A 72,089-nucleotide genomic window follows, 5' to 3' on the forward strand; every position below is an offset into this window, starting at 1 on the left:
GCAAGCAGCACTGCAAAGGCATTACGATAGAGATTTTTGCGTTGAAAACTACTTAACAAGTAGAATAACACCACGAATGCTTGCCTGCCTTAGCAACACAATTTGTTGGCAAGGGTAGCCTCAAATACTGGAGCATTGGTTAACATCCATATTGAGCATCACCTACAACCAACTTACTGAAAGGCCTAGGGTCTTATTGCATGCTCATCTTCACCCAATTGTACTCCTTTTATAGGCCCTTGGCCCTCCTACAAGACCCCTTTGCATTCATGAGTAGTTTAGGTCCCTCCCTGGTCCTACCATAGGCCTAACATTACTCTCCCCATGGAGAAGCATCTTCATCCTCAAAAACAAAAGTGGAAAAGTTTCTTGAAGATAGTAATGTTTTCCACAGTGGCATCTTCCTCAGGTCTAGCTATCCACTTGATCAATACCATGATAGTCAGAATATGTGCGTCTTCATACGGTTCAGTAGGAGATCCATTGAGACCAGCAAGAAAATCTTGGTCGTCTACATTGTTGTCCCTTTGTAAACGTTTTCCAAAATGGCTTATATCCAAATTCGGATGAATGCAATAGTGTGGACTCAATTCATAACTCACTTAAGTATTTTTAACGAGTTACCACAATCAAAAGGTAACTAAATAAATGGCCAATTTTTAGACTTTCTGAAGGTGTTGGAACACGTAAGAATACCTCTTCTAAACTTTTTGTGAAAATGACTTGTTGATGGGGAATTTTTTTTGGCAAGCATTTTCTAGCAAGCGCGTTTGGAATCTAATAAACGGATTCCAAAAGGGTGTGTGTGTGTGTGTGTGTGTGTGTGTGTGTGTGTGTGAGTGAGAGAGAGAGAGAGAGAGAGAGAGAGAGAGAGAGAGAGAGAGGATATGTGAGAGAGGAGGATGGGACGAGAGGGAATGCATTCCACAAAGACCTATCTGATTTGTTTCCATGTGTATCCCACTCACTTTCACCCTTCTCATTTGGAATCCTACGAGCAGATTCCAAAAATATTTTAGAGAGAAAATTAGAGAGAGGAGGATGGGAGAAGAGGGAATGCATCTCACAAAGACCTATCTCATCTTTTTTCATGCATATCCCACTCTCTTTCACCCTCTTCATTGAGAGAAAATGGGAGAGACGAAAAACTTCGAGAGAGTGATTAGAAACTCGTTGTTGCTGCCGCTCACGCTCACGTTCCCCATCCGCCATCGCTAATCCCCCTCCCTAGCAGCTCACGCTGCCCCCACCTCCCTACCCTTCGCCCTTGCTGCCCCCCTACCCTCACGCTCCCGCGTTGTGTGCCTTCCCGCTCTTGCACTGCCTGACCCCGCTACTCGCCCTGCCTGTGTGCCTGCCCGCTCTTGCACTGCCTGTCTGACCCGCTCTCTCGTTGCCCGCGTGCCCCCGCCCCCTTTTTTAGCCTCTTCTTTGGTGCTCTCTTTCGCTTCGACCTCGCCCATCTTCACAGCAGCAGATACTGATGAAGGATTCTGCTCCGCCTAAGAGGGACTCTACTGCAGCCCCCTTACCCAAGCCCGTAGAACCCACCATCCGACTTGCTCTTTCACTGACAGAGCAAGAGAGTTTAGAGGCAGAGGTTGCGCGCCTCCAAGCCACCTCTGTTATTTGCAAGATTCTCGGCACCAGACCCAGCAGAGGGGAAGTGCGCGATCTCCTTCAGGCTCGCCTTCTTGCAGAGGTGGGCAAGATTCTTGATGTTTAGCTTCTCGGACGTGGCTACTACCAGATAGAGTTTGAGACTCGAGATGGCGTCCAAGGTCATTGCGATGAGCCCCCTGGCCATTCATGCAGTTTGAGCACATTTTTGATAGTGGCGCCATGGTTTCGACCCAGCAATCGACGTTCTTGTCAAGGAGGCAGACTTGCCCATCTCAATCTGCTTCCCCGGCCTGAGGAGGGAGTGCCTTCCACTCCTTTCCACGATAGGCTTAGCGATTGGGACTGTCCTGGAGACACCACGCACGACAGCCTCTGTGGCTGCCAAGACGGCCGGCATCCCCACAGTACGTGTACTGGTTCGGGACACCCACACCCTCTTGAAGGTCATCCTACTGCCTCGGGTGAGTAGTGGTTGGTTTAGACATAGCGTGGAGTATTCAAGCCTCCCGAATCAGTGTTTAATTTGTCGACAGATGGGCCATTTTGCGAAGGCCTGTCCACGGAGGAGACCTCGATCTACACCACAGGCCTAGCCCTAGCCCCCGAAGGCTGGCTGGCAGCCAGCAGGCAGAGTCACAGAGTTCGTAGATAGAGCCACCCTTCGAGCCTGGGGCTCAAGCAACGGAGGATTGGCAGCAGGTTCATGGTTTGACGTCGGCAAGGGCCGCTGCGCCAGCCTGGCGCTCAGAGTGGTCCCCAGGCTCCTGCCGAGCAGTGGTGGGTTCCCATGGGAAACCGTTTTGACCCTCTTCAGTAGGAAGAGGTCCCTGCTCCATCCTCCACCTCAGCCTCACCCTCGATAGCCCCTCCTCCCCCCGAGTTCCCCCCATCCTCCCCCCCGCCCCTCCTCCTTCTCCTTCCTCTGCCTCTCCATCTCGCCCTCCTACCTTTGCGGATCCCCCTCTCCCCCACCTTCTCCCCCCCTTGCTCCCTCATCCCCTCCCGCTCCAGTCCCTCAGTCGTCCAAGGTGCAGGGCCTTCCTCGACTGGTAGGGACCAGGTTGAGTGGACTATAGACTCAATGTTGGAGTGGCTGCAGACACGGGCCCTAGAGTTCTCTCGTCACATGGGAGACCTAGGGGTTATAGGCTTGCTTCAAACTCTTTGGTCATTGGTCAAGTTTGTTGTGACACCTCCAGACGCAGCACGATGTAGACACATTGTGGTTCAATTTTTTGCTGACACGCATAGCCCGCCATGCTATGTGTCTACATGAGGACTCCTAGACAGAGGAGGTTGCTTTATGCAGGGCTTGGTCTACTTGGGCTTGGGCTAGACACTCTTTGCAGGCACGCCTATCTTGAGGACGCTCGGATGTGGATTACTCCCCATCCAAGCCAGCCTCGAAGATAGCACGGTTAGCTACTGCAGTAGCATCAATTCTCTCTTGCTCTCCATGTGGATTGTCTCATGGAACATACAGGGATTAGGTGGGCCCTAGTTTCAACGTCAGAGGGGCCGACTGCATCAGGAGCTTCAGTGACACCTTGTGGGAGGAGAGATTGACCTGCTTATGCTTCAGGAGCATCATCTCTGTGAGAGCCACATTAGACGTTGTGGTTTGCTTTTGCGTGGACGATATGAGACTTTTTTGTCATCTGCATTTGGACCTGGAGGCATCCAGGGGTATGTATGACTATTGTGGATTCTTTGCAGCAGGCCATTGTGGACAGAGGGATTATTGTGCCAGGCAGGGCTTAGTGGATCACTATGCAGGTTCAAGGTTGTCTCATGGGCTTCCTGAACATCTATGCGCCCAATGTGGCGAGTGCACGTGCGGAGTTTTGGTCTCGGATTGTTGAGTCTCTGTCGCAGGCAGAGCAATGGTGCATAGGGGGTGACTTCCACATGTTGGAGGAACCCTCTGACAGGATTGGTGGTAGCCATACTATTGTGCATGGAGTTGAGCTGGCAGCTTGGGAGAGGTTTTGTATGAATCTGTTAATCCTCACGAACACCCTATCACCTACGATGGACGCCATATTATTTATTTGGTAGAGTCAGGACCGGGATTGTCAATCCAATAGGTGTGTAGGTGATCGTTGGTGAGAGGCACACCACTTACCTTATTTTTACAACAATTGTGCAACGATCGGCCACTATGGGCGCCCATGTGTGAACGGACTTAACTCTTATAAAAGGTCCATTTGACATAAAAATCCTCATTCTGTGAGGTGTAAGCTAAGAAGTACTCTTGCTCCATCTCTGTCTCCTTCTCCTTCTCTGTGTGTGTGTGTATGCTAAAGAAAGAGAGAGAGAGAGAGAGTGATCGAGCATTGCAATGACATTGACAGCGGCGAGGCGGTAGAGCGCGGCATCGATGCCAGTTCTTTCTTCTTCGCAGCACAGGATCCTTCACGATGGCAGCATTGAGAGGTGAGTGACACACCATTGTTGTTTGAGCTTGCTAGGATTCTCTAGCTGTGTGTTTGTAGCGGTGATCACCTACACACCTATTGGACTGACAAGCCTGGTCCCTGACTCTACCAAATAAATAATACGACGTCCGTCGTAGGTGATAGGGTGTCTGTGAGGGTTAACATGCCCCCCTTCCTGATGTAGATTCCGTCCTCGAAAGCTATTGAGTTGAAACTCGTTCATCGAGGTGGAAGAGAATTTGAGATGAATGTCCTTAGCCTTCTTCAGTCACTGCAAAATCAAACAAAATTGGCATATTAATTGCATTCTTATATACGATTAAAAAGCATATGCACTTGTAGGCAAACAAATTGATTGGTAACAAAATATTAAACAATTTGTTAGCAATAAACATTAAATTGTAATATAATCAAACGCATAAACAATTGTAAAGGTAAAAAACTAAAAGTCTGGGGTTGCAAATTTAACGCTCGAAAGGCACTAGAGGTCAACTATTAATACCATTGGCAAGCTTGTCAATTTTCTCTGGTCAATTAAGTTGTTTAATCGCGAGAGCCAAGTATTTTATGTCCGAAGACTGACTAGAGGCTATACCTAAAAGACCTTGTAGTTAAGCTACAGTAAAAGGAATTGCTCATGAAATTATCGCCTGACTTATTTCCTTTTCTTTGACCCCCCAAAGTCTTTTCATAGTGATTCAATTTTGATGTGTGTGTTTATTTTGTATGCCTTGGGTTTTTTGCTTTTCAAGGAAGAGCGCCCACACTGGGAACCTCTAGGGCTCTAGTACCATAGGCGATACATGTGAGTGAAGTACCAAATTAAGATGGGATTTCTCTTCCAGCTTAAGATTTTACATTCTGGCACTTTTGTTTTTTTTCTTTTTGTTCGTTTTCAATATTTTAATTTTGTAACTTTGGGGGGTCATATAACCCTAAGGCTAAACCCTTATCCTCATCATCGTCGAGAAAAACATAGTCATCAGCCGTGAGACCATATGTGCCATCCGTGTAATCATGTAACTCTTCCTCATCATTAGAGGCACAAATGTTTACTAAGAACATCACTAGACACCTATATTCATATTGGTCAAGAGGGTAGTCTTGTGCAATCGGGGTGACGTCCTCTACTAAGTATGGATCAATCGTGGTCATGAGACGTATCAACCATTCTAATTCCTCGAAATTCCTCTCACACGCTAGCGTATCTACCAAATCCCATTCACATGCAAGCACTGGGTAGACTATGTGAAACACCTGTGCAAAGTAAAGAGGGTACCTCTCACCCAAGGCATGAGTAAATGACTCTATCGTACTAGACATATCTGTACACACAAATAGATGATGGTTAGAGTGCAAATATTATAAGGTCGTGTCAAAAGGTTGTGTCCTTGTGAATAATGTGTTTTTATGATTTTGTATTATGTATAGAACTCGTAAGTTTCTAGATTTTTGGTTTGGTGGCTCTTGCTCTTTTACTTTTTTATTTTTGTCTTGTGAGTATAAGGTTTTATATATACATTCCCTAAGATTGGAGATTGAGAGATCAAGGAGGAAGGTTAAGGAGGGGAGTGAGTGAATGATGACTGTCAGACACTCCCCCCTTCCTTGGGTAGATCATACCTTTTGGAATGATGTCGTCACCTTTTGCAATCAATTGTTCCAAGTTGTTATGGGTGAAGGCACCATAGTGTGCTTGGAGAAATCCATATTTATTTTATGTCCAAAGACCTTGATCTTGAGATCTTCTAGCATCCCACTAGGTTTAACAATAGACCCATTGGTCATCTTTACTACTATGGTTGTGGTCCCATGGTGAGGTCTTTCCATAGTTTCCCAGCAATTTTTAGTCACAATGCTAACCCCAGTGCCACCATCAAGGATTCCGTTCACAGTTAATCCCTTGGTAGTGAATTGTATGGTTCCATTGGATTCATCACCCTCAAAGTATTGTCCCAACTTGTTAACAGGTATTTCTACAACAGGGTTCTCATCTAGGTTGGGTTGTGGATCTAAGTGTTCCTCCTCTATTATCTCCGTAGCTCCATCCATTTGTGCAAATTGTGGTAGCCCGACCTTCAAATCTCCATTGAGGAAAGCTTGAAGAGCTAAGAATAGCTCAGGGTCTCCATATAGTTTGGACATGATGGTGGTTCTCACTTCTGAAGGCATGAAATCCATCAATTTGGCAATATTTAACGGCACCTTTTGGGCTTCAGTCCCTTGACGTGGGGAAGATGGGATCTCTATTTCTTCGATAGGGTAAGGTAGTCCCTCTGTAAACATTCTTTCCAATAGGAAGTGAGTACCCCCACTTTTCCATGGCTTTAAGTCACTTTCTTCTTGGATGACACTAGGTATGGCTAGGGTCTATGGACTTTGTGAGATTGTTTTTGCGTAGGGAACAATGTGTCTGTAATCTGGATCTACCTAGGTGCTGGATCTAGATCCTTTTGGGTATCTTCTACCAAACTCCTTAATTACTTGACTTGCTCAATATCCTCTGTAGGGTTCGGATAAGTTCTTATCTTCTTCTTGGATCTTGGTCAGTGTGGCTCATGACGATCTTCCTTCTTGGTTTCTTTCTTAGTGGTCGTTTTGGTCTACATGTATTCACCTCAATCAGAATCCTCTTCGACGTCGTTCATATATACGGGGTCGTCACCAGTCCCTATGTTGGTCTTTGAACTGGGGTCTGACTTCATTGCTTTTTGCGATCTCTTCCTTCATGTTTTCTTCTTCTTCTGAGATTGGGCAATTGATACCGTGTCTCTTCTTCAAGTATGTAATTTTGTTTTTGGAGCATCGATCGTGTGAGTACATTTACTGATACCATAAGTGTACTTTGTGATGGCTCCTCGGTAACCTCAATCAAGTTTAATGGCGTGATCTTCAACACATTTGGATCATTCGGACATTGGGCAATCAAATGATCTATGCCACATCGATTACACATGAGTATCGGCATTGTAGACGTGCTCGCTTGATTGTTTTGCATTAGTGTGGTGTTCTTTTGTAGCTTAATAGGACACTCAGCCACACGATGTGGACCTCCACACTCATAGCATTGAAGAGGTGGTCTCTTCGCAGTATAATTGATATTTTGGCCTCTTGCAACAAGAGTAGCTACTTAATAGACAGGTTTGACTTGTCCCCAATAGTCCTCCATGTAGTATTGTGGAATTGCTTCAAGCCCATCAATCCAATAGGCAATATTAGGGTCTATATCTTCCTCACATGTTTCCAAACAAGCAATAGATGACTCACAACCCACTTGATTCACAAAAGTGATTCTTGGATGAGGTGGTTGCAGTCCTAGCACTGGAGGTGGTAAGGGTGTTGTTTGAACAACATTTTGGGCCCTAGGGACCATGTGTTGTGACGTTTGTTCAAGAGGTGGGACCGGCATCAATGTAGACACTCGAGGTGTGTCTCTCTATGCTAAGGTTGGTCTATTGACCATCGCGCGCTTGAATACTATGCAATCGTTAGCTTGATGACCATACCTCCCACAGGCATTGCAATTCCCATTGAATTTTACTCTAAAAGTAGGGAATTCACTAGCACCATGCGGACCATAGCATATTGAGCACCATAGTTGCTCCCTTCTTGGATACATATGATTGTTTTGCAGAGCACGATTGTCTCTCAGACTCTCTTGAATGGCCTTGGTGAGATCTGCTAAAGTCATCTTAGATATCTTTGGCTCCTTAGCAATAAGCTTTAGGGTCATTGGCTGACACCCCGATGCTTGCGAGCTAGTAGATTTATGCTCAACAGACACTCTTTCTCCTTGAATCATTAAATTATCCTCCAATTGGATCGTATTGGTGGTGGTGATACCTCTAATGACTAGGCCATTGTAAATACCCTCATGTTGTAATCCCCTAATGAATCTATCGAGAAATTGATTATTATTGAAGCGCTCATTTGGATTACAACGAGAATTCAAATACTTCAAGTGACTAATAAAGTCTCTCACCGACTCTCTTTCCGCTCGTTGGGCTTTTTGGAGAGCTGAGAGGCTACACCCCAAAGCACTCCCTCTCGTATGTGTTCTTTCAAGAACAGTCTCCTAAGAGTAGTGTAAATCGTGTTTTCTTCCACTCTTAGGGTTCTATACCAATCCATAGCCTTCCCACTTAAGGTTAGGCTTAAAGCATTACTCTTATGCAGGTCATTGTGTTCTCCTAGATAATCGCATATTTGTTCAAACACTTTGATATGCTTTCTCACATCCCCGTCTCCACTAAATTTTTGTGTGAGCTTGGCTATTTGTACTGCCTTACTTCTAGGCTCTCTATTAGGCGTGTTGCACATATTCTCAGCAATAGATCAACCGATAGCTTGAGCAAATGTTGCCAAGTCACCTAAGTGAGTAGGCACCGTGATTGAAAGCGCTCCAAAGACTACATGTGGAGTAGGTATTGGCATTGGGCTTGGTGCATAGGAAGCCCTTGAGTTCCACGTTTGGTACGGTGTTGTACCATGTGGCAGCCCAAAGTTCATATATGTGGCCCTAGGCATAGCAAACGTTGGATGTGACATGCTAATGCTAGCTAGTATGGTCCCACAAAATAAGAGCTTGGGTGTTGTGGTTGTGGAGCATAGGTTGTTGAAACAATGGGAGAGGTAGGAACTACATGAGTACGAGGACCTATAGGTGTATACGATTGGTACGCACTTGCAGTTACTGTTGCAGGCATTGAGCTACCATGTAGCGGTGTTTTACTAACAAATGAGGTCCATGGCGTGTTTCTTGGCATGTCCATCATTGAGGTAGGCATGGTAGCCGTGGTGTCATCAAGGAAAGATGAACTAGACTTGGAAAGGTAAAGCTATCACTTGTGGGCTCAGATTGCACTGAGACCCCTAGAGAAACAACATATGGAGGATCCATCGAACTTACCGAGGGAGTCTCCATTTGCGATAAGGTTGGTTGTTTAGCCTTCCTTGTATCCAAGAATCTCATGAGACCCGTTTAAGCCATGTGGATCCCCTTGTTCTATCTCTCTAGCTCAATAACCCTATGGGTGACGTCACAAACTCTTTGTTGTTGATCCTCTACACTAGTAGCACCCGTTCTGGATTGTAGGACATCTAACCAACCCACGTGATAGGTGTGACCTATGTATAGGTCGGTTAGAGTTTCCGTTTTTAGTTCGTACTCCAAGTTCTCATTTAGGAACGCTCCATCTAGGATTGAGGTGCTAGGGGTGTCCTTTGAACTAGATGCAATGTGGCTCTCTATGGGTTGACCCTTAGTGGTCGCTAATTCAGGAGCACTCGATTGCTCTCCTAGCAAGGATATTGACATAGGGGATTTCTCTTTTAACTCTCTTCGTTGCTCCGCCTTGCGTAAGCTCTCGATTTTCTTTTCCCTAGCTGCAATGATATATCGCTCAACCTCTTGTACTTCGGCAAGGCTTCTACCATCAGGTAATATAACCTCGGAGGGGAATAGTTCTGAAGAGTCAGGAAGTGCAGTGAATGGAGTATTCACGTGCACACTCTCCAAGAGCATGGGGTCTACGTTGGTCATGACTGGAAAATTTACTTTCCCACCCCCCTCATTTACATTGTTAGCTTCATGTTCGGAGTGAATGGCTCTACTAAAGGTTTCCTTCAAGCGGCTAATCACGCTCGGCCCGGGCCATGGGCCCATGGATGCATGTCTTGGCTTGAGCTATCAGAATTAGGCATTGGGTAACCCTCCATGATGTCGTAGTTAGAGGAAGAGTCACTAGACGCAATATGCGGGTCCTGAGTGGTACTACCTTGGGTTCCCGCTAAGGGCATAGAGCCTAAGGTAGAGGAATAATGAGTGCCCACGTAAACGGAGACACTCTCGATGTGCTCGTCCTCTAGCACGTGACCAAAGCGTAGGTGCATGTGACCTCAACACTCTAGAAGTGTTGGTGAGTGCCCGTGAAGGCCGCTCACCTAGTTTTTTATGTGTTTACAACCCAAATTTTTTGTCTCTTTTTTAACCAAGCCATGAAATATGGCATATGATAGCTCAAAACGAGCGTCTTGGCTAGATGGATGGGCTGTGCTTTACAACCCCAGATTTGGTTAGGTACAACCCTCAAAATCCTAAAACTAGTCTTTTCCTAGGTGGGGAGAGGGTTGGAATCGGTTACGTACAACTCTCAAAATCCTAAAACTAGTCTTTTCCTAGGTGGGGAGAGGGCTAGAATTAGTAAGTCCAAAGGGTGAGTGTGAAGGGGATGGTGGAGGACTTGAGGAACTTGTCCCACATGCCCTTTCACTTGAGATCCTAGTCTTTATATATAAGGTAGCGTGAGTAGTATATCATAAGATTGAGGACTGAGGCTTGGGCCTGGGCTTGGGCTTGGGGGATCCCGATCCCTTCTTGGGGGATCCCGATCCCTTCCTTTTAGGATAATATTTTTAAAATTTCCAAATTTCTTTTCAGTCCCAAATATCCTGAGTGTTTTTTTAAAATATATTTATTCAAAAAAAACTTTTTGTGAGGATAATGTGGTCACGTGTATGCCGACCTCTCACGTGCACACATTAGCTCTTAGGAGCTCTGTATAACCTCCTTACAACTAATTAACAGTTAATTAACTGTCTAACATAGAATTGCACACTCACACACACTCAACTCCTCTCTCACTGTTTACTCTACTTCTCACTGTCTACACTCACTAACAGCTCTACTAACACCTGCACAATACAGATCTTGCAAAACTAACAAAACCAATACAATGCAACACCAATAGAGCTTACAGTTACTAATAGAATCTGCCAAAAACCTACTAATTTGCCCTTCACAGTCACTAAACAGTTCTCACTGAACTCATCAAAAAACAGAAAACAGATGGAAGAAAAGCTTCCAGAGGTAGCACTGAGTGCTCCTCAAGCTTAATGCAAGCTGTCCCCCGGCAGCGGCACCAAAAATGTATGCTTTGCCATACGTGTTGAAGGCTGGGAACTTGCAGGTGCACTGTGTGCGAGCCTCGAAAGAGAGGCGCACCACTTACCTTATTTTTACAACAGTTGTGCAACGATCGGCCACTGTGGGCGCCCATGTGTGAATGGGCTAAACTCTTATATAAGGTCCATTTGACCTAAAAATCCTCATTCTCTGAGGTGTAAGCTAAGAAGTGCTCTTGCTCCATCTTTGTCTCCTTCTCCTTCTCTGTGTGCATATGCTAGAGAGAGAGAGAGAGAGAGAGAGAGAGAGAGAGAGAGAGAGAGAGAGAGAGAGAGAGAGAGAGAGAGAGATGATGATGATGTTGTATTTACATCCTCGGGGGGCCAAAATGACCCATGGGACCACAAAAAAAAATCTACAAGAGGCTCCCCTCATGTGTGTAGAGGGGGTAGTGGGCTAGTAGCTTTCTTGTGTGTTAGTGTTGTGTGATGATCCAATACTTTGGCAAAGTAGATGCCTAAAGCTACTCGGGAGGGGTGTGTCTGAGAGAGAAGCTCCTCAAAGGTGACATCTCCTTGCAATAGCAGTGGGAAATCAGCACGGATATGTGCGTATGCTGGGCACTCGATGGTGACATGGGCCTTGCTTTCCACTTTGTTTAAATTGCATTGTGTGCATGTCCTTCTATTTTCCTTAATATTCAGCCACCGTCCCGTTTCAATCTTGAGCATGTGTGATCGCGTCCGCATCAAAGTAATGGCCCGTCTTGCCCGGTGGGACATAGGGGTCCTGATATGCATCTGGGTGTCCCCAGTCTTGTAGGTTTCCCAATATCGTGTATTGATGTGTTTGCCGTAGTATTCAAATTTGGACCTGTGTACTGCTGTACTCCATCTAGTGTGTAGGGTTTCAAGTATGCTTCTGTCAAAATTCAGCCCATGCTCATGTTCAGTGCCTTCCTCTATGTGCATGTCCACATGGTCTCCCACATTCCATCTAGAGAACCATTTCCGTATGTCTTCTATGAGACTGGATGTGAGAAATTTACTCTTGTAATTCTTTTGCGGTTTACATCCGGCTTGCCATGCCATGTGGGGTAGATGGCTCTCCGGCATCATCTTAACTTTCATGAGTTATCTGTGTACCCTCTGTAAGGCTTGCATTTCCAAGGGTCTCTTGCCTATCTCCAAAAGCATCACTGAGTATGGGGTGGCAGTTTTGATCCCCATGTGTCTACATAGGAATTTTTTCTGTATCTTTTCAATGTCATTCCAAGTGCTAGCGGGGATACTCCCCCCCATACCTCTACACCGTAAAGTATTGTTTGGACCATGCATACATCAAATGCGAGAGACTTGATTTCCCATCACCTTGTGACACTTTGCTTGCACATGTTCTCAACTTCATAGTATTTCGCTTGTCCTGCATCAATTATGTTTGCACGCAACTTCCCCATGCATGGTTTGAAGGTACATAGGTGCCCAAGTACTTGAACCTCTCAACCGCTTGGAGTGCTTGCCCGTCATACGTGATGATGGGCTGATTCTCATTTCTACATGTGTGGACTGACATAACCTTTGTTTTGGCTACATTGACTCACAAGCCCGTTGCATTGCAAAATGCATGTACTGCATCCAAAAGTTTCTGTAGAAGGAGGGCCTTGTAGGCAAAGAGAACCACATCGTCGGCATATATGAGGAGCAGAAGCGTGAAAGTACCAATGCTAGGGTGATCTCCCCCCTCTCCCATAGCCTTGTTAATGAAATCATAAGCTCATCTATGCATAGTCCAAAAAGCGTAGGTGACAAAGGGCATCCTTGTTTAACTCCCATAGTGCTCCTGAACGCTTGTGAGAAACCTGTGTTTGTCTTGAGTTTACATCTGACCTCTTGGTAGAGGCGTCCCACTGCTGCCTTGAGGTGCATAGGAACTCCCAGAGTTTCCATACGTGACCATAGCCCTTGACAGGGTACTGTGTCAAACGCTTTCTTGAAGTCCACAAAACAACAATACAGGGTTTTGCCTTTTAGCCTGGTTTCATCCATCAAGACCCGGAGTGTGATAAGGTGGTCTATCGTGCTGTGGCGGGCTCTAAATCCTGCTTGTCCAATGGCACGTTTCCCATTATTTTCAGCCCATGTGCTAAGATCTTTCTCAATAATGCTTCCAAATAGTTTTGCCATACATTAGCTCACCATGATGGTGCGATAATTAGTGAGAAAATTACGGTCACCTCCTTTTCTGCCAATCTTGGGGTAAGTATTGGTTGATTGCTTGATTCATCATATGGTGTATCCATTTCTTAGCCTCAATACCTGACCATTTTAGCATTTCAGAGGTAAGATGTAATGTGTCAGCTACTTTCCCATTCGCAAGGCTTTTGAGGCCTTTAATGACTGCCTGGAAGGTGATGGGCTTTGGATGTTCGGCTTGAGCCCTTGTGTATATCTCCTCTTGAGTCCCTGATGGGGCATACAAAGTTTGTACATAAGCATACATTTCATTTAGGCTGAAATCTCCCATCACATCCCCTTTCTTCCCCTTCATGTTACGCCAAGCCTTCTTTGGCTCTTTCTTGAACCTGCTGAGGTCTAGTTGTTCTTTTGAGAGTTCATACGTGCGTCTCTTTTTCCTCTTGAGTGTATTGTATTCTCTAGCAACCCATTCCCATTCAGTTGAGTGTTGTGCTAAGCCTGTCATCTTGCGTTTGGCCTCCTTGCATTCTGCATCAAACCAAGGATTATGAGGTAAACCCTTCCTAGTCTGTTTACCATTTTGATACTTGCCCATAGTAATTTTTGCCGCTTCCTCCATTGCATGTCGGAAGATCTTCCACGTCTCTTCAATGTCACAAGGCATGTTCCGGTCAAATAGTAAGCTATCTAAGAGACTAGCATAGTCCTCTTTATTCTTGAGTTGCATTTTGTATGACCAATTCGGTGTATTCATTGTGTTGACAATAGGCATACTGGGCATGTGTAGGCATATATGAATTGGGGTATTGTCGGAGGTTGGTAGCCTGCTACCCACTTCAAAACTATGGACCAAGTCCAATGCATCGTATCTCACCAAGGCATAATCATTTGTACTCCTCCCATGATTTGCCGTGTAGAAAGTGTATGATCCAGAGTGTACGAACTTATCCGCACCATTCATGGCTACAAGCTGCATTGAGTTCATCATACTTATCATGGCTGACCCCTGTGCATTCATGATGTTATCACTTGAACATCTATCCCACATAGAACCAAGTATAAGTTCCCCATTCTTATCCGCAGGGTGCATTGAATGGTCTGTCAATTGTACCTGTGTAGAGAGAGAGAGAGAGAGAGAGACAGAGAGAGAGAGAGTGATCGATCATTGCGGCGACATTGGTGGCGGCGAGGCGGTAGAGCGCGGCATCAACGACAGTTCCTTCTTCTTTGCAGCATAGGATCCTTCACGATGTAGCATTGAGAGGTGAGTGACAAACCATTGTTCTTTGAGCTTGCTAGGATTCTCTAGCTGTGTGTTTGTAGTCTTTCGAGACTTGCACACAATGCACAAGGAAGTTCCCAGCCTTCGACATGTACGGCAAAGCGTACAGACTTTGCGGGTTTCAGATGTGTGGCAGCATTCCAGCTTTGTGAGGCCCCCAAACAACTTGGCCTTCTCTCGGTCGTACCACAGAGTGGGAGGCGTGAATCTATCTCGGATAGATCACTTCTACACTAGTGACCACTTCTGTGACTTGGGTGGGACAATTGGCATTCTGGCAGGAACATTCTTTTTGGACCATGCACCAGTGATCCTTACAATGACTGATAGGCAGAGGAGGGGGAGCACGATGCTTCGCATCCCAGAGAGGGTCTTGCTGGACTCAACACTTAGAGAGCGAGCGGAGGCTCTTTGGACAAAGAGCTTAGACATGCAGGATTCTCCTGCTGACAGAGTGGCCTCAGGACTTGCTCAGCTTAGTCGACTCTTTCTTCAGGAGTCTTCGGCTCGCCTGGCTACAGTGAGAGAGGAGGAGCAGCTTCTCCGATGGGGTGTTGCTTCCTTGCAGAGGATCCAGGAGCAGCTTCATCTAGACAGTCCTTGGTTGGAGGAGCAGTTACAGCAGACTCGCCAGGAGCTTGTCAGCACAGAGGAGAGGTGCCATGAGTTTGCTTTCCATCGACATACATCACAGTGGACCCAGGTCAGTGTTAGAAAAAACCCGGGGTCCAGTGTATTTTAACCGGCTGAAATCCTAAAATCCTGGTTAGATTTTGAGCTTGCCTTGAAGAAAAGCGGACAATTTTCACACGTTTTAGAGTTAATTAGCGGCAAAATCTTCAAAATTTGACCTAAAAACCGGGAGAATTTCCCGTTTGCCCTTATTTTCTTCAGTTAGGAAAAATGTTTTTTTCTAGCCCTGACCTCGGTGGGTGACAGAGTGGCAGGCGCTTTCTTTGAGGCAATGGGACCTCGGCATACGCATGCTAAGGTTAGCTAGTTGAGGAGTCTCGACGGGTCAATTGCTTCAGAGCCAGAGGACATGCGTGTAGTTGCTACCGACTTCTACCACGATTTACTGTCTGCAGAGTGTCAGGATGCATGCAGAGAGCAGGTGTGGGCACAAATGCCTTGTCTTGTGACTGGGGAGATGAGCTAAAGACTTGAGCTGCCTCTTCAGCTAGAGGAGCTACACACAGCTCTTAGAGCACTCCCCCGTGGTGGTAGCTGTCCAAGTGAGGATGGTTGGACTCCCAGCTTTTTCTTGGAGCATTGGGACCTCTTGGCTCAAATCTCTGCAGTGCTTTTCAGTACATCCTGCACATAGGAGAGATGCCTAACAACATGAGTGAGGGCTTGATTTACCTCATTCCCAAGGAGGGTGCCTCCTTGGATGAGATTCGACAGTGGCACCCCATCACCATCCTCAACTCAGCCTACAAAATTCTTGCCAAGGCTCTGAGTTTGAAGATTCAGCCACTTCTTGAGAGCATTATACATGAGACACAAACAAGTTTTGTCAAGGAACGTAGTATCCTTGACAACATCTTTACTTTTTGGGAGGCTTCTGTCCTCGCGCGACTCTGTGGTGAGGTTCTGGTGATTCTTCTTCTCAATTTTGAGAAGGCCTACGACAGAGTTGACTGGGACTTTTTGAGGGCACTCTATGCAAAATGGGCTTCTTAGATGCTTGGATAAAAGGGGTGTCAGCTTTGTACAGAGACGGGCACACAGTCAGGTACTTTTGTCAGGAGGTAGAGGTGATCGTTTCATGCTCACACGTTCGGTCAGACAGGGCTGCCCTCTTGCCCCCTTCCTCTTTCTATTCTATGCTTAGGTGATGAGCAGGCTTTTGGTGTCATAGCAGGTTGGTTTACGTGGCTTAGCACTCCCTATTCAGGGAGATGAGCTACTGGACGCTAAGTTTGCAGACGACTCAACCTTGTACTTGGATGGCCAAGAGGCCAACCTTCACAATTGTGAGCAGGCTTTTGAGTCTTTTTGTTGTGCATCAGGCACACTGATCAACTGGAGAAAGACAATGGCTTTCTCGATTGGTAGTGCTCCTATGCCTGATTGGGTGCCAGGTGAGGGTTTCAGGTGGATTCCCCCAGGGACTGTAGTTTGATACTTGGGCTGTCAGGTTGGTTTGGACTTGTCTCCCGAGCAGCAGATTGCTCCCCTCCTCCCTGTTGATCAGGAGGAAGTTTTTCTCTGGCAGAGAAAGTTGTAGTGGCCAACTAGGTGTTGTTGGCTACTATGTGGTACGTCACTTCTTGTTGGATCTTTTCTAATTCTTGTATCATCTAGGTAGAGAGGCTGATCAGGAACTTCCTTTGGTCAGGGCACGACACTCAAATAGCCCGAGCCAAAGTGGCATGGCAAGTAATCACTCTTCCTTGTTCTCAGGGCGGATTGGGGATCATAGACCCAGCACAACAGAGCAGAGCCCTTCTTGGGGAGTTTATTGTCAAAGGACTTCTTCCAGGTGAGGAGCCCTAGAAGGAGTTCTTGCTTCAGCGGCTTAGTGCTAGGGTGCCTCAAGCTGGAGGTCCCTGGCGACCCTCGACTCGATGGATTTTCACTGAGATGCGCAGAGTTGGCTTGAGCAGGCGACTAGAGGACCCCTTCGCTGTGAGTTTGCTCTGATCTTGAGAGCAACTGCAGAGAGGCCTGGAGCAGCGTCAGCCTACTTGGACGGAGGAGCGCTTGAGACAGCCTTGTTTGGAACCCCATGGTTAGCACTCAGAGAGGCCACTTGGTTGGTAGTCGGCCTCATGTTTCCTGGGGTCCCATGGCAGAGGGTCCAGCATGCTCTTTAGGTGACTGGCTATAGTTTTTAGGCTTGTTAGAGGAGCTTCAGGGCATTCATCTATATAGGGCATGAGAGGGGTGCAGAGCATGTGTCAGGACATCTCAGAGGTAGTACCAGTTGAGTGGCTCACACCTCTCAAGTCAGCAACGCCCAGATGGACGGGAGCCTTCACACGAATGGAGGTTCTCATCTTAGTTCGGGCTTGCTCAAAGACCACACCCTCCCTGTTTTTCGAGCTATAGGGTGAGGGACGCTTACACAAAATTGCAGTAGAGGCCCCACAGGTGGGAGAGTGCTCTTTTTAGAGGATACGAGTGGTGGGCATCTGTGGGAGGACTTGTGTCATAGATCCCGACCCAGTTGCTCTTGAGACTTGCCACTAGAGACTGTGGGCTTGGGAGAGTTGTTCACTGGCACGAGTACAATGGGATCCTAGAGAGTGGCTTTGGAGGGACTCTTTCTCCTCAGTAGACCATCCAGTTGTCCCTTTCTTTCAGTACATTGTTCGACTGGGACATCACATACTGGCAGTGTAGAGAGAGGCTCGTCCTGCTGCAACACCTCATTGGCAGGAGGAGGGTCTCACAACTGAGTTCTTGGGAGATTTTTGGGAGAGGTTGTGAGACTCCAGACAATCGAGGCGAGTCACTTTGTTCCAGTGGCTGGTTGCACACCGAGCTATAACAATTGGGAGATGGCTTGTACATAGTAGTCTCTCGGCCGCATGTGTAGCATGTACCATCTTGTGGAGAGTCAGCGTCACTGTCTTTGAGACTGTACTTTGGCACAACACTTGTGGATTTGTGTTCTTTGACTGATGCCAGCTCTTTCCACAGCTCAACAGTACACATGGGGAGCAGTTACTTGGTCTTCTCTCATGGGCGTGACACTTTAGTTTAAGCTATCCTCCACTAGTAGGATGATAGTGATGCAGGGGGGTCGACCTACACTCCAACCTGCTACACAGATCACTCCACAGGAGTGGTGCAGTGAGAGAGTGGAGTGTTGGGAGCTCATTAGTGGCCTGACACTCTGGTTCATTTGGCGGGCCCGCTGCTTCCGCAACTTCGACGCTCTCCTTGTACCACCAGTAGAGATTGTTCGAGATCTTTGGCTAGAGCTGGCTAGAGCTGATCCATACTCTCAGAGGATAGTTCGAGAGACTCGAGGATAGCTCTGACTGCATGCGGGAGCGCAGAGAGGCTTTTCTTCGACTTTGGCATCTTGGGCCTTTCTTCACCATGGTCGAGGGTGTGCTCAGATGGCACTACAGTCCACCTGTGTGGATTTTCCCTCCTCCCATCTCTTGATTTAGTCTCATTGTACATATGCTGTTTTTTCATTGGGAGAGTCTCCCCATCATGATTGTTGCAGCCCTCTCTTGCAGAGGTGGTTGTGGCCCTATGACAGTTTCATTAACTAATAGAAGGATCTTTTTCTCGGAAAAAATAAAATAAAATGGGAGATATAGAGACAAAGAGGCATGTGGACATACCTTGGATAAAATAAAAATACATCCTATGAGACATATGCAAAATTTTCAATTCTTTCAAAACACTCCATGCCTTACCCATTGTACAATTTGATCAAAACATCAAAAAGATGAACATTCGTTATTCATAGGAAACATTACATTTCATATCATTGTAATACATACGGCATCACTATATATGTTGCCCCCACAATCAATCGCTCGAAAGCCCTTGTTTAGTAGTGTAGCTCTCTTATATGGGTAAGAAATTAAACACTATGCACCCTAGCTACTCCTTTAGTTTCATCCACCTCTATGATGATTCCGATTGTCTTCTAGTAAGTGATGGAGAATTTACCCTTTTTGTTCAAGCTTTGCAACGAGCGCATCTTGAGCTCCGTACACATTTGATAAAGGCCATACATTTCCACTGTTGTATTGACAGCCTCCTTGAGCCATTGTTTTCCATATATTGCTTCGCCGTTTGGGATGACCTCCAAGCCATCCCAAACAGATTTGATGGACATCTCAAGATCCTCAGACATTACGGAGAGGGAGTAGTGCACAACGTTAGTTTTTAACTGGTGAACGAAAGAAGAGATGAAAACAAAGCTATTTTATAGCATTTAAGAGGCTATTAAATTAATATTTAATATGAATAGATGACTAATTTGACACCTCAATAGTCTCATTCCTTATGACACTATGCAAAAGAAAGATTTCTAAACAATGCTTTGTACAAGTGAGCCAAACAAAAACACATATTCAAGAAACCTTCATCGATGGAATTCTAACACGCCAAAGGCATTGAGGAGAGATAACAAAGGCCGTTGTAGAGAAAAGCCGATGAAAAATCAAATATATATCTATGGTAGCTCTCTGTTGAGTGTATTGAAGACTTGGACATCACCAATAATTGGTTGGTGGATAAACATATTCCCGTTATGGCTTAAGCTTAACACACACAAAAATTTGAAGTAGTAGATGTGCTTACATGCAAGATAGGATCGCTTGTGTGCAAGACGATTTTGAAAATCCGGGCATGTACAAGTTGGATCTTTGCAAATTTGAATCACATGATTACGTTCTCCATGTGATTTGACCTTGAAAAGTTTGTTCGCTCTTTTCACTCGGCAAGTTTCTTTTGCCACCCTTGCCTTCAAAGCTAGAGATGAAGAAGTTTTGTGACTTGCCTCCAATGAGATTGTGGTGCAGTACTTTGTTCGCACCCCATATCGAGTGTTGGAAGGACCGCTCTGCATGGGATTATGTGATCACCTCGTCACATTCTCATTGGCACTCAGAGTAGCCAAAATATCTAGAGCACACTCCCATGTAGCTTATTCCACTTGATATCCACATCATACAATTTTTGCACCTCCTCCGCAGAAAGGTTTGTGCCAATTTTCATTGACCAAATAGTCGGTAGTGCCCCAATTTGTGTGTCAATATTGCTATTAAAATATGACGATTCAAAATGTGCTCGAGACAAAACCAAAACCATTGATGAACCATTCCCTTTGAATGTTTGCGATATCCTTTGAAAGAGGGAGCCAGAGCTCCCACACTTGAACTTGCAATGAACCTGCCACACCTTCTCCCCTCGTTAGGCATTTCACTACAGGTCACTTTGTTACAAGTCTTATCGTAGAGTGAAATTTTTTGAGCAAGATATAATTGGAGCAAAGATCTAAATGGAATGGACCCATGTTGTGCTATGTGGTAAGGCAAGTATAGAGACCATGGCAAGGTGAGCATGCTTGATCTCTACGAGTTGTAACCTCTCCAACTTAGGGTAGTCACGAATATACTTTCCATTCTTCAATTCACTAGCAAACACAAGAAGGTCAAAGAACTTGCCACCGGGGTATCCTTGGAGACCTATGACATTTGCAAAAAATTTTGATGTGTAAGACCAAGGGGTAGCCGACTCAAAAGATTGGGAACCAGTGTCAAAGAAGTCAACCCATCTCTTGCTCTCAACCCATCGCATCAACAACAATTGAGTACCCAACAACATTCCAAAAGAGAATGGAGAAACTGCTCTAGGTTGAGATCCAACTTGGAACCAGGGGACTCCATTCCATGCTTGCCCCACAAAGATAACCATGACCCCTAGCAGATGTATCTTTTTCAAGTCGAAGGGGATCAAATCCATAGTCACCGAGAAGTGATCTATCAAGCCATTCAAGATTGACAAGGTTTCCACCTCCCCTAACCCTAGGAAGTCACGACTTCTTACTGGAGGAGGGCCGAGCAGAGACCTTCTTGTTGGCCATGCTTATAAGGTGAGAGCCATTGGAAGGGGTGAAGGAGAGGGAGGGACAGGACTCCAAGGAAGAAGTTGCTAATGAAGAGGACAGGCACATGGCAACATTGTGCAAAGAAGAGATGGATGAAGAGCTTGCTACAATGGCCACCATAGCTACACACAGAAGCGAGCTTGACAACTAGATTTCCTCACTCTTTCACTTGCAAGAAAACTTCTTTGTGTGTGTGTGTGTGTGTGTGTGTTGCACGTGCCTATACTTTGCTAATGAAGCATGTAAAAAAAATTAGGCGCACCTATGAGCACACACGGGCATGCGCTCCTCTTTGGAATCCTATAATTCAAAAGGTCACTCTTGCGTTTCCTCGCCCTGACTCTCCCTGGGCACGCTTATGATGTCCATGTGTCTCTCGGTGTTGGCCCTTGCTGCTTGCTGAAGGTGAATGGAATGGCTCTCTCTGTCTATGTGCCATCTGCTCTCTACTCTCCTCTCTCTGTGCTTGCCATCCCCCTATTCAGCTCTTTGCAAGGACATCAACACGCACACACTTCCCCACAAGAAAACATAAATCCTATCATTTCTTTGTCTCTCCCATGGCATCCCTATGTGACAAGACACACGCAAGGAAGCCTCCTATCTCTCTCTGTTGGCACGAATATACAAATGGGAGGCTTGACTCAAGCCCTTCAGACGATAATGAGAGAGAGAGAGAGAGAGAGAGAGAAACACGCGACATATCTCTCTCTATCCTTGCACCCAATCTTGACACATCGCAGACCCAAATGTCTCTGGAGTCTCTCTCTACATCTATTACTTCAATTTTAGAGGGTATATGTTTAGATACCTTCTACTGAAATAGCTTTCATGTTGTACAGAAGTGCATTAGCTAGGTCGGTGGTACATGCATTGTACAATGATATCCGCCTTTTGAATCCCTCTCGTGCCAACCAACTCCCATGTTTGCTTTTAGCAAGATTTGTGTGTGGAGTATTGGGACCATCCGTGCTATTTTCAATGGATGTCATGATGCTACCCCAATGGGCAATGTGCACCTTCCAACAGCTTAGCCATGAATCCATGTATGAAAGGTAGTTTCCACCATTGTGGTATCAGTTGAGCTTTGACAACAACTGCCTCCTTGGATGGTGCTTGTCTCCACTTTCACACATTTCTATGTGTGTTGCTTGTGACAATACTACTATGCACTTCACCGTGTATTGATTCATGCTTTGCTTCTAATGAAATAGGTAGGAACGCTCTCAACACTTTATCACATTGCCCTTACCACCATTCAACACATGGCACATTGCATTCCAATTTTCTTTCGCTTCATTGCCATGAATCCAAAGAAATTTGTGTGTTCACACCAATGTTTGACCAATGTATCATTGACAAATTCCCAAAAGAGGCATTGTGAGTCCATGTACTTTTCCTTAATTTCGCATGTGGCTATAGTGAGCAAGTCTTGCATGCTATCCCACAAAGGAATGAAAATCAATATCTTGTAAAACAATGCAATATGTAGCACATGGTATTAAAAAAATACACCTTGGATCATCTACATGGCATGCCATTGTTACCCAATATGCGACCCATCTAACGTGATCAAATTGGACCCCATATGGTTCACGAAGTCGATGCCCGATGATGGACGCACTGTGGACATTTTGAAAACAAAGCACTTCTCCTCTTCCTTACCCATCCCTAAAAATTGGATACCTTGCAAGATATCATAAGTGCAATCTCTTTTCAACTTTAGAAGCGCATCGATACCAAATGATTCTTTAGTTGGTGGGCCACTATGCATTGAAGAATCAGATTGTCAAAACCTAATGGATAAATTCAATGAAAGGAGCATTACAAACATATTAATTCTACATAACATAATTTACATTTTGAAAAAAAACTACTATACTATACGAAAAGGAACTTGCTAGTTGTCTTGCACCAAGGGACCCATCTCCTCTACCACAGTGCATAGTTGTTGCTCATTGATTTTCTGGCCTATATCATTGGATTGAAGAATAATCATTGAAAATATTTCTTTGGCCACACACACTTGGACTTTCTTAGTGCCCACTTGTCAACAACAAGTACCCGTTACACCATTTTTTTGGTTTTGTCGTGAGAGATTTTGATGTTCCATTGTGAATTTCATGGGAATGCACGCCTCAACGAATTAACAACCTACTACATGTCTCATCTGATGCCATCACATAATAAACAAAAAATTCACAAGTTCCAATGCATAGTGCAACATTGAAACAAAAGTGGCATGCTTCTTTGCCTGATGAAGTGTCACACACCTTGTCGAGTGTCGATGCCCTCAACAAACTACCGCAAAAGTGTGCAAAATTAAAATACCCATAGTTTAGAAGTTTGGGGACACCTCATTGATGCATTTCAAAGAACCAACACATTGGCTTTGTTGTGCAAACCTAGAGAAGACTACGTTTAAAGTTTGTGGCTTTGTGCAGAGATGAGGGTCATATCGATGTTCCATTGAGTCCATTGCATGAACTTCTCCCTTGGTCGATGGGAACTAAAAAATGACATTGCCATTGTAAGTGTTGGGAATCTCTATCAATTTCGGATATAATCTTTGTTAAGGTGTTCTTCTTTGATGCGGACCTCAAAAGATCCACAAGACTATTTTCACCTGTTGTGAATGGTGAAGCTTGCAAAGAATCTTGGGCTCACACATGTTACCCATTGGGGGTGCTTAAATCAACGATTTTTTCCATGCTTAGTTCACAAACTAAAGGGGTGCTGGCACTTAGGATATGATGGCGATGATGGCTCCGTGACATTAACTTTGTAAACACCAAACAAGTGCTCCTCCAAAACGTACCCACCTTCTCCAAGATGATTGAATGTACGCTCCAGAGGCACATATATTTGTTATGCTCCAATATCAATAATAGCATTTACAGAAAATAAACTTGAGAGGAGAAGCTTGATCAATCAAGAAAATTTCAAGTGTAATAACTTTCCCATCAGAAAATGAAAAAGATTGAATGAAAGCAAGGAAGTTGAGAGTACAAGCCATAAGAGAGAATGTTTAGCAAAAAGTTGTTTAGTAGATAGAGAGTACTATAGCCTAAGTTCCTCTTGAAATTAAAAGAGATTAAGCTTATATAATAAGTAGTCATTAGAATTAATTAAATAATATTTTTTGAATGAAATATTTTTTGAACAAAAATTAATACTTTTTATTTTTTTATAAAATTCTCTCTCTTACTCGCTTCCTAATCCACGCATTTCTCTCTCTACTTCATTTCTATATTTTTCTCTCCCTCTCCCTACTCCTCCATCTCTCTCTCTCTCTCTCTCTCTCTCTCTCTCTCTCTCTCTCTCTCTCTCTCTCCACTTCCCCCTCCCTCGCTCTCACTCTCTCTACCCCCCCCCCCCCCCCCCGCCTCTCTCTCTCTCTCTCTCTCTCTCTCTCTCTCTCTCTCTCTCTCTCTCTCTCTCTCTCTCTCTCTCTCTCTCTCTCTCTCTCTCTCTCTCTCTCTGTTGTCCACTCGGACGGCACCCATCTATGGAAAATGCATTTTATGTGGCATGCCATGTGGGCATGCCTTCCACATGGACTGCCCCTGGATGGGTGCCTCCCGTGTGGCATGCCATAGGGCCGACCCCATGGACTGCACAAGCGTGGTCGTAGCCACGTGGATTTCCCTTGCCTGATCAATGGTCAACCAACCATTAGGGGGAATGCTCCCTATAAAAGGGGGCTTCCACCCCCATTTCCCACTTTCTCTCAAGCGGCTCTCTCCCTCACTCTCACACTCTCTCACGTGCTCTAAGCCCCCCTCCATTCCCCTCTAGTCCTCCCTCCCACCCTCCTTCCATTCCCCTCTACCTCTCCCTCCTTCCCTTCCTCCTGTTCCCCTCTTCCCATCCCTCCCACGCACCCAACCTTTATCACTCTTTCTCTCACCTATCCATTCTCTCCCTCTATTTCTACCTCTACCCCTCACTCTCTCTCTCACCTGCCCTTTCTCTCCCTCTTTCACCATCTCCTTCACCCGCCCTTGCCCCCCCCGCTCTCTCTCTCTCTCCCTCTCCGTCTACCTCTACCTCACACATTCTCACGCCCTCATTGTTACTTTCATTGCCAAAAAAAGCCAATTCTTACAAGAAACCAATCCAAAGGAGTCGACCATCAGGAAGAAATTCAAATCAACATGACTCAAGAAAGTGGTTTGTCCCAAGCAACGATATCTGCAATTGTTGGGTATATGGTGACGGTTGCATGTGAAGCTCTATGGAGGGGTGCAATCACATTGGTGACCATAGAGCCACAAAATATTGGTAATGAATCATTGAGTGATCTCTTTGGATCCATGGTTGATGCTCACATTTATCGGGTTGAATTGATGCACATATTGTGCCATAAAATCACCTCATGTCAAGAATTCCTCTTTGTTATCTTTTAGCCAATCTAGCCATTAAAATAAACAATGATTGTGTGGTAGAACCTAAAACTTCTGTAGTAGCTGGAAGAGGCCATCAACCTACAATGGAATGTTTTATCATGTCAAAAACTTTCCATGGGAAAGATATTGTACCTTTGGATAAGCGTGGCGTTTATGGGAGAGAGTTGGTGATGTCTGCCACCTTCGATGATCAAATTTGACCCTTTCCTGACCTCAACCATGTGGAAGAGAAAATGTTTGTTTTGTGAGATGGAAATTATCAACTTCACACATGGAAAGATTGGGCATTGCATGTGCGGTTAGATGAATTCTGAACCCCGAAGATTGAGTGACGCTAGTGAAGTTTGACCCTCATTAGATAGTGGAGTTTCTATTAGTACTTGGCATGATCAACAAGTAAGGTTGTTTACATTATCTTTGCTAACGAGCTTGAATTTTAAATGTTCACTAAATTGTTACTAAAAAAGTTAGGGCTACACGAGTTCACGTGCTTCACATAGCTATCCAAAACATCTTCGTGATATTGCAGACAAATTGTCCTTGTTGGACATGTTCAATGAGGAGGACAAGGCAAAAGCTGAGAGGGCATTTCATGGCATGGCCATAAACCATTCAAGATGGCTTAGACTATTGATACTTTTGCTAGCATACCTATGATACACATGAATTGATGACTTGACTATATTTTGTTTAAAAATCGAATCGCCTTTATGCTACGTACGTAGGAGGATTTTGATGTTATGTTTTGGTAAAAAATGCTTATTTGCTAAGGAAACTAGAGAGTACCTTTCAAGGGAAGCGGAGTACAAATCAAGCTATGACATGGCTCTAACTAGACGAAGAACTTCTTCGTTTGGAAGGGGCTGAAAATAGCTATCATTGCCAATCCAGACAATGGCGCGGACTTCTTTTGAAAGTGTATTTGAATTGTGGGTTAGGGAGAGAAGGAGTGCAAAATGACCCCCTTCGGAGTGTGCGAGTTTGCACATGCATGCATCAGCCCTACGGAGTGAGCATTCTTTGCTTTTAATTGTATTGGTTTTTTGGATAATTATCTAACATTATATCCAATGAAACATTGTAGGAAATGTCATTTGGTGGACATATTGGCCAAGCGCAAGGTTTCCATGGGCCAACCATCTATTCCAACACAAGAGAAGCCATTCTTGTAGTGGTTGAGAATGCACATCTACTGGTGATGGTTGGAAAGGTGGGTATTATAACATTAAACGACCGGATCATATATATGAGTGTAATGTTGCTAATGCTTGAAGTGCAGGGGTGTATTGAGTTGACCGAGAAGATGGAGGCCAAGAACTCAACGGCGAAGAAGCTCTACACACATCCTCCACGTAGTTATGGCCTATTTCTTGGAGAGTAAATGCAAGCTTTCCAAGAAGATCACTTCGGCAAAGCATTTGTGCGATGAAAGACAACCATACAAGCCACACATAACGAAGAGGAGTAGCTGCACTTTGCATGCACAATGTGATGCCTACTATACATGTATTTAACTATTAATTTTCTTGGGTGTGTATGATTCATAGTGTATGTTTTGGTCAATGGACTCAATATTATACATTATATATGGTGTATGGGTGCCCTCAAGAAAGGCTTGTGTAATCCAACAATGCATTGATGGAGTCTGAGAGAGAGGAGAGTGGGATCTATCCCAATGAGGAGTGGATAGACAAGATCCATGGTAAGCATGCATGGAGAGACTGTCCATGGTTCTTGGACTATGTCGATAGTGAGTTCCACGAAAACAAAGTGGAAGCATACAAGGGTATGTTATTTCCTTCTTATGCAAACAACGTGATACTCATTCGTGTATAGTGTCCTCACTATTGTTTCGACTTGAGGAATTACATAAGAAGGTGACAGGAAGGGCAAGAGTGCAAGTGTCACCATCAAAATCAACTTCTCGATGTCCTTTCTCTTAACACGGATAGAGGACGTCCAAGCCCAAACATAGCAGTTGCATGACCATCAAGTGGAAAGAACAGAGCTCAAGTAGTCATTGAAGAATCGTAGGGGTCATCAGAGGAGAAGTAGATTGAAAGGAGTGAACAACAAGGTAGCGGTTTATATTTTGAGTAGGGTGACTCCAGGAAACACTAGAAATCAAATAGGTTGAGTCCGTTGTAGGGTTTGAGATCTAGGGTGACTCCAAGCAAAAGCTCAATTTGGCCTCCAAACATGGATCGTGATCCATGTACCTATGGTGACAACTTGACTTGAAATTTTCCTAGACTATAGAGTATACATAAGAAAACATATCTGCAAGTCTAATTTTGAAAAGAAAAAAGAGAAAATTTGGGTGAAAAGGCATCAAAACAGACGATAGACTCAAAATTGCAGAGCAAACCTAGGGGTGGGCTTTTGACATATCAAAAAAATCTCAAATCCAAAAAGGAGATATAGCTTGTAGACATAGAGTGTAACAAGCTCTCCAAAGATTAAGTCCAAATGTGGTGGAACATGGATAATGATCCATGTAAAAAAATCTCAAAAATTTGTGACAACTGGTACAGAGCCTACATATGATCTAGTCTAGCTATTGTCAAAATTTGAAAAAAGAACATGGACTCGATCCAGGTACCTCTTCATAGTGGGGGTATCTGACTTGATGAGCATGTAGACATACTTTAGTAAATCCTATATCTCAACTTTGAGCTAAAAATACCTTCTAGAGACCAAGATATAAGCAAAAATTCATGTGTTTTGGTCTTGAGACTGTTTTGAGTGATGTTTCAAGTGTAGTTCACCAAAATTGCTGTAAGTTTTGCTACACAACTTCAAACTGAGTCAAGTAAAGTCGGGAGAAAATCTTGCGAGGAATAGAACACACTAAAGAGCTGGATTTGGTTTTAGAGCTGAATTTTTTCAGGTTTCCTAATTCTTAACTTTTAGGGTACCCAAAACCAATTTCCATAGACCAAAGGGTCATGAACACTTGACCTTTTGAAAGACCTAACGAGAGACAAAAAGGGATAAGTTGCACTAAGACAAGGTGGGCTAGTCAAATACTATCTTGAGAGTATTGAGTGGGCCTTAACCATGACAAAGCATCCACCACTAGGGTTTTCTACTCAACTTAGAGACATGCAAACCGCAATAAATATTCGATAGTGAGATTGAGAGAAAATGTAGAGACGTATCGAGTGTACAACACCACATCTCAAGGCACCTTGTTTAAGGTAGGCTCTACTGCTAGTATGAACTCCAAATAAAGGATCCTTTTAGTCAAAGGAATAATCTCTTAAGAGGATGCGTCATTCAGTCATTCAGTTCAATTTTTGCTACAAGGAGGTAGTTCCACATATGAGTACGAGTTTTGGTAATTATCAAGTGGTTTAGATTGGGAAAACATTGATATTCTTACAAAGAGTTGTTTCACTAATGTTTTGGAGGATGAAAACTCTCCTTTTGTGGGAGTAATGTCAGTACAAAAATAGGACCAAGGGGAGGCATGGCCCCTAAGAAAGTCTAGATAGGCGTGCAAGTTCAAGTGCTCTTAAAGATAGGTCAAGTGGCCTATATGAGGAGGTGGTTTGGTGCAAAAGAGCATGCACTAGTTCCCTTATGTATATTCATTGATGTGGTAAAATAATCTCAATCAATGAAGAGGGCAAGGAGGAGTAGCATGTATGATTAAGAAAGGATTGGAAGATTTTTCATCAATTGTAAAATATGAAAACAATCAACTCTATGTATAACTGAAATTTTGTAGCTGATTGCTAAATTTCTCATCATAATTTCACCATTTATGCTTGTATGGATAGAGATCATCCATTTTTTAATTTAGAGGAGGACATGCTTATGTTAAAGGCAAAGGTGATGTTACTATCTTTGGAGATTTAAATGTCCACCTAGAAACCTTGCAACATGATACATAAAAAGATTATATGCCATACATTTCAAGGGAATTGGAGGAAGTTCGTTTGTACGATCGTACTTCAGTGGATGAGAAAGAGCCAGATCTTTATGGAAATCTACTTCTACACATGTGTAATAGGCGGGTATGTACATTGAAAATGGTGAATCTTTATAAGTGGAACCAATGAATTTGTATATTAAAAAATTGAATAGGGATGTTGAGATTGACTATATGCTACTGTTTGAATCCATCTTGTATCACATGAATTGTTTTACACTTGGCCAATGGAGCATGAAGACCACCTGTAGGAACCCTGCTTCCTCCCACACATAGAGAGGTGAAAGTGCCAAGAATACACTCCAAAAATACTACTTCAGCTTAAAAGTCATTACACCGTGAGTGATGTGGCAATTTAAAGCCTTTTCACATCATCTTTTGACATTTTTTGACCTTTTTAGTCCTAGTTTTGACCAATTTTGACCTTGAACGGGCATTTTTTGCATGAAAAATACCCAACGGACTCCAAAATCCACCAAATTTTGTATGCTTACCCAAAAATCATTGCCACATGCTCACATACAATTTTTGACCACTTCTAGGGTAGTGCACGTATCACCGCAGATCAGGCACCGCAAATAGACAGTTACCGCATGTGGCAAACTTCTCGTGCGGGATAAGGGTGCCCACACTTGTTGCTTGCATTATTTACATTCTAAAAATTTAAAACACATTCCCTAGAGACAAAAGAGGGACCACATACAAGGCTTTGATACCTTGTCTAGACACGTGCATGTGCCTGATCGCTAGCACACAACATGACTATTTGACATATATACATCGTTCCCCATAGTTGAAACCAAATATCACATTAGAAAATCTTCCAAGCGCATGTAAACACCTCTTTATATACACATTTCCATGCATATAACGACTACTATGTACATACCAAAAGTGGTTTATCATCATTGCCCAACCCCAAGTTGAGCATTTATTCTCAACACTTGCATCAAACAATAACATAAACCCTCGAAAGTGACCATCAGATCTGTCACCATCACAGGTTTCCTCATTCTTGTTAATTTCACTCTCATCATCTTCACTTTCCATGCTAGTGCTCAAAATTTCACATTTATCTATTGTGTCATTGGTATTTAACACCATAGGCACGTGTATGGTCTCCAAACTTGCTTCACATACTTCATTTGCATTGACTTTGTGCATATGGTCATCCACATGTGTATCTGAGCTATTATCCTTGAGCACCTGCATCTGTGACTTTATGCACATAAAGGTCATCCACACTATCCATACTAGGTGTTGACAAGGGGAACTTCATGCCTGTAGCAACGCACAACTTTCTCTCCTTCCATTGCGCTATTTTTAATGCTTCACACATGGAATTGGACTCTTTCTCTTGCAATTCATCTTAAGGACCCGGTCGCAATAGACTCGTGATGAATACCTATATTCTTTGGCTATTTGTAAAAGAGGAATAAAATTACTCTCTAGACATGGCTTCTACATGCAATATAGCATCTTTCCACACTCTCCAACAATCATCAAATCTTGACCAAAAATTTGCAATAGACTCACGTTCTTGCACAAACAAACTAGTGACTTGTTTCCATACATCTTGGTGAGGAATCACCTTCTTGAACCAGTTCAAATAGCATCTCTTAAGCATGGCCCAATTCAATTTGTCATCATGTGACAAGCCCTCAAACCATTCTCTTACATTCCCTCTGACCACCAAATTGATACCTGCAAGTTTTTGCGCCTTGCTTGGAACCGCACATCATAAACATGTCAAGTCGAACTCATAAGATGCAAGCCAATCATATGCATCCTTGCAACCGATGAAAATTGATGGTTGGAATGGCACTACCATTTTGAAACTCCCTTCAATACCCAAAATGTAGATACATCACCGCTTGAACTCTTACTTTTGAGTGCACAACCGGCAATTCTCTGTTCCCCAATAGGATCGTCAAAGGGAGATGGAGCAAAAGACACCGTGCACACACTCACACATCCAGACAGCTTAACACAACACAAGGAAATTACTTCAATTCCACCTTACACACACCACCACTCAAGATCTCAATGAATATTCTCCCCACAGCCCCTATTCAAACTCCAAACACCTCGACCTACAAGCCCTTGCCTGCCCGCTAGACACTACAAGGTGAGTCGAGTTGATCAACACTTGAAATCGCACTTGATGTTGGTGACCAAAATATACAAGAAAAACCATCAAAAATTCAAAAACTCCAGCCACAAAATGCCCCTCTCAAACCATTGCAAAACCTTCACTAAACTCCACCCTCTTGGACTCTTTGGAGTAGCCCCAACCCTAATAGCACCAATACAAGGTCATATAGTCTTGTAGAAAGCATCACCTTCTTCCTTCAATTCCTTGCACACACACATCCATGGAAACCTCACAACTTCCATAGACTCTCCCATGTGAAAAATTGAAGAGAAAAAAGCTCTTATTCACTCCTCCACACACTCGAAAACAGGATGCGAACGCGACGAGACTGCATTAGACGACCTCTAGGAACCCTACTTCCTCCCACAAATAGAGAGGTGAAAGTGCCAAGAATCCACTCCAAAAATCCTCCTTCAACTTTAACGTTGATGGCACCATGAGTGATGTGGCAATTTAAAGCCTTTTCACACCATTTTTTGACATTTTTGGACTTGTTTAGCCCCAGTTTTGGCCAATTTTGGACCCCAGATAAGCATTTTTCACAGGAAAAATACCAAACGGACTCCAAAATTCACCATATTTTTTAGGCTTGGTCCTTGATACCCAAAAATAATTTCCACATGCTCACATACCATTTTTGACCACTTCTAGGGTGGTGCACGCATCACCGCAGACCAGGCACCGCAAATAGATAGTTATCGCATGTGCCAAACTTTTCGGGCGGGATGAGGGTGCCCAAACTTGTTTCTTGCATTATTTACATTCTTAAAAGTTAAAACACATTCTCTAGAGACAAAAGAAGCCACTTGGGACCACATCCAAGACTTTGATACCTTGTCCAGACACATGCGTGTGCACGACAGTCAGCACGCAACATGACTATTTGACATATATACATCATTTGCCATACTTGAAACCAAATATCACATTAGAAAATATTACAATTGCATCTAAACACCTCTTTATATACATATTTTCATGCATATAACCATGTACATACCAAAAGTGGTTTATCAACGGTTGAGCAAAAATAATGGATGACTAAGCTCCAAGATGATGAACCATTGAAAACTAAATGGGAAGATTTCAATTAAGTTATTTGTTCTTGTGTCCCAAAGAATGCGCTGTCATAAAGCATATTAACATCGTCAACAAAGGAAGATCACAGAAGATGCGGTTTGATAAAGAGTGTCCCTTTAAAAGTTGGCCACTCAAAAAGCAAAAGATCTTCAAGGTATCAAGCCCAAAATGATTAAACGGATGGGAGAGTCATCACATCATTAGATTTGAGGTTCAAGTGGATCACTACAACAATTTTTTTTTTTATATCACGTGGTTTCAACAATAGGGATTATTTTATTCTATATTTTTTCACACTTTCACATTTAGAAGGGTGTTGAAAAAATGATCTTGAAAAAACATTTATAGATTGAATAGGAAAGGATCCCTTTTATTAGTGAGTATTCATAACTATGGGGTTTTATAAATAATCCCTTCCCCCCCCCCCCCCCCCCCCCCCCCCCCTCCCCTAAGTTCAACTTGATATACCTTATGATTCGAGAAATCATTGGGTCAAGCCTTTGCATAAAGGAGGGGATGTGAAGAATGTAAGGACTATAATGATTGGCTCTCTTATGGCAAAGTTATTTTACATAATGGAGATAAAGTTGAGTGACTGGGCTGAAAATAATGGCAAGCATATAAAAGGATAGGCAGGCATCTATGAATGTGATAGGATCATGTTCTCGTGGAGAAAATTTGGTTGACGAACAAGACACATGGAGGGAAACCTGCATGTGGTGGTTCTGACTACCTCATTTGCTTCATGTCAACCATTAACAAATTTTTTTGAAAGACAAACGATTATATTGTTGCTTCATGGACTTCAAGAAAGCCTTTGATATGATTCCATGTAGAAATTTGTGGAGAAGGATGGAAGAAATCCAAGTGTCAAGTGAGTTTATGCTTGTAGTTTCTCATATCCTTGCTCATACCTATGAGAAGGTGATATGTCAATTTTGCATTGGAAAAGGAATTTTAGAAAACTTCGCAAGCACTATCAGGGTTAAACAAAGATGTCCATTGTCACCAAATCTCTTTAATCCATGCATTGATTGATTGGAACAAATGGTACTTGACTTTATTAGACAAGAAGACATTGAAGAGGTTAGTATTTGCAATGCAATAATCATGCTTTTGTTGTATGTAGATGATGAATTGCTTCTATCACATACTTTAGAAGGTGCAAAAAAGCTTATGGTTGTCCTTGAGATATTTTTCTTGCATAGTGGGTTGATTGTGAATGAATCCAAAACAAAGATTATGCTTGTGGAAACAAAAAATAATTAGGAAAAGCAAAGCATTGTGTACAACAATGAGACGCATGAAGTTGTTGAGAGATTTAAGCATCTTGGCCTTGAGGTTTCAACAATCTCAAGTGCATGAATGTGCTATGCATCATATGGAAGTTGGGAAGAGAGCATACTATAAAATTTGAGAACATGTGTAATGCACGGGATGCATGCAAAATGTTGGGAAGAGATCATAGTATGATTTGAGAACACGTGAAATGTGGGGGATGCATGTCAAATGTTGGGTTCTCAAGAAGTATCTTTTTGACACATTGTTGACATCGGTTCTTCTTTCATGGAGTTGAAGTGTGGGTTAGGAGCATCTCAAAGAACTTGGAAAGAGTTTGAGAACATCCAAAAGCGTTTTCTTACAAAAATTTCTCCAAGTGAAGACACAAACACCATATATGCTCCTAATTCTTGAGCCAAGATCTCTTCCAATTGATGTTATGGGCATGGAAAGGGTAGTGGAGTATATGATAAAGATGCCTCAAAAATCCTCACATCAACTTCCTACAATTGCATGGGAAGTACAAAAAAAAGTTCAAAAGATGCATAAAAGCAAGATCTTGAGATGAGATGAATGTAAGAGATAAAAAAGTGGTTTGGGAGATGGGATGTGTTACACTTGCTACATGAGGTGTCAATCCTAAGTGAACAAAGACTTTCTACAACACCAATGTATTATGGTTTTGGAGGAATCAAGTGGTTTGCTCTTCACACATTACAACACCCATATTGCCCCAAGTTACAAAACCACATTCTTCACCAAAAGAAGAAACCATACCACGTACATGCTTGATCCTATCTCCTTGTTATCACACGTTTGTAGCCATTTGGCTTAGCCCCCGCTCCCTTCAATGTGAGACAAGGTGCTAAGGCAATGGAGAAGAGTCACATCAAATATGCATATTATGCTTAGTTCAAGTTCAAGAGTTTGAGTACCACACACTGAAGGGGAGGAGCTGGGAGCACAACGGAAGAAGAATACGCACGCACACACTCACACACACACCACCATAGCCACACACACAGGTTGACGGGGGAGAGTCAACGTACTGTGTGCCCCCTTTCTTTTTTCTTTTATCTTATGCACTAAGGCACAATACACATTGTACTTAGTGTTAGTGGCTCACACAAGTGTATAGCTGTACACTTTAGTTGTACACTTAGGGTTAGTGGCAGTTAGTGATGGGCGGTCGGCCACATGGCCCTTAAACCTAACATTCTCCCACTTGATGGCCAATGTAGGAGACTAGAAAAATGGAAGAGAACCACTCTTCACCCAATGCCCATCAACTCATGATAGTGTTGAAACTGATGGTTGGAGAGACTCTTAGTGAGTGCATCCACTGTGGTTTCTGACATAGGAATCTTCACTAAATCAAGGCTCTTGTTTGCCAGGCATTCACAATTGAAGTGATTATGCACATCAATGTGTTTCGTTCTAAAATGAAACACTGGATTGTTAGCCAAGGCAATAGCACTCTGACTGTCACAATGAAGAACTGGTGTACACTGCTTCAATCCAAGATCTTTCACTAGGCGAGCAAGCCAAATAGCTTCTTTGCATGCTTCACTCAATGCAACATACTCTGCCTTTGTGGTAGAAATGGATGTACAATCTTGAAGAACAGATCTCCAAGAAATAGCAGAACCACCAAATGTGTAAATCCAACCTGTTGTTGATTTACGACTATCAACACAGCCTGCATAGTCACTGTCTACAAATCTCTGAATGGATGACTCTCCACGACCATAGCATTACTCTCAAGTATCTAAGAATCAACTTGACAACATCCCAATGCTTTTTACCAAGGTTAGACATAAATCTACTGACAACTCCCACTGCATGTGCAATGTCAGGTCTTGTAGCCACCATGGCATACATGAGACTACCACAAGCTGAAGCATAAGGCATTTTAGCCATCGCAGCTTTTTCCTCAGCAGATTTGGGACAATCGTTCTTGCTAAGTTTCAAATATGCAGGCAATGGAGTACTCAAGGCCTTCCCCTTCTGCATGTTGAAATGATCAAGAACCTTGTGCACATAGTCTTTTTGAGAGAGGTACAACAACCTCTTCTTACAATCACAAGTAATGCGCATACCCAAAGTGTGATTGGCTTCACCCAAATTTTTCATGTCGAATTGACTTTTCAGCTTGGTTTTCAAGTCAGCAATGTCCTTCTTAGAATGACCAGCAATAAGCATGTCATCTACATAAAAGATAAGCATAATAAGTTGTCCATTTGGTTGTCTTTTCACGTAAAGACATGGATCCTCATTATTGCGCTTATAGCCTAGGGAACGCATAAATGCATCAAACTTTTGATACCATTGTCTGGATGATTGCTTCAAGCCATAGAGACTTTTCACAAGCTTACAGACCAAATTTTCCTTGCCCTTGAGCACAAACCCTTCAGGTTGCTGCATATAAATCTCTTCCTTGAGATCACCGTGTAAGAAAGCTGTAATGACATCCATTTGATCAAGCTCCATATCTTCAGTAGCAACCAAAGCAAGCAACATTCTTAGTGTCGTCATCTTGACCACAGGAGAAAAGATTTCCTGGAAATCTACACCATATTCTTGCTTGAAACCTTTGGCCACTAAACGAGCTTTGTAATTCTCAACATTGGATGCAATCTTTTTCTTGTAAACAGGCTAGCATAGCCTCTTTGTAACAAGAAGGCTCACCACTATCTATTAGCAACACAAATTCCATGCCTGGAACAAATTGTTCTGGAAGATGTGAGACTCTTTGAGATCTCCTCGGCTGATCAGAGCTTGTACTAGCCTGTGTAGTAATTGGCTCTGGAGCTATCTGTGCAAGAGGTGATACATCGAAAAACGTCACTTTTCGAAATTCAACCTCTTTCGTTGGCTGCCTATGCATCTTGGTCTCATTGAAGACAAGATCACTGCTACGGATTACTGATCGACTTTTCGGATCCCATAAATGATAGCCAAATTGACAATCTACACCATAGCCAATAAAGATGCATTTCCTGGACTTAGGGTCAAGCTTAGCACGCAACTCCTTGGGTACATGTGCATAAGCTTCGCAGCCAAATGTACGGAGTTTTTCATAAGACAACTTATGTCCTGACCATAACTCCAAAGGTACACGAAACTGTAATGAAGCATGTGGTGACCTATTGATCAAATACATAGCAGTGTATAATGCTTCAGCTCAAAACGCTTGCGGTAAATTAGCCTGTGATAGCATAGACATAATCCTCTCTTGGATGGTCCTATTCATTCGTTCGGCAACACCATTTTGTGCAGGGGTATAAGGAGCTGTAAACTCGCGCTTAATTCTGTAAACTCTTTGGAGACATATTCTCCACCATTGTCTGAGCGTAAAGCTTTCAACTTATGTTCAAACTGAGTTTCCACACTAGATAAGAATTTTTTGAAACAAGAAAAAGTCTCATCGTTAGACTTCATGGCATAAACCCAAACATGTCGTGTTGCATTATCAATGAATGTAACATAATAAGACGCACCGCCATGGGATTTAGAAGGCATAGGCCCACATAAATCACTATGCACAAGCTCTAAGGGCAGTTCTTTCTTTGACAAAACATTGTGTACGATGTGGTCGTGTTTGCTTACCATATTGACCGTGTTCACAAAAGGGAAAATAAAAAAATGATAAAGACGGTAAGTAGCCCAAACGAGAAAGAGTTTCCATTCCCTTCTTTGACATATGACCTAACCGGCTATGCCACAAAGCAACAGTTGGCAGCTCGGTTATAGAAAGAACACCGTTCTTGTCAGAGACATAAAGAGGATAAAGTGTACCAACTTTAGAACCATGGGCTAAAATAAGATGATCTTTCACAATACACCAAGACTGCTGATGAAAGGTGACTTTGTAACCCAAGTCATCAAGACGTCCAACCGAAATCAAATTTCGTGTCAAAGCTGGAACATGACGTACATTATGTATGGTAAACCTCACCCCATTTTCCATAACCATAGCAATATCACCTATGCCCACAATGTCACAAGAGTAGTTTTCACCTAGTGTAAGAGTACCAATGGTTTCCTCATATGTAGTAAATCAATGCCTATGAGGTGTGACACGCAACGAAGCGCCCGAATGAAGAATCCATGTATGGGACACTTCACCACTAACAAGTAGCTCTGCTGGCATAGAACTCTGCAAAGATAGAGTTTCTTGTGCATCATAAAATACATCATTATTTTCAATCAACATATTGATGTCTTGTGCATTACAATCATCTTGCACTATGTTCAGTTCTTCAATCTTAACCGAACTCTTTCGTTTCTCCTCTTTATCATCATTGTCTTTGCCTTTGCCTTTACCTTTGTCACGCTTCTAAGCATAACAATCCTTCTTTATGTGACCAAACTTATCACAATAATGGCATTGGACATTGCTATGACCAGGAGACTTTGATCTACCCTTTGAAGCATCTCTATTGCCCTATTTCTTGGATTCACGATTCCAAGAACGACCTTTACGTTGTTTTCCATCCTTTTGCACATAATGAGCTTCGCCATGATGCGAGCTATCCATAGCCTTGTGGTGCATTTCCTCTAACAAAAGAGAACTAGTGACATCAATGTACACTAGCGTACGATTAGGAGCAGCGTTACTGACAGCTATGCAAAAGATATCCCATGAGGGTGGCAACAGAAAAAGAAAGAAGATTGCTTTTCATCTCATCATCAATATTGATCCGTTGTGCACGAATCTAGGAAAATAGAGAATCAAAGTCATTAATGTGACTGGCAACACTGGCTGACTCCTTCATGCGAAGGTTAAACAGTTTTCGCATCATGAAAACATTATTACTTGCCGTATCCATTTCATAAGTGTTACATAACTTTTGCCATAAAGCATAGGCAGATTCACATTCTAGAACTGAAAAGTACACTGACTCAGCAAGGTGCAATCTAATAGTAGATCTGCATAGCTCATCAAGCTCCTCCCACTGAATCTGAGTCAAATTCATCTCTTCAGTCCGTGTCGCATAAATAATAGGCAATTTTTGTTTCTTTTGGACAAGCACATCTTGCATCTGATTCTTCCAAAGCTGAAAATTAGTGCCATCAAACTTCTTTATGTCATAAATGTCACGGTCTTTGCTAGTAGACATGGTGACAAAACTACCAAAAGATTCTGGGAAAATTTCGGCAAAGTCTCCTTGTATTTGGGACTATGTCAACCAAAATACGAGACAAAATGACCAAGTCTGTCACTCACAAAGCATAGAGAGAGCAATGTCTCTCAAAAGCACACTGTATAGAGACCAACTGAGATGCATAAACAGTCAAACTGACCATAGACCGCCAACTCGGCGTCGAAAGCACCTATACCACTCTATACATGTCCTATGGCGAGGCCTCATAAGGGATGCTCCAGCTACCTATATCACCGAAGGTTCTCCACATTTGAGAATACCCCAACTCAATGAAAACCTCATGCTATTGACTCTCACCAACGTAGGTTATGCAGCAAAAACGTATAGCCAAGTCTCAGAAATGGCCGAGACTTCCGTACTAGCCAAAAGATGGCTTGACAAAAGCGTACAATGGCAGTATCCACAAAGACGTACAAGTCTTTCAAGATGCTCAAACAGGCGTCAAAAGCATGTGCCTGCAACTAAACATCCCTGCGGGGAGTCAATCCGCTCTCAAAAGAGCTCAAACACTGTCAAAAGTGTCAACATATGCATGTACGCATAAACAACTGCTCCCACTGGAACCATAATATCGCAAGCACTGAAACCTGTAGCCTGTGAGTCGATGCCAATGTCGTAAGCCGGAAGCCAAAAGCGAGGTCAAGAAGCACAAAGAAAGCTAACCAAGCCGCTCTATGTACCTGTACCTATACCTGTACCTGTATCTGTAGTCAAAGAAGACAATGCTGTCAAGCTCCCACTCTATGTGTGTGTATGAGACCACTCCGAAAGAGGCTACACACTTCCGAATGAGCCGTGGGCTCTTGTAGATGGAAGACACTGCAACAATGGTACCTGTAACTGGCTATGGAAGCACTGCAACACAAACTACCACAAGAGGGCTGAAAATTTCATCTCCTGAACCGTAGCTCCGAAAGGGGGGTAAAATTCTAGGACACCTTGAGGAAACGCTCTCGGGAAGCTGAACTTGCCAATGACGAAATCAGAATCCTGTTTGCACTATTAAAAGTGCGCGCGCGGAAACAATTTTGGGAATGAAAACCGTCTGATTCTAGATGAAGGGGAGGAGCTGAGAGCACAACGGAAGAAGAATACGCACGCACACACTCACACACACACACCACCATAGCCACACACACAGGTTGAAGGGGGAGAGCCAACGTACTGTGTGCCCCCTTGCTTTCTTCTTTTATCTTATGCACTAAGGCACAATACACATTGTACTTAGTGTTAATATCTCACACAAGTGTATAGCTGTACACTTAGGGTTAGTGGCAGTTAGTGATGGGCGGTCGGCCACATGGCCATTAAACCTAACACACACTACTAGAGTGCTCATCAGCTTTTGCTCACATCCAAACTTGCCTCCCTCACATTCTTAGCCATGAGTTACACCTACACATTTCCTTTCCTAGCAAGAGTGTCACCATAAACTTGGAACATCAATGATAAGCATACGTGGAAAATCACATGCATCTTTGGTCCCATTAATCATATTTGACCTCCCTTGATGATAATAAAATCTATCTATCTATCTCCAAAGCTCTATGTGCATGCGTGCAAGTGAGTTTGTGTGTGTGTGTGTCTGTGTGTCTGTGTAGCGAAAGGTAAGGAGCTTTTTTTTTTCATGCCTACAAGGTCGTTTTATGAATTGAATCTTCTACTAAGACGGGGATGTACTTTTCTTTTATACTTATGTTGAAAGATGAAAAGCCAACATACACAAACCCACACATGTAAGTGCCTCACACTATGCTAGGGTTTTATCCTCGTCCTTTGAGCGGGGATTTCTAATCACCGAGCAAAAAAAATCGAGCGAAGACAAATTCGAGCAAATTGATACAATAGTAACAACGGTGAAAGAAAAAAATTATGTCATGCACATTACTTTCACTACACAAATCTAACACTCAATCGACAAAATTGAAATTTTAGAACCAATATGAAAATTGAATACGCGAGGCACAAGCAATCTCTTCATATTTGAAACATATACAATTCAATTCCATGTGGCGCAGCTCCTCTCAAAAATGCTAAAAGAAAAAAATAATGTCAACAATGGTGAAAGAAAAAAATAATGTTATGCACATTACTTTCACTACACAAATCTAACACTCAATCGACAAACAAAAATGAGATTTTAGAACCAATATAAAAATTGAATACCCGAGGCACAAGCAATCCCTTTATACTTGAAACATATACAATTCAATTCCATGTCGGATACCTCCTCTCAAAAATAAGTTGTAAAAAATTTGGCAAGCTCCATTTTACTAATTACCAAAAGTTCAAGTCAAAACTTCTTGTTTCACCTAAGTTCATTGGTAGCTTGTGGAGCATTGGCTTTTAAGCTTCCTCTTAATTCTTCGAGCCCTCCTAATTGCAAATTTAAGGATAAAGTAAAGCTTGAAGAGGTGCCTTTTGCAGCACCTCCAAATTGTTGCTTTATTTGATCATTTTGCTTTTGGATCCACTTTCCTTGAGACAATTTCTTGCCTAACGTCTATTGTGAGATCAGTAGACAAAAACGATACGACTAGAGCCGACCAAAGCCAAATGCAAGTTTTTCTACAGAGGAAAGGACCAAGTCTCAGTTGCATTTGCCTATTGGATGCAGAGATAAATTCATGAAGCAACAATTCCTTAAAACTTCTATATTGTGAGTGCTTTCACTGTTAAAAACACCCAAGGCCATGGCACAACTAGAGAATAATCTACTCCTAGGATATCCATGCAAGATTGAAAGAATCTTTTAGTCCTAGCTCAGAGAATGGTGATTTACAACTTCCAAAGCCTACCATATCTTTTGCAGCAATAGGTAAACAAGAGCAACCATCACAGGAACAGAGGTACAAAAGAACTGTTTCTTCTACTGCCGACGTCTATGGCTACAATCCAATGTCCCTCCAATCTGTCACAGTACTATCGTCTGTGACTTAGGATAAATATGAATATCATTAGCGCTATGGGGTATACCATGTTGGAATGAATCGAGAGTGTTGGTTCGAATCTTGACTTATGTTGAACAGAGTTCGTGCTCATTCGTAGCCTGCCCTAGTTTGGATCTCGAGTTGTGTTAAACAGAGTTCGTGCTCATTTGTAGCCTATGTTCAAACATGTTTGGTGGAACGAACTGCTGACTGGTTAATCTACTAAAGTAGGTTGTCCCCGCGGCTACATGGCAAGCTCTCAAGGATCCCATATCCTTGAGAGTTTGATATTTAGCAAGAGCCAGATTGTGTGGTCGTGATCCTATGGACAGGAAATAGTAAATGGGCAAAACGCAGCAATTGTAGGTGCGAGTGAGAAAAGCGACAACAAAAAATAAATCATACACAAAAGCTTGGAATCCAACTCATTTTGACAAATCCTATTTTTTTCAAGGAAAAATTATCAAAGTACCCCTCTAACTTGTGGAAATCCTCAAAATACCTCTTATATTTTAGAAATTCTCAAAATACCCTTGTATCTATTTTGGTTGGATTCTTCAAGATTTTCTAATCTTTATTCCTTTTTGACAATTGAGATCCGTTTTTGAGTGCTTAGCATGGAGTTTGCCACAAATTACCTCACAAAAAGGGCAATTATGTTCAAACAATAATGAAGCAATTCGTCTCCAGAGCCTACATAACCAACTCAAATTCTAGTTTTAGCATGTTGTATTGATAGACAATCAGTGTTCTTATGAAAAGCTTCAAAAAGAATTTATCTTTGGAGAAATTTAATCTCATAACCGGGCATTTTTTGGGAATTTAGGACAAAAGATCGGGGGTACTTTGGGAACTTTTGAAATTTGAGGGCAACTTAATGGAGTATTTTGGTAATTTTCCCTTTCACTGGTTTGCTACTGCAACCATTCCGCGCCGGCGCGGAATGGTTGCAGCAGCAGACCAAGGAGCTACTGGAGCGTGCGGTCCCCTTCAGTTGGCATTCGAGATCACCTCCTCTAGTCAGTGCGGTTGTAGTCACAGAAGAAAAAATTACTTTGAAGCCAAAAAAGCGTGTGCGGGGAGAGCCCCTGCATGTGCTCCTTTCCCCCTTCGCAGGATGCTTCGCCTCCCTCCCCACTACACCATCTGCTCGCCTTCAGCCAGAGAGAGAAAGGGAGAGAGAATGGCTTCTTCTTAGGTCCTAGCAGACTCCCACTTTGGGCCGGTGATAAATTTCGAGCGCTGTTGCAGCAGCCACTGCCATTAAAAAGCTCAACACTTTTTACATCAACGGAAATTTAACCGGATGTCCCACTTTGAGTGTGGCAATGGCCTACAGACCACATGGACGACTATATATGATTACCTCTTCAAGGTGGTTCTAACAGGTGACTCCGGTGTAGGCAAGTGCAACCTGCTATTGCGCTTCTCTCACAATGAGTTCGCCCTAGAGTTGAGGTCCACCATCAATGTCGAGTTTGCTACCCGCACCATCAATGTCGATGGCAAGACCATCAAAGCATAGATTTGGAATACTGCCAGCCAAGAAAGATACCGAGCAATCACCAATGCATATTACCGGGGTGCAGTGGGTGCTTTGCTCGTGTATGACATAGCTAGACATATGACTTTCGAGAACTCAAGGAGCACAGAGACTCAATTGTTGTGATAATGCTTGTGGGAAACAAATCCGATCTGCGACACTTGAGGGCAGTTTCAACAGAGGATAGCCAGTCTTTTGCAGAGATGAGTGTTTATTCTTTATGGATCAGACCTCTGCCTTGGAAGCAACAAATGTTGAAAATGCATTCACGCAAGTCCTTATGCAGATTTACAGGGTCGTTAGCGAAAAGGCACTTGACATAGGCGAAGACCTTGCTGCTGTACCAAGACAAGGGCAAACGATTAGTTATACAAGTAATGAGTCGACGACACCTAAGAAAGTTGGGTGTTGTTCAGCATAATGGTGAAGGCCACCATAAAGTTGTCATGAACACATTGTGGACTTTGTAAGCTGCCATGTGTCGTTTTTCTACGAGGCAGCAAGCTTTTTTGTTTGGATTCATTGGAGGAAATTTATGGCAACATTTGAGTGGAAATAGAGCTGCTTCAAGAGGTAACAAGCAAGGTGCCATATGTATGTAGATGATCCTCTTGCTTTTGAGATGTAGCATGAAGAAGATGGATATTCTAGAGTGTGTATTCACCTGCAATCTTCTTTGACTTCATTTGTCATGAGGTGGGGAGATGCTTTCTAGGCTGGTTTTGAAGAGGCTTTATGATAGAATAGGAAGTTTTGCTTCAAAACTAGCCTTTGGAGCTGGCCATGCTTGGAAGTAATTTCAGCATGTTCTAGATACTGTTTTTGTTGGTTGGAAAATTTAGTATGCTACTGATATAGAGTTTTTTATAGCAAGCAACTTCTTTGTGCTAGATGGCTTGTAGACTTTTGTATTTTGGTCCTGGTAGATTACTTAAGGTTTGGTTAGAGAGAGAGAGAGAGAGAGAGAGAGAGAGAGAGATGGTTCTGTGGGTTTTTAACAGCAAGCCTTCATTTTGGTGAGAGATGTTGGCACTTTCAGCTTCACACTGGACATAGAGCTCAAAGGTGCGATCCAGATCGCAGGCTCTTGAGATTGCTTAAAATACATTGAACCCTGGTTTTTTTCTAACACTACTTAGGCCCTTGGTTGGGGTTGATCACTTTTTACTTTGAGACACCATTTTACACTTTGATAAATGGCTACCTATAGGAGAGTGAATGCTAGAGGCCTACGCTAATGGTACAAAGCACTATAGAACATTACATTGTATGCACTCGGGAGTCATGTTTGATAGGTTGAAAAAGTGCACTTCGAAGAATCCCGAAGACTATGGATGGAAATGTATTCCAAGTGAATAATAGAGGTGGAAAGTGCTAGAACAGCATATGCTAGGTGCCCTTGGCTTGTCGCAAGCACCAATGTGGAATGATTTCGTCAACACTTGCGACAAGTTGGGGGCATTTATTTGTTCCATGATTGAAATTGGCTCCAAGTTTGGTTCCATGGGATTAGTCATCATGGGATTTGAGTTTGGTTGTGGGGTTAGTTTGCAACAATGGAAAACCCTCTTGTACTTCTGCAATTCTCTCTTAGTAATAAAGAATGTATAAAGGGACTTGCTCGATTATTTCATTGCTCAGAAATACCCGCTCGCCAATTTGTATAACCCCTTTGAGCTTGAGAAGTTGGTTGGTTTGAGCTCTAATTGGTGTGGGGAATATAAAAATTTTGTTAATAAAAATTGATCAAGATTTAGATAGTGCACTTTACTAATAACCTTAATCTCTCACTCATAAAAAAACGTGTCTCTTTTCACATCCTATAATATGAACTTTTTCTTTAGGATACGATAGCCTAATATGCAGCCAAACTTCCACATTGAAGCCACATCTTATTTATGAGACATTGGAAATTTGCTTTTGTGACTTTAGTTCATGCTTGTTCCAAATCTCCTTTTCAACATGCACATAGCTTCACAACCAAAGCTCATAGGGTTCACCTTCAAAAAGTATCCATACAATGTGCATTCGATGGTTGTTGAAAGAATCTCTTTATTGACATGCTATAAGGTAATAAAATAGCTGCTTTTATAGATTTTCACTAAAAATCCCTTTTGTAAATGTAATTGAATTTTCTCACGCCAAATATGGACCCTTTGAACTCTCGCTCATGGCATACTTACATTTTTTGAGAACAACCCCCCCCCCCCCCCCAAACCAACATAAAAAAACCTAGAAACTTCTTTTCGAGCACCACTATCAAGTTCCTTCATTGTAGCTTCATTGGTAATCTATTAATCATGTCAATTGTATATTTTATATCTTCAATCCAAAAGCCATCTAAAAATTGAGTTTGAGATAAAATAATTATTACTTTTTCTTGATAATTGCGATCCATTACTTCAACAATTTCATTCTAGGAAGGTGTCTGAGGAGCAATAAGCTCTCTTTGAATCACAAAAAACTTAGAAGTCAAGGGAGACATATTCTCCACCATTCTCTATCTTAAGGTTCTTGTTTAACTAATTCTAAATGGACAAAACCCACGTTTTAGTGCAAAACTCATTCTAAATGTACAAACCCACTTTTTAGTACAAAACTTTTGCTAAATGTACTTAAGGTTCTTGTTTAACTAATTCTAAATGGACAAAACCCACGTTTTAGTACAAAATTCATTCTAAATGTACAAAACCCACTTTTTAGTGATACAAAAAGCAACATCTTTATGCTTTATGGAACAAGAAAACCTTACAAGTTGCATCATCTAGAAAGTACAATAAAGTAAGAAACACCATCTAGTGACTTCAAAAGACATAGGCTCATACAAATCTTATGTAATCTTCTCTCAAGCCCCATTTCATAGGACCTAATTGAATAGGAGCACCCAATGCTACTAGAATCTTCTTGTGTATTAAATCAACATTGACACAATAAAGCAAAAGAGATACCTTAGAGTACCTCTCCAAACAAAAAGTTATCAACCTTTGGATCAAGAGATTCCCAGTTTTGTAATTAGACGTTCAAGTGTCTTGAGACACTAAAGTTTCCTGCTTTTCTAGCAACTTGTCATGGTTATTTGATAAAGCTAGAAACAAGGTTTATAGGTCATGTTTATGTTTAAGTCAATTATGAGGTGAAGAACCTAGCCAAATTTCTATTTTTGCCAAAATTAATACCATATTGGAATTTGTTGATAAGTTTTAAGACAAAAAAATCATAAAAAGTTTGTTCTATTTTAACAAAATTTTCAAAAATTGAATATAGCTTCCCACCAAAATGAGATTTTTAATGAATTTAAAGGTTTATGTATAGGAAAAAACTTAGTATAACTAGCTTAATAACTTAGTTCTTAGACCAATTTTTTGTTATAATAAAAAAACCCAAATCTTCATAGCCTCTTTCGTTAACACGATGAGGTTATGGGGCAAAACTTAAGGACTATGATGTATCTATAGGCCAACACCCATCAACTCAGCATTTTTTAAGGTTTCAAGCTCACAAGCATCTTGTGATTTAAGCTCGTTTTAAAAAAATTATAGTGAGTAATTTCTTGAAAAAAATCCATTGCTATGAAAAATCAATGAAAGTGTATCTTTAGATTTCCCAATGGTGTCCATATGAGGTATTTGTATTCCCTATATATCTCTCTCGCTCTTTCTCCCTTCCACTCTATCTCTCTTCATTTCATCTTTCTCTTTATCTCTATCTCTCTCTCTATCCCTCTCTTGTTACAAACTCATATAGTTTTTGGCATGCTAAAGGCCTTAGTGTGCTATGGGTGAAGGTCGTTCAAATTTCTTGCTTGACAAGTGTCCAAAAAGGCCTTGAAAGTCTCATGCATAGAAAGACATCATAATCTTTCAAATGCTATTTTTCAAAGTTGCATTCACCTTTTTGGATTAACATAGAAGTTTGATCCCATGATATGAGGTATTGATAAAAAGTTCTTTCATTTAAAAACTTCATAAAAGTTTATTTCACTATCTTGTTTTAGTAATTTTTATGTTTATTATGTTTATATTTCCTTATAAAAAAGCACTAAAATATTTTTTGTATTTTAAATCCAAATTTTATTGTTCCTATTTTAATTCTTTCTCATTTTATTTTATTTCAAAAAAGCTGATTTGCAATGTGACCTTTCACATTATTTAAGTGGGGCTTTTGGTACTAAATACACTACTTGTGATTATATATGTGTAATAGATCATACAACTTTATATTAAAACACAATGAAAATTCCATGTGATTATGGGTTTGCATTTAAACTTACTCTTCCTCATCTCTTAATAGGCCTTCATGCCTCCTCACCTTATTATTTAAAGAATTCACAAAGATTCATTTTATTAAATTATTAAATTGATTTATTATTTTGTATGCTTATTAAATCTATCTTTTTCAATGAAAGCATTAATATATTCTTTTATTTTAGTTTTTAATGATTTTTTTATTTTATTGCTTTTATTCTCATTTTATTTTGTTTTCAAATAATAATGTGTAATGTGCATCTTTCACGTTCTTAATTAAGTGGAGCTTTTTTTAATTTATAAACCATTCGAGATTATGGTTGGATTCACGAAAGTTTATGAAAGACATTCAAAAAGGAATTAGCCTTCACCATGGAGGTTGTCCATTGGCACAAAAGAAAATTACACTTCTTTTAACCCACAAAAAAATTAGCACGGATTCCCCCCTCGGAAGAGCAGTTCTACCGTCCACTTTTCAACCCAAAACATGGATCGGTGTGATTGAATTGAATCAAAGAGCTACTTACTCAACAACACACACTACAATACAACTCATTGGACGTCAAAATTGTATAGAATAAATTTCATAGAGCTATCTCCATCCCTTGTGGATGAAGAGAGAGGTGGAAGAAGAGAAAGAGGTTTTTGCCGCCGACTCTTGTGAATTTAGTTTGTGTATGCATAATGTATGTATAATAAATAATATAATGAATATCCTCTCTCTTTTCATCTCCCTCTGATACATTAATTAGTCAAACATTCTTTTCAATTTTTTCCTCTCTCTCTCTCTCTCTCTCTCTCTCTCTCTCTCTTCATCTCCCTCTCTCATACATTAATTAGTCAAACATTCTTACTTCCTTCTCATTTCATATCTCTCTTTTTCACTAAGACAACGCCAAGCACAAATCGATCGGGTGCAACAAAAGAGCGCATAATACAAGCAAATCAATGCAAACAAATTGATTGGGGGGGTAAACAAAAGAGCGCATGATGCAAATGCTGAGTATTTCAAACAATCTTTGTGTGTTTGTTAGATTTTTTAATTTATTTTTTATTGCAAAAGCGCAATCCCTTGCTTGAGGCACATTGCCTTGGAGCATGTGGAGAACAAGGGGCTTTGGATTCCTTGAAAAAGTGTCCGAGTAGATGGTATCACCGCTGTCCCCTCGCGTGAGGATCCTCCGCATTGGTTCGTTTTCGGTGGTGGTGCTCTGGCATGCAAAGCTGAAAGACAACACCAAGAGCTATTGAGTGAAGACATGGTGCATGGTGATTGTGGCACTACCTCTACTTCGACATCTCCTGCACACATGTCTCAGGGACACTTCGAGGTTGAGGATGAGCACATGATGGATGAGTTGTTGGCCCATGAAGCCAACATGTGCGAGGAGAATTGCAGACCATGTACTAAATGGACATAAGCAACGAAGATAGGCTGTTGTCAAGTACCCAAACACATCTTTACAATGGTGCATAGTACTTGGTGCTCCAAGTATCATTGGTGATAGTCAACTTGCAAGAAAAATTGGGTTGGAGCAATGCACATGTAGATGCACTCCTTGCGTAAGTTCTATTTATGGTTTTTTGTAAGTTCACTCTCTTGTTGGTCCCCTTTGCATTTGTATCAATTTTTTGTTTTGTTGTAGTTGTATGGGCAAAATGTTTCCTAAAGATCACCACATGCCTTTGGATCATTGATGAACGAGGTCGTATCTCATTGCACTTGGCATGGAATATGAGCGCATCCATGCATGCATCAATGATTGCATACTATATCATAATGAATATGCATAGGCTACCTCATGTATGGTGTGCGGAGAAGCATGCTACAAGATCGATGTGAGCGGGGCTCACCTACCCCGCAAGGTATTTGTTGGGGTATAAAGCCCAATGTGGTCGCCCAGGTAAGTGGGCGGGCCGCCAGGTATGTACACATATTCTTTTGTAAAAACCTAAAAAGAACTCACTATGCTCTACACATTACAGTAGAGCGAGTCAACCATATCGTCGTGCTCTTCTTCTCGCACTCTCTCTCGCGTCGCACTTCCGCTCGTACTCCTTCAAATGGTATCAGAGCTCAGATCGAGGCTCAGGGCAGCACTGCAGGAGGCTAGAGTCACCAACTCAGATTGGAGTGAAATTGGACAGGCGAAGACACGGCCCCAAATCTTGTGGGGAATCCCGTAGGACTCGGTGTTGTCAGAATTTCATTCTGAGGTCATCTCGGCCACCGTTCGGCTTCGAGAAAGGTCTGCGCAGGCCATTTTCGACTACGTGGTCTCGACGGGTGCAGATCCGACTTTGCAAATTTGGGGTTTTCGGCCTGCGGCTGCAGGTGCTGAGGATATCGACACTCCCAGAGTGTTGATTTGTGGCTGTGTACACATCGAAGGACGGCTCACAGTTCTTGGAGGCGTGTCACATACGACACGGGCGCATCTACACACAGACTGTAGGCGACATCCACTAGTTCATCAGGTAGCTTGTGTTTGCTGCTTGATATTCCAGATTTCATCCTGACATTGCATGTACTTCCACATGGGATGTATTGTCAGAGATGATGTATGTCTGTTGAGGGTTTGCTGGCTGTGAGTCACGCAGCAAACAACCGCCGCAGCGGTTACAACATATAGTGGGAAATTTGTGGATGTATGACTTTGTGGGAAGTCTATGTACTGTCAGATTTACTGCAGCCTTTGTTGAGGGTCGAGTGAGGTTTTATTGAGCTGGGATTCTCGAATGTTGAGATCCTTTCGGTGATACAGGTCTTGGAGCGATCCCTCGAGCACCCTTAGATAGGCAGCTAGGATGTATTGACTGTGAGTTAGACAGTTGGGATTGCATCTTTGCTTTACTGCCGTTGAGGCATTGTCGCAGTCTATGCTTACAGGACAGTGACAAGACAGTCAGAGACAGTACAGGTGCAGGACAGGTTTACCCACAGCTTACAGTGTCAGAGAGACAGTGTTTTTTGAGCTTATTTTTGGTATGTTTTCTAGTACACCAGAGCCATTTTACAAAGGAGACTCTGCTGAAATTTATGCAGAATTTGAAGCTTTCTTGGTTCATTTGACAGGTTGATATTGGTTCAGAGGTCAGTTTACAGGGGAAACTCTGCCGAATTTTTCCCAGGAAAGTAAACCATTGTGAAGCGTAGCTATGGCTGGATCACAAGACACTGCTCTTTACAATATCAAGAAGCTGGATGGAACCAATTTTCCATTGTGGAAGAAGCAGATTTGGCACGTGTTGGTACAAAAGAAGCAGATAAAACCTATAAAGCTCAAGGGGATAAAACCAGAAGATATGGACGAAGATGAATGGAGCGAAATGGATGAATTGGCACTTTCTACCATTATGTTGACTTTGGCAGAAAGCGTTTACTTCAATGTAGCAGACGAGATGTCGGCTTATCAAGCATGGTTAAAGCTAAGTGATCTTTATGAGAAGCAGAGTGCAGCTTCACAGGTATACTAGCTTAAGAAGCTAGTATACTAGCTTACGAAGCTTGTTGACTTGAAGATGAAAGAAGGGACACCTATGTCCAATCATCTGAATGAATTCAACACAATCTACAGTCAGTTGTCAGCTCAAGGTGTCAAGTTTGATGAACCTGTTAGAGCTACGTTCCTGTTGATCACATTGCCGAAAAGTTGGGACACTTTTCGCACAGCTTTGAGTAATTCTGCACCTCCATATGGTTTGAACATAGCAGGTGTAGAAGGAAGTCTGCTTACTGAAGAAACCAATAGAAAGACAATGGACAAAGGCAAAGGAACAGCCTTAGTTGTCAGGGGAAGGACCAAAGAAAAGTACAAAGGTGGAAAGAGGAATCATTCTCGTAGCAAGTCCCGCAGTGCTAAAGGCAAGAGTGACATAGAATGCTACCATTGTGGCAAGAAGGGTCACATGAAAAGAGACTGCAGAGAATGGAAAGCAGAAAAAGGCTAAGAGAAGGCTAAAGACCATGGTGAGAAGAACAAGTCCTCAGTGAAGATTCAAGAAATAAATGTGACAAACACTGTTGCAGAGGATGACAGTCTAGTGTCAGGAAACATCTACTTCTTGAAGAATACAATGGACTCAGCTCTTCTTACAGCATCTGATGGAAATGCACTGAGTGACCGGATTATAGACTCAGGGGCATCACTTCATGTGTCTCCAAACAAGGAGTGGTTTACCTCTTATGTGACCACTAAAGATCATGTTCGGCTAGGCAATGGGCAGACATGTGAGATCTTAGGTGTTGGAGATGTTTAATTGAAGTTTCAGAATGGCTCTTCTTTCACGCTGAAGAATGTGAGACATGTTCCCGCAATTACAAAGAGCTTGATCAGCACAAGTTTACTTGATGATGCTGGCTACGTCACCACTTTTGGACAGAACATGTGGAAGATATCCAAGGGTTCTATGACAGTAGCACATGGAGTAAAGTCTGGAGGACTTTACATGATTTATGTATCAAATGTCTCTAAAAATGTAATCAATGTAACCGAGCAGCCGAACGTTTCTTTGTGGCATAGCCGGTTAGGACATATGTCCAAGAAGGGAATGGAAATATTGTCTCGTTCTGGTTATTTTCCTGGCTTTTCATTTAATGATTTTGAATTCTGTGAACATTGTCTGTATGGTAAGCAAACACAGTAGCCACATAAGCATAGAAGCAGTAGAAGAGATACACAGTTGGCGCTTGTTCATAGTGATTTGTGTGGACCTATGCCTAACCTATCTCTAGGGGGAGCTTCTTACTTTATGACATTTATAGATGATTACTCGAGGAAAGTATGGGTTTACTTTCTCAAGCACAAGGATGAAGCGTTTAGTGTTTTCAAAACGTTTGTGACACTTGTGGAGAATCAGAGTGGCAAGAAGCTTAAATGCTTACGCACTGACAATGGTGGAGAGTATGTTTCAAAGGCCTTTCAGGACTTTTGTGAGTCAAAAGGTATAAAACGTGAACTTACTGCTCCTTACAATCCTCCTCAAAATGGTGTTGCTGAGAGGATGAATAGGACCATACAAGAGAAGGTCAGAAGTATGTTGTCTAATGCACAGCTGCCAAATGGGTTTTGGGCTGAAGCTGTAACAACAGCTGTTCATCTTGTAAATAGATCTCCTAGCAAGGTTTTGCAGAAGGATTCAGTGCCAGAGATGGTATGGTCAGGCAAAATGCCCTCATACAAGCATCTCAGAGTCTTTGGCTGTGAGGCATATACTCACGTTCCCAAGAAATTTAGGAACAAACTTGAGCCAAAGAGTAGAAAGTGCATCTTTCTAGGCTATGGTAATTCTGGTGAGATGGGGTACAGACTTTGGGATCCCTGTGCGCTCCTTGCCGCACTGTCGAAGCAAGGAACTTGCCGATACACCGTGTGCGAGCCACAAATGGCTCCAAGCACACAACAAGACTAATCTAGCAAGCTCAAGAGAGCAAAGGGTGTGTCACTCACCGCTCTACGCTCGCCTTCGTGGTGGATTCCTCGCCGCGATGAAGAAGAAGCTGCAATCGTGCCGCGCTCAACCGCTTCGCCGCCGTCGTGCCTTCGTAATGCTCGATCGCACACACACTCTCCCTCTCTCTCTCTCTCTCACACATACACACACACACGAGGAGGTCAAGAAGAAGAAGATGGAGATGGAGCAAGAGCACTCTTCTATTGCACAAATGAGAGAATGAGTGAATTTTAGGTTTAGTTGGCTTTTATATGAGCTCACCCCATTCACACTTGGGCGCCCATGCTTAGCCAACTAATCCCTTGAATGTCCCAATTAGAGTGCGCCTCTCATCGGCGATCACTCTTACCCTTTTCCTATTGGTCCGACAAGCCTGATACCTGACTCTACCAAATACATAATACACGTCCGTCGTAGGTGATGGGGTGTCCGTGAGCCGTGAGGGTTAACATGTCCCCCTTCCTGATGTAGATTCCGTCCTCGAATGCTATTGAGTTGAAGCTCGTTCGTCGAGGTGGAAGAGCATTTGAGATGAATGTCCTTAGCCTTCTTCAATCACTGAAAAATCAAACAACATTGGCACAGTAATTGCATTCTCATAAGTGATTAAAAAGCATATGCAGTTTTAGGTAGACAAATTGATTGGTAAAAGAATTTCAAACAATTTGTCAACAATGAACATTAAATTGCAATGTAATCAAATGCATAAACAGATGTAAAGGTAAAAAATTAAACAAGTATGGGGTCGCTAATTTGACGGTCGAAAGGTACTAGAGATCGAATATTAATACCATGGGTAAGCTTCTTAATTTTCTGTGTTCAATTAAGTTGTTTAATCGCGAGAGCCAAGTATTCATGTTCGAGGGCTGACTAGAGGCTATATCTAGAAGACCTTGTAGTTAAGCTACCATAAAAGGAATTTCTCATGAAATCATCGCCTGACTGATTACTTTTTCTTTGACCCCCCAAAGTCTTTTCACAGTGATTCAATTTTGATGTGTGTGCTTATTTTGTATGCCTTGGGTTTTTTGCTTTTCAAGTAAAAGCGCCCATACTGGGAACCTCTAGGGCTCTAGTACCATAGGCAATACATGTGAGTTAAGTACCAAATCAAGCTGAGATTTCTCTTCCAGCTTAAGATTTTACAGTGTGGCACTTTGATTTTTTGTTTGTTCTTTTTCAGCATTTTAATTTTGTAACTTTGGGGGGTCATATAACACTGATACACCTCCCCAGGCTCATCACACTAGTAAACTCCCTTTATAATTTTTAAGCTAAAGGTCAATAGGGTCAAGCCCACTAGAAAGCCCTAGTACATTTCACACAATGCTGCCTAAATCGGATTAAGAACCTAAGTAACCATTAATTATTAGGAAGGCATTCCCCATGGTATTAAGAGAAGATTTCTAACACCTAACTTGGTCAAACTAGTTTGTCGGACTGCTTGACAAAAAATTACATTGAATTAAATGTTTGATACTAAGCAAATGCGGTGAATATTAGGCTACCAATCACAATCAAAGCTGACAATCATAGATGCAAAAAAGATAAGGGGCAATGCTAATGGACAAGAAACACCTGTTTGTGTCGATGGTCGCGCTTGATTTGAAGAGTGAGTCGAGATAAAGATTCCATGAAGGTCCAAATCCTACCAATAGCAACACGCTCCTGTACACACTAGGAAACAAAAGGAATACCTCCAGGAGGCACATTAGTGGAAAAAGGTACCAACACTTATTGAACACAACAAAAAACATAAGGAACCCTAACCTAATTATTTGCACTCCCCCTAGAGAGTCAAGGGAATAGGATATTGTAAAGGTTGGGGGGAAATCCTAAGGCTAAACCCCTATCTTCGTCGTCGAGATAAACAAAGTCATCATCCATGAGACCCTATGTGCCATTCGTGTAGTCGTGTAAATTTTCTTCTTCATCATAGGTGCCCATGTTTACTAAGAAGGTCACTAGACACCTATAGTCATCTTGGTCAAAAGGGTAGGCTTGTGCAATGGGAGAAACACTCTCTACTAAGTATGGATCAGACGTGGTCAAGAGACGTATCAGCCATTCTAACTCCTCAAAATTCCTCTCACATGCTAGCGTACCTATCAAATCCCATTCACATGCAAGCACTGGAAAGACCATGTGAAATATTTGTGAAAAGTAATGAGGGTACCTCTCACCCAAAGCAGGAGTGGATGACTCTATCGTACTAGCCATATCTGTACACGCAAATAGATTATGGTTAGAGTGCAAATATTACAAGGGTCGTGTTCTTGTGCATAATTTGTCTTTATGATTTGTGTTATGGCTCTTGCTCTTTTACTTTTTTATCTTGTTTTTGTGAGTATAAGGCTTTATATATACATTCCCTAAGATCAGAGATTAAGAGGTCAGGGAGAAAGGTTGAGAGGGAAGCAAGTGAATGATGGATGTCCACAAACACTCCCCTCTTCCTTGGGTAGATCATACCGTTTGAAATGATGTCGTCACCCTTTGAAACCAATTGTTCCAGTTGGTAATAGGTGAGGATTTTTTCCAGTAGTTTTCTATTACCCTAGGTGCCTCGTCAAGTTGCAAGGGTGGTAAGGTACTCTCCCAGGATCGAACTTGAAGTGGTTCATCAGGTGATTCTTGAACACTGGGAGGTGTGGATTCTTTTGTAGCTTCATGGAGGTCCACTACTATAGATGGAGGCTGTGTAGAAGCTTTTACCTCTATGGATGTATTACATGAGGAGCTAGAAGCTTTATGGAACTCCCCTTTTCCTGAGCTAGGTGGAATAAATTGGTTTTGCCTTGGAGCCCAAACTAGCTCTGGACTAGGTGTGTAGCATTCTGTGATCTTTCCCTTTCCACGGTCTGCCATTGGCTTTAGCGTTACACTGTTTGACTCATAGGGGTTTGTTGTCGATAGGGAAGGACACATTTTACGTTTAGGTACCCAAATTTTCTCATTTCCATCATAGTAGCCTTGGGCTTCTAATAGTTGTTTTGGAATCCATCGTGATTTGGTCTTGACTCTCCTAGGGCGCGCTCTTGGTTTTCCCGGGAAATTTTTTCTTGGAATGGATGGGAGGGTTGAGGTAGTTGGAAGTAAGGCCTTGGGGACCCATTGATATGTACTCTTAGGTCGTGCAGGTTGAGTACTTGCAATATTATTGCTTGCTGCAGCTACAAGTGTTGAAGTGCTAGATTCATGGGTAGCCGGCAAAGACGAGTTAACCACCTTGGCTTGTGAATGTTGGCTATCCTTCAACTTTGCTAGAGTTTGCAATGTAGGTGACTTTGCTTGAATGATAGGGGTAAGAGTCGGTGGTCGCGTCGTGACACTACCAGTATCCCAATCAACAGTGCATTTGGTTGCCAACATCCACGTGCGTCCCAGGTTTACGTTGCCTTCCAGAGCTCCTGCGGGCATGACTAGAAACCTCTGCACTATGCTTCCATTGTCATAGACAACAGGGGTCTGAAGGACTCCAAGAATAGCAGTTTTCTTTTTATTAATGCCCTTGACTTTCATCGTACTCAGGGATAGGTTCGGTTTCCCTAATTGACACCAAACTCCATAGGATAACAAATTGTGTTTAGCTCCCGTATCTAATAAGGCATTGTATAGTACTTTCCCATAGGGGCTATTTAGCTCAATTGGGTATCGTAGGGGTGGCTCAGATTCTAATGAGTCATCATCTGTGTCCTCGAAAAATGCTTGCGTGATTCCCAGATTAGCCTCTCGTTGGCGTCTAAGACGTTGTTGTCGTTCTCGAGCCTCAACTCTTGCTTGGATTTTCTAAAGCTCTGCTTGTTCCTTGGCAGCCTTCTTTTGATGGATGGCTTGCAACTCTTCGTGGCTTAGAGGATCATAATATCTTTTGAATTTACTCCCATTAAGGAATCAAATGGTTTCAACTCCATCTAGAGTCTCCACACGAATGGTACCTTGCGGAGTAATTTCACACACTCGATATGGTCCCTTACCAATGTATTTCAATTTCTTCTTTTCATTACGTACCCCGTACATAAGAACTTTATCACCAACCTTGATGTCTTTATCCTTTAAATGGCTATCAAACCACTTCTTTCTCCTATCCTTCTCCACTAGATCATTTCGCACAGCTAATTGCCTTTCTTCATCTAGCCTTTCCAGGATATATAATCGCTCCACTAAGGGGTTACCATCCCAACCTTCTTGAGAAGCTACTCAAAGACTAGGAATGACAAACTCCCATGGCATAACTGCTTCTTGGCCATACACCATCTTAAACGGTGTGCAATTAATAGCAACTTTATATGCAGTACGATAAGCCCATAAAGCTGATGTAAGCTTTAGGTCCCAATCAGTGCGATGAGCCTCGACTGTCTTTGTCAAAATGGAGATGAGAGTTTTGTTGGTACTCTCAGCTTGGCCATTTGCTTGGGGATAATAGGGTGTAGACTTGTGGTGAGATATCATGAAGTTTGATGTGAGTTCTTTTATTACTTCATTTATAAAATGAGTTCCATTGTCACTCACAAGTTCAAAGGGGCATCCAAAACGTGTGATAATGTTCTCAAAGAGGAACTTAGCTGTTGTTTTTGCATCCGCCTTTCGTGTTGCTTTTGCTTCAGCCCATTTGGTTACATAGTCAGTAGCGACAATGATATATCGTGATTGCGTGTTACGTGCAGGCGGACTAATCGGTCCTACAAAGTCTAAGCCCCACTTTTCAAATGGTTGGGTTACCTTGATGGGATGTAGAGGCATCCTATCCCTTCTTTGTGGCTTGTTGAAGCGTTGGCATTCATCACATCCCTTTGCAAAAAGTGATGCATCCTTAAATAGAGTGGGCCACCAATAGCCTGACTGTAAGATCTTTCGGGCAGTCAACTTTCCTGAAAAGTAACCACCAGCTACGCCCATGTGTGCCTCTTGTAGAATATATAAATACTCATCCTCGCGGGCACAGCGTCTAAGAACATCATCTTTTCCTCTCTTATAGAGAGTTCCAGCCAGTAAGCAATAGGGTTCGCATTCCTTGATTAATTTTCGAGCTATATCTTTTCGCAGTTCTTTGGGTGGAAAACCATTAACTAATAAGTTAACAATCTTTTCACTCCATTCAGGCATTGTCTCAACAATGAACAAAGGAGTATCAGGCAATTCATCATCAACCCCCGTAGGAGCTTCGCCATTAGGGATACGAGATAAATGATCCGCCATGACATGTTTCCTCCCAGGCCTCACAACAACGGTGAAGTCAAACTCAAGAAGAATTAACAACCATCATGTAATTCGACCTGTGGAACACGGCTTGTTTACCAAATATAGCAATGCTTGATGATCAACATAAAACACAAACTTGGTAGCAAGAAGGTAATAGCGAAATTTCTTTACTGCGTAAATCATAGCTAGACCTTCGCGCTCTGTAGTAGTGTAGTTCATCTCGGCATCATTTAATTGGCGACTTGCAAAGCTAATAGGGTAGTCCAATTTATGTTCTCCTGGTTAAGTTAGAACACACCCAATAGCAAAATTTGATGCATCAATATGCACATGAAAAGGTACATTCCAATCAGGTGTTCGCAAGATTGGAGCACTTGTTAGGGCCTTCTTTAATAACTCATAAGATTGATGACATTCTTCCGTCCAGTGAAAGTCGATAAGAAGCTTGTACAATGGACGCGCTATCTCGGCAAAGTTTAAAATAAACCTTCGATAATAACCAACATGGCCCATAAATCTTTGAACTCCTTTATAGTTAGTAGGTGTTGGCAAATCGGCAATGGCTTTAATCTTACTCTCATATGTGGATATCCCGTTCTTGGACACTATATGCCCTAGAATGACTCCATGCTTAACCCAAAATTGGCATTTGAAAGGGTTCAATGAGATGCGATAAAATCTGCAACTTTCAAATAATTTTCGTAGATATAACAAATGCTTCTCCCAAGAAGAATAAACACAAAGGTCGTCTAGGAAAGCTTCACAAAACTCCCTTAGAAATTCTTTAAACGCAGTGTTTATTAATCGTTGGAATGTAGCAGGGGCATTCGTTAAGCCAAAAGCCATAACACGAAATGCAAACACTCCAAACTCTGTGATAAAAGCAGTTTTAGCTTGGTCCTCTAATGCAATTGTGATTTGATTGTAACCAGAGTACCCATCTAAAAAGCTATAAGCTCCTTGCCGCAACTCTTTCAAGCACATGTTCTGAATATGGCAAGGGATAATGATCTCTCCTAGTGGCTGCATTAACTTTCTTGAGGTCCACGCACACTCTTAGTTTCCCATTCTTTTTTGGCACAATGACTATTGGAGAAACCCATTCTGAGTGCTCAATAGGGTATATGAATCCACATTGGATAAGTTTTTCAATCTCCTCTTGTACAATTTTGGCGTACTTAGGATTCATTGGATAGGGTCGTTGCTGGACGGGTTTAGCAGTGTTGATCATGGGAATTGTATGTTGCACTACAGAAGGTGGAACGCCCTTCATGTCATGATATGTCCAAGCAAAGATATCCTTGTATTCCTTGAGGAGCTCCTTAAGTACAGCCTCTTCAGTTTCAGTAAGGTCTTGAGCAATAAAGACTGGTTTAGACTCCTCACCTGGTTCTGCTAATTCTATCTCTTTAACTACCGCTGGACCATCATAGACTCCACTGCTTCCATTGGTAGGTATTCGTTGGGCTTTGGCATACACAACCTTTCACTCCCCCGTGGTATAAGATTTAAAATGTTCAGGAGCCGTATGTAAGTCAGCAGGCTCTTGTCCTGATGGAGACCTTTCTTTTAGTTCTACCTCCTTTTGTTGTTGTGCTAACTCTCGGTTTTGACGTCTTCTTATAGTTCGACTCAATTTCGGCTCTATAACCTCCAATTGAGGGAGGTCAATGGGTCGCAGGCTGCACCACATGACACTCTGGAGATGTTCACCCCAATTGTCTACTAGCTTTCGATGAGCATCACATGCCCCTAGATAGCTAAGCCATTCTGCAGTAGATCGTTCCTTGTTTATCCTAGCTCTCACATTTGCTCGATATCGTCGTCTCTTATATGACCTTTGTTTCTTGTTAAGGTTTTGATTTTGGTAAATGTTTGAACTCGACTCGCTTGATAGGTCTTCGCTTGTATCTTCTTCACTCTCATATAAATTACCATAGATGGTCGTACTAGACCTTGAGTGTTCAGTTTCTATACTTGGCTCACTCGATGTTTCCTCAAGTTCTGAATCCATTTCTCCCTGAGATTTCGTTTCTGATGTGTATTGGCCTGAAGCCTTTGAGGAATCATCGATTTCACTCTCAGGTAGGTGTGCCTCTTTCTTATCATCGGATGTTACATGCGCTACACCTAACATGTTTACTGGTGCAATGTGTGGTATCTCTTCCCCATCTGGTGTTACCCACGTTGTTCCTCTAGCTCCCCATGTATCTATAGTTTCCGCTAGGTGTACCCAATCGACATTGTCTGACTCAGCCATTCCAGGTAGGATATCCATATAAGGAGAGTTCTCCCCAATATCCATGTCTTCGTTACACGTGTAACAATACTGTAATGGAGCTGAGTGAATTGTTGTGTCTGATCGATTATCAATGATGAATTTATTTCCTAGAGGATGCGTTCGACCACTTAAAAGATCAACTCGAATGATAGAGTCTTGGAACTATAAGTAGACGTGGTTTTTGGACCAGTCATGCACCATTTTTGCTTCCCTCATGAATGGACGCCCTAAGATCATCTCAAATGACATAGGATGCTTGGAAAAATCCATAACAATGAAAGTCTACCTTACCTTCTGTCCCAAGACCTTGATCCTGAGATCCTTAAGCATTCCAATAGGCGTAACAATAGATCCATTAGCCATTTTTACCACTAAGCTTGTGGCTTCAAGGTGAGGTCGCCCCATAGACTCCCAACAACTCTTTGTCACCATGCTGACTCCCGCACCACCGTCAAGGACTCCCTTTACAGTTAATCCTTTAGTAGTGATTGGCAGAGTAGCATTAGATTCATCACCTTCAAAGTATTGCCCCAACTTGTTAACGGGTACTTCAATTACAGATTCATGTCCCGCTAGGTCAGATGGTGGTGCTAAATGTTCCTCATCATTCATTACCGAGTCAGGTTTGTTCATATGTGCAAACTGTGGTAATCCGGCCTGTAATTCTCCATTGAGGAAGGCTCGAAGAGCTGAGACTAGCTCGGGGTCTTTATATAGTTTGGACATGATGGTGGTTCTAACTTCTGAAGACATGAAATCCATCAATTTGGCAACATTTAATGGCATCTTGTGGGACGTAGGACTGACAAGAGAATGGTGAAGATGGAATCTCCACTTCCTCAAGGGGGTCGGGCATTCCCTCACCAAACATTCTCTCTAGTAGGAAAGGTGTGTGTCCACTTTCAGATGTCCTACCCTCACTCTCTTCCCGAATGATATTGGGTATAGCTAACGGCCTGTAGTTCTTGTGAGGTTGAGCTTGTGTGGGAAACACTGTGTCCGACATCTGGATATGTTTGGGTTCAGGTTCTAATGTTCGTTGAGTTTCTTCCACCAAACGCCTCAGTTGTTGGACTCGTTCAATTTCCACTGTTGGGTTTGGATAGGTTCCAATCTTTCTCTTGCAATCCTCATTTTTCGTCTCTCGTGGCTTATCTTGGGGGTTCGCAACTAGGTGGTTTAACTTTGAATACTCTTTTGGCGTTTGTCGTAATTCCCTCTCGTGATCCTCCTCACTGGCTTTTTCCTTTGTAGTAATAGTTTTGGTCTCCGTGGTCTCTATCGAATCTGAGTCATCCTCAGGGTCATTCATATACACGGGATCCTCTCCTATCCCTATGATAGTCTTTGAAATAGGTTTTGAGCTAGAAGCATTAAAGGATTTCTTTTTTCTTCGTGTTTTCTTCTTTCTCGCTCGGCCAATGGATGGAGCATCTCTCTCTTCGAGGATGTAATTTTGCTTATGGAGCATCGACCGTGTGAGTGCATTCACTGGTGCTATGTTTATAGTTGGTGGTGTCCCATCAACAATCTCTATTAAGTTCAATGGTGTGATTTTCGGTGCGTTTGGATTGTTAGGATACTGTGCGATCAAATGATCTATGCCACAACGATTACAAATGAGTATTGGCATTGCCAATGCACTCCCTTGACTTGTTTGCATTAGTGCAGCATTCTTTTGCATTCTAATGGGGCACTCAACAACTCGATGTGGTCCGCCACATTTGTAGCACTGAAGAGGTGGTCTCCTGGCAAAACTATTAATGTTTTGGCCTCTTGATGCTAGCGCAATAGCTTGATATACTGGTTTGATTTGTCCCCAATGGTCTTCCATATAGTACATGGGACACTCCTCAAGCATGTCGACTCCATAGGTGATACTAGGGTCTATGTCCCCTTCGCAATCTACATAAGTACTAGATGACTCGCAACCTATTTGGTTCATAGGTGTAACTCTTGGATGAGGGGGTTGCGGTCCTAGCACTGGAGGTGGCAACGGTGTGGTTTGGACCACATTTTGGGTTCTAGGGACCATGTGCTGTAATGGCAACTGTTGCTCCATGGGTGGGGTAGGCATCAATGCAGGAACTCGAGGTGAGTCTGCCCAAGCTATAGGCGGTCTATTTTCCATGATGCGTTTAAGCATTAGGCAATCCTTCGCTTGATGTCCATACCTACCACACGCGTTACAAGTCCCGTTAAACTTTACTCTGAAAGTAGGGCATTCACTCGTAGTATGTGGGCCCAAGAAAATTGAGCACCATTGTTGCTCCCTTCTTGGATACATGTGAGTGTTTTGTGGAGCACGATTACCCCTAAGGCTTTCTTGGATGGCCTTGGTGAGATATGCCAAAGTCATCTCAGATATCGTTTGCTCTTTCACGATTGGCTTTATCTTCATTGGCTCATGCCCTGATGCTTGCGAGCTACTTGACTTCGGCTCGGGCAGACACTCTTTCTCCTGCAATCATTAAATTATCCTCCAATTGGATTGCATTCATGATGACTGCTTCCCAAGTAGTGATACCTTTAATGACTAGGCCATTATAGATACTTTCATGTCGTAGTCCCCTAATGAATCTATCGAGCAATTGGTTGTTGTTGAATCGCTCGTTTGGATTGCATCGAGAATTCAAATTCTTTAGGCGACTAATGAAGTCTCTCACGGATTCACCTTCTTCTCGTTGGGCTTTGTGGAGCTGAGAGGCTACACCCCAAAGTACTCCCTCTCGTATGTATTCTTTTAAGAACGGTCTCCTAAGAGTAGAGTAGATCGTTTTCTCTTCTACTCTTAAGGTTCTATACCAATCTCCAGCCTTTCCGCTTAGGGTCAAACTCAAAGCCTTACACTTATGTAGCTCATTGTGATCTTCCAAGGAATCTCACACGTGTTCAAAGACTTCCATACGCTTTCTAGCATCTCCGACTCCACTGAATTTCTGTGTGAGCTTAGCTACTTGAACTGCCTTGCTCCTAGGCTCTCTATCAGGTGCACTACGCATGTTTTCCGCAATAGAGCGACCGATAGTTTGAGCAAATGCTGCCAAATCTCCTATTTGAGCAGGTATAATGGGTGTATGTGCTCCTGGAATCACATGTGAGATGGGAGTTGGCCTTGGCCTTGGCATACGCGCGGCTCTTGGGTCCCAAATTTAGTATGGTGGTGTACCAGACGGTGGTCCAAAGTTTACAGGCGTGGCCCTAGGCATAGGGGGTGCCTGATATGGCATGTTATTATTAAATGGCATGGCTCCACTTGTATAAGAGCTTGGATAATTCCATTGTGGATTGTAAGCTCTTGGAATAATCGGAGGTGTAGGAGCTACATGAGGCTGAGGTACGACAGGTGCACATGATTGATACATACATGTAGGTATAGTTGGGGGCACTGTGCTACTAGGCATCGGCACTGTGTTAACAAATGAACTCCATGGTGTACTTCTTGTCATGCTCACCATTGGGATATGCATGGTAGTCGTAGTGTCATTAAGAGAAAGATGAGCTAGATCTGGGAAGGTAAAGCTGCCACTTGTGGGCTCAGATTGTACTGAGGCTCCTGGCGAAACAACATATGGAGGATCAATGGGGCTCACTGAGGGAGTCTCCATTTGTGACAGGGTTGGTTGGTTGGCCTTTCCCGTATCCAAGAATCTCATTAGGCATGTTGAAGGCATGTTGATCCTTGTGTTCTGTCTTTCTAACTCGACAATCCTATGGAGGACATCACAGACTTTCTGTTGTTTCTCATCTATGCTAGTAGCACCCGATGTGGATTGTAGAACATCTAACCAACCCACATGATAGGTGTGTCCTGTGTACCGATCAGTTAAAGCTTCTGCTTGTAGGTCATACTCCCAATTTTCGTTTAGCAATATCCCATCTAGGCATGGCGTGCTGGAGGTTTCCCTTGAAGTGGAAGCATTATTGCTCCCCATAGCTTGCCCCTCCGTGACTGCTACCTTGGGAGCACTCGGTTGCTCGGCTGGCATGATTGTTGTCATAGGAGCCTTTGCTTTCAGGGCTCGACTTTGTTCTAGCCCTCGTAGGTTCTCAATTTCCCTCTCCCTTGTTGCTTGCATATAGCGTTCGATCTCTTGTAATTCGGCAAGACTCCTACCATCGGGTAGTAAAACCTCAGAGGGAGATAGTCCTAAAGGATCAGGAGGTGCAGTGGATGGAACATTCACATGCACACTCTCAAGAAGCATAGGGTCCATTTTAGGCATGAATGACAAATTTACTTCCCCACTCCCTTCATTTATTTCATTAACCGCATGTTCGGATCGAGTAGCTCTACTAAGGGTCTCTTTTAAGTGGCTAAACACGCTGGACCCGGGCCGTGGGTCCATGGCATGCATGTCTTGACTTGAACTATCAGGTTTTGGTGTAGGATACCCCTCCATGACTTCCTAGTCAGAGGAAGAATCACTAGACGCAATATGAGGATCTTGGGTCGCGCTACCTTGAGTCCCGGCCGAAGGTCCAGAACCTAGGGTGGAGGAATAATGGGTACCCGCGTAAATGGAGGCACTACCAATATGCTCGTGCTCTAACACTCGTCCAGAGCGTAGGTTCATATGACTTGGATCCCCTAGAAGTGTCAGTGAGGGCCCGTGAAGGCTGCTCACCTAGTAATTTTGGGTGTTTTGCAACCCAAGTCTTTTCTTATTTATTTATTTATTGGTCCTTTTTTTCTGACCCAGCTATAGAATAGAACGTATGATAGCTCAAAACGAGCGTCTCGGTCAGAGGGACATGCCGTACTTTACAGCCCTCTGTTTGGTCACTTTATGCCCTCAGAATCCCTAAAACCGTCAATTTCTAGTAGGGAACTAGGCCCAAATTAGAAAGTCTAAGGGTGCAAGTGGGAAGAGAAGGGAGGAGAGTGGAGGACTTGCCCCACATGCTCTCATTCCCTCTTGAGGGGGTAGGGTATATATATAAGAGTGAGTCTAGTATATATCATAAGACTGATGACTGAGGCCTGGGCCTGGGCTTGGGCTTGGGCTTGGGCTTGGGAAAATGATCCCGATCCCGATCAAAATTTTAGTGTATCCCCCCAGTCACTCACGATCACTACCTTATCTACTTACTAACATTGCTGCTAACCACTGACTAATTTGTTAACTGCTTACTGACAGTGAGCTAATTGTCCACCTACTTACTGACAGTGAGCTAATTGTCCACCTACTTCCTCTCTCACTACCTTGCTGTGCAAAGACTGTGTGCAGCCAAACCTTGACAGAAAACTGTGTACAGACTGTGTGCAAACAGAAATTGCTAACTGCCTTCCTACTTATTCATTCACTGCAAACAAGCTAACGACTACTAATTGTGCAAAGACTGTGTGCAAACAGAAAACACAACATTATGCAGAAATCACAGAACTTGCAGACAACACAGAAATTAACAACTTACATAAAAACAACTCATTCCTCTTCCTCTTCCTCTTCTTTCCTACTACAAACAACTCATAGGAGAAGCACGAAGTGCCTCTTGGGCTTAGTGTAGGGCGATTCCCCGGCAGCGGCGCCAAAAATGTGCGCTGTCGAAGCAAGGGACTTGCCGATACACCGTGTGCGAGCCACAAATGGCTCCAAGCACACAACAAGACTAATCTAGCAAGCTCAAGAGAGCAAAGGGTGTGTCACTCACCGCTCCTTGCCGCACTGTCGAAGCAAGGGACTTGCCGATACAACGTGTGCGAGCCACAAATGGCTCCAAGCACACAACAAGACTAATCTAGCAAGCTCAAGAGAGCAAAGGGTGTGTCACTCACCGCTCTACGCTCGCCTTCGTGGTGGATTCCTCGCCGCGATGAAGAAGAAGCTGCAATCGTGCCGCGCTCAACCGCTTCGCCGCCGTCGTGCCTTCGTAATGCTCGATCGCACACACACTCTCCCTCTCTCTCTCTCTCTCACACATACACACACACACGAGGAGGTCAAGAAGAAGAAGATGGAGATGGAGCAAGAGCACTCTTCTATTGCACAAATGAGAGAATGAGTGAATTTTAGGTTTAGTTGGCTTTTATATGAGCTCACCCCATTCACACTTGGGCGCCCATGCTTAGCCAACTAATCCCTTGAATGTCCCAATTAGAGTGCGCCTCTCATCGGCGATCACTCTTACCCTTTTCCTATTGGTCCGACAAGCCTGATACCTGACTCTACCAAATACATAATACACGTCCGTCGTAGGTGATGGGGTGTCCGTGAGCCGTGAGGGTTAACAATCCCGAATCCAGAAAGGTTGTCCGCAGCAATGATGTTCACTTTAATGAATCCAAATATCATTCTAAACCAGAGAGGGTTGAGGAGATTAGAAGTGTTGTCTTCCAAGAAGATGGACCTGCACGTGCAAGACAAAATTTCAGGGCTCAAGAGGAGCAAGGACAGGATAGAGTGGAACCACAGGTTGTGGCTGAGCCTGAGCCACCTATTGTGCGTAGATCTGAACGTGTCACGCGACCTCCTGGTAGGTTTGTTCCATCTATGAACTATGTCATGTTGATTGATTGCAATGAGCCTTCATGTTACAAGGAAGCAGTGCAAATGAAGGACTCCGGGAATTGGCAATTGGCCATGCAGTCAGAGATGACAGCTCTGCATAAAAACAAGACATGGAAGCTAGTTAAATTACCACAGGGAAAAAAAGCTCTACCTTGTAAATGGGTTTACAGGTATAAGATCACCGCTCATGATAGTCAGCCAAAGTACAAAGCAAGGCTTGTTGCCAAGGGCTTTAAGCAAGAACAAGGCATTGACTTTGATGAAGTCTTCTCTCCCGTGGTCAACATGACTACATTGAGATGCTTTCTTGCATTAGTTGCCATATTAGATTTGGTGTTGCACCAAATGGATGTCAAGACAGCGTTCTTGCATGGTGATTTAGATGTGGAAATTTACATGCAGAAGCCAGAAGGGTTTGTTGAGAAAGGCAAGGAAGATTGGGTATGCCAGTTGTTAAAGAGTCTTTATGGCTTAAAACAATCACCGAGGGCATGGTACCATAAATTCCACAAGTTTATGCTTTCTCAAGGCTACAAACGTAGTGAGTTCGATCACTGTCTATATACAAAGAAGGCTAAGGATGGTAGTTGGCTGATCCTTATTTTGTATGTGGATGACATGTTGATTGCTGGCAAGCACTTGGAAGAAATTTCAGCTTTAAAGTCAAAGATGGAAAAATCATTTGACATGAAAGACATGGGTGAGGCAAGTCATATACTTGGTATGCGCATTGAGAGAGACAGATCAAAGAAGTTGATTTGGTTATCTCAAACAGAGTATATTGACAAGGTTTTGCAACGTTTCAATATGGAGAAGGGAAAGGCATTGAGTGTTCCATTGCCACCATATGTGAAACTTAGCAAACAAGATTGTCCTGTGTCTGAGGAAGAACAGGCTAAAATGGATAAGATTCCATATGCGTCTGCAGTGGGTAGTTTGATGTATGCAATGATTGCTACTCGCCCAGACATTGCATTTGCAGTGGGAGTAGTAAGTCGATACATGTCAAACCCAGGCAAGAAACATTGGGAGGCAGTGAAAGGAATATTGAGATACCTGAAAGCTACAAAGAGTATGCGTATATGCTATGGGAGTCAGGAGCTAAGTGTAAAGGGTTTTACAGACTCAGATTATGCAGGTGACTTAGACAACCGAAGGTCTACGTCAAGGTATGTCTTTACATTGGCTGGTGGAGCAGTATCATGGCGTTCTAGATTACAAGATTGTGTTACTCAGTCTACTACAGAGGCTGAATATGTTGCAGCATCAGAGGCATGCAAAGAATCAATTTGGCTTAATCGACTAGTAACAGATTTGGGAATCAAAGAAGAGATGCCTGTGTTATATTGTGATAGTCAAAGTGCTATACAATTGGCTCGCAATCTAGTTTATCACTCAAAGACAAAGCATGTGGATGTGAAGTATCATTTCATCAGGGAAATGCTCGAGGATAAGCAACTTCATCTTGTCAAAGTTCACACCACAGAAAATCCTGTTGATCTACTTACAAAAGGACTTCCCTCAGAGAGCTTTGCGCATTTTCGCAAGCAGTTAGGTGTAGGGTAGTACATCACTTCTCTACATCTCTTGTATATTAGCTTGTATAGTAGCTTCTCTCACACTTAAAGTACCACATTGGACTTTAAGTGGGAGGTTGTTGGGGTATAAATCCCAATGTGGTCGCCCAGGTAAGTGGGCGGGCCGCCAGGTATGTACACTTATTCTTTTGTAAAAACCTAATAAGAACTCGCTATGCTCTACACATTATAGTAGAGCAAGTTCAACATATCGTCTTGCTCTTCTTCTCACACTCTCTCTCGCGTCGCACTTCCGCTCGTACTCCTTCAGTATTGAGGCAATTTTCACTAATCCCTCAAATTCAACATGCGTTTAAAAGCAGGTCTACAGTGGAGCTTCTCACATGGCATGCCAACCACCACTCAAATGATGGGATGATGCATGTACTTGCCGCTTCACTTGCTTGGAGGCACATTGAGACTCATTGGCCCAACTTTGAGCTAGAGCCTTGACACTTGAGGCTTGGGTTGGCAAGTGGCGTTGTTGATCCCTTTGGCACCAAGTTTACATCATGGAGCACTTGGAATGTGGTGATCATCAACTACAATATTCCACCATGGGAGACTACCAAGAAGGGCAATATACTTCTTTCTTTGCTTGTGTTAGGAAAGTACAAAGTGACAAATATTGATGTCTACCTTGAGCCCCTCATTAAGGAGTTGGAGGAGTTATGGAAGGGCATCCCCATTGTTGATGTTTCACTTCCAAAGGAGAGGAAAGAGGCCATTGTGAGGGGTATCCTTGGGTGGACCATGCATGACTATCCTGGCCTTGGAGAGATTTCTAGTATGTTATGTTCACTCTTCTCTCTCTTTACCATTTGAAGTTTGAAGCCTTTCTCTAATGATATGATATGAGTGCAAGATTGTCCACATTGGGTCACAATGCATGTCCTACTTGTGAACCATCATTGGTGATGGAGCGGCCCGATGCATTACACATGGTAATCTATCCAAAAGACCATCATTTCCTGCCCCAAAGTCACAGAAAATACAAGGCTTCAACAAATGGGAAGACACCAAGCAAAAGCTTACAATGGTAGATTGGGCAACCATTTGAGAAGAGCCCTACAATAGTGATCTACCTCCATCTACTCCACCAAAAGTATGTCAAGGTACTCCATAATTGTATTCCATATTGGAAGGACTTAAAAATAAAACATATCTCATATCACGTGCACATATTCAAGAATGTTTCTCACACCCTATGGGACCACATTATGGGAAAAAAGTGTTAGATTTCTCATCTCCAGATGCTTCGCGCACTATCTATAGGCTTCACACACATCACGATCACTGGCCCTTGGTTGTGGGTTGGTTGTGGGTTGGCCACCCGTACACCTACTGGATAGGGATCTCAGCCACACTCAATGTTGTTCAGCACATTTCCCACTTTAGACCTGTTTTGATCACATATTCCCCCATTTATATTGGAGGGTCATATTTTTAGGTCATTGGGCTGTATTGAGGATTATTGCCCGACCAGCCCTGATTCTCCTATATATAGGGGGGGGCACCCTCTTTCTCATTGTATTGTCTCACACCATGTATCCATCTGGAGTTATTGGGTTGCCAGCCTTTCCACCATATGTCTCCTATCATGTCTCTTCTCTCTCTCTCTCTCTCTCTCTCTCTCTCTCTCTCTCTCTCTCTCTCTCTCTCTCTCTCTCTCTCTCTCTCTCTCTCTCTCTCTCTCTCTCTCTCTCTCTCGTGCCGTTGTCTCTTTCTCTCTCTCACCTTCTGCTGCACACTCTGACATGGTATCAGAGCTTTTAGGCTGAGTATTTTCCATTGCCATCCCCTCGGAGGACCTTGCGAAGGATTTTATCACAAAAAACAGCTTCATCTCCACCAGCGTTTCTGGTATCAGCATTTTCTCTTTAGAAAGCTGCATTTTTGCTCTCAGACAACCTCATTTTGTGGACAGCTATCCCCTTTTGCACCTTTCCTCTGCTTGTGCCCTCCTTCCACCCCTCATTGCCATCTTCTTGCCTCTCCTTCCACATTAGTGTTTTTCAACCAGCAGAAGGCTTAGCGTTTTTGTAGGAGGGCAGCCCCTTTTTTGGCTCTGTGTTTCCTCACTTGCCTCAACGCTTTTCAGCTAGCTTTCGCCCTTGTGTTTTCTGTTGCAGAAGGGCAAACATTAGACCTTAGTGTTTTTTGGGTAGGAAAGTAGCAGCTTGACCATCATTTTTCATTTCAGCCTCTACTTGCTGATCTTGGACAGCCGGAGCCCCGCCCCTTGCCCCTTGGTCTTCCCGCTTGGAAGTTGAACCCTCACGTGACTTTGCCAGCGACTTACCAATCAACTACTTCCTGATTTTCAGCCTGCTTTGGTGCATTTATAGCCCTCACCTTACCTTCTCAGCGTCGGGTGTTCATCACCTAGCTTTTTGCTCAAACCTTGCGCTCTCGCGGTGTTTTGAGCTCCCTTTTGCTGTGTTTTTAGGACACCTTTACTTTGCCCCTTCAGCATCCCTTTGGGTTTCTCTTGCCTATCCTGTCACTTATACCCCACTTCGTGGTCATTTGGCATTCTATTCGGTGCGGTTATTCAGATCCTCTTCTCACCTTTACTCCTTCTTCTTTGACATTGAGACATGGACTCAAATATAGGTTCTGGCACAATGGACAGATCTCCCTCGACATCGCAGATCTTCCCTCCTCAAGGCCCTCTTACCCTCGGGAAGATGCAGCGGATTGGATTGGTACAGGTACTTATGTGGACGTGGCTTGTGTTTTCCACTGCTACTTCTCCCTCATTAATTATCCCTCCCTCTCCCTTGATTGTTGTCTCTCTATTTGGAATTGCCCTATCCACCTCCTTCATTTGTTCTCTGTGTGATAGACCCGTGCCTCTTGGCACGTTAGACACTTCTTTTGGACATGTTCTCCTAGATGTGAGTATCCTTTGGCATCTGGATGCCTGCATGGTCTCTTCCGGCACATTGCTCCATGGTGGCTCTTTTGTCTTGCGTCTACTTGGTAGAGGCTCTTCCTTGCTTCAGCTTGGTTCTGTGGCTCCTCCAATTGCAGTTTGGATGTACCTATGCACTACTTACACAGTGAAGACCTCATGGGTGATTCTTGCTTTGCTAGTCTACTCCAAGGCTATGACTTCTACAACACTGGTCATTCTTCCCGATGCATCCTCTCAGCCGTCCTTTACGTCACCACATTCCATTACTCTCCCAGGGGGGAGTTCTCCTATGTCGCGTGTCTTCACGACTTGCACTTGTAGACTCTCTCTTGGATTTTTTGTCCAGACTCGGATAGTGGATGTGC

At 42.9% G+C, this 72,089-nt stretch overlaps 2 pseudogenes; one reads left to right on the forward strand and one right to left on the reverse strand.

The window, feature by feature from the left end:
* Positions 1-20,418: 20,418 nt before the first annotated feature.
* On the reverse strand, positions 20,419-21,151 carry LOC147465273 (chlorophyll a-b binding protein CP24 10A, chloroplastic pseudogene; annotated as a pseudogene).
* Positions 21,152-43,319: 22,168 nt separating this feature from the next.
* LOC147465274 (ras-related protein RABA1f pseudogene) lies at positions 43,320-43,955 on the forward strand (annotated as a pseudogene).
* Positions 43,956-72,089: the final 28,134 nt, after the last annotated feature.

The sequence above is a fragment of the Adiantum capillus-veneris genome, chromosome 1 (assembly GCF_014529385.1).
Source record: "Adiantum capillus-veneris isolate H3 chromosome 1, ASM1452938v2, whole genome shotgun sequence".
In the NCBI taxonomy this organism is placed as follows: Eukaryota; Viridiplantae; Streptophyta; class Polypodiopsida; order Polypodiales; family Pteridaceae; genus Adiantum; species Adiantum capillus-veneris.